This window comes from Pan paniscus, chromosome 12, assembly GCF_029289425.2.
Source record: "Pan paniscus chromosome 12, NHGRI_mPanPan1-v2.0_pri, whole genome shotgun sequence".
Taxonomy (NCBI): Eukaryota; Metazoa; Chordata; class Mammalia; order Primates; family Hominidae; genus Pan; species Pan paniscus.
This window is the reverse complement of record NC_073261.2, coordinates 39815700-39882320: the sequence shown is the minus strand read 5'-3', so window position 1 is coordinate 39882320 and position 66621 is coordinate 39815700. Positions and strand designations below refer to the sequence as shown.

Below are 66621 nucleotides of genomic sequence, written 5' to 3'. Positions count from 1 at the left end.
AATATTTTTTTTTTTTTTTTTTTAAGTTTGTCTGTCGTGTCTCATTGTGGATCCCTTTGGGTTTATCCTGTTTGGAATTGAGTTTCTTGGATTCTTATCTTTCAGATTTTAGAGGTTTTCAACCATTATATCTTCAAATATTGTCTTTTTGTCTCCCTCTGATACTGCCATAATGTGTATGTTGGTGAGCTTGATGGGCTTCCACAAGTCCTTTGGCTTTTCTTCATTCTTTTCTCTTTCTGTTCCTTAGACTGATTTTTTGAGACAGGGTCTCACTCTGTCACCCAGGCTGGAGTGCAGTGGCATGATCACAGCTCATTGCAGCCTCAACCTCCCAGGCTGAGGTGCTCCTCCTCCCAGTTCAGCCTCCAAGTTGCTGGGAACTACAGGTGTGTGCCACTATGCCTGGCTAATTTTTTATTTTTTGTAGAGGTGGGGTCTTGCCATGTTGCCCAGGCTAGTTTCAAACTCCTGTGCTGAAGCAATTCTCCCGCCTTGGCCTCCCAAAGTGCTGGGATTACAGGCATGAGCCACCAAGCCGAGCCTCAGACTGTATTTTTTTCAATTATTCTGTTTTCAAGTTTGCTGATTCCTCTTTGTACCTACTCAAACCTGCTGTTGAACCCCTCTAGTGTATTTTCAAAAATTTCAAGTTAGTATACATTTGAGCGCCAGCGTTTCTGTGTGGTTCTATTTTATACTTTGTTTCTTTATTGAGATTTCATTCATAGTGTTTTCCTGGTTTCCTTTTTAGTTCATTTGTCCATGGTTTCTTTTACCTCCCCAGCTTTTCGTCCCAGGTTTTAGGCAGTCCATTGTATATTTCAACTATAATCTTTTACCTCAGGTAAAAGGCGCACTTTTTTCCTGATTGCCTTAGTGTTTTCAAGCAATGCCTGCAGCTTTTCTGCCAAGGAGGTTCTCAGGCAAACCGGAGATGGGCACCTTGTGTTAGTCTCCCAGACAGGTTTACGGCAGACACATATAACTTTAACTTGTGAATAAGGCCTGCTTTGTTCCCTCTGGAACCAAGGACCAGGGTCTGTGGGCTGCTGTATTCAAGACCACTGCCATGCTGTGAGGGGCAAGTAAAAATGACACAAAGCTTTCTTACCAGTATTAAGTTTCCTTTTTCTTAATCCAGATTTACTTGGTTGCTTTGTTTTCCAGAGCTCTGACAAAGTGGGTTCAGGGGTGTTCCCCTCTCTGGAAGGATGGGTGTTTGAACCTGTCTACTTCAACATCTTGCTGATATTCTATAAATCTATTTTTGAAACTATAATTACATACAGGAAAGAACTTCCTTACCCTAAAACAAGGTATTTCCCCACTATGGCTTAGATCTGCATTTCTGAGATGGTTCAGTGGCTGGGGGATGTTAATTCTGATGCCTCAAAAGAAAACTGTATTGGTCAAATAAATTTGGAAAAAGCACATGAAAGCCTTAGAAATGTTCTAAAGAAAACCTGTTTTATGTTTATTTTAACCAAACATTTCCAAGTCTGAGATCCTTTTCTTACTGATAATCAAGATTACCATTTGAAGAGCACCTGTCACTACAGTAGGACAAGAAAAATGGTCCCAGTTAATGAAAGCTTTGAAAGCTGTATGATTTGTCAGTTGTGGGATTGGAAAAAGGCCCAAAGCAGACATGACTAGTACTATTTGGAAACAAATGAGTCAGAACCCCATCTCTCCAGGAGTTCCAAGACAAACACCTGGAAATACATAAAATCAAGGTGCCTAAAGCCATGTGAGCTGTATAATTGCTAAGTGTTCTGGAAGACATCTTCGATTGATAGGAGATTAGACAGGGATGGTCAGGTTACAGCCTGCCTGGAGTGAACTACTAGGTGACCACCTCAAGCTGAAAAGTGATTTTTAAAAAGCTATGTTTCAAAACAAAAATGAGATGGTGGTATGAAATGATAGTTTGAGTGCCCTTGGAAATGAATAAATGGTTTTATTAGGGCACCAAGTAGATCCTATATGTGTTTGGGGTGAGATGTGGGATGGGGTGGGTGGGAGCTGATGCTGCTATTGCTGGATCCAAGTTGAGTACCTGAAAATGGAGAAACTTTTATTGCACGTCTGTACAACGATTATTTGCCTTCCACATCATAACGCCTCCTAGGACTAAGTGTCTGACTCACTTTGTCTCCAGTGATGCGTGTGTTAGTCCATTCTCACACTGCTATAAAGAACTACCTGAGACTGGATAATTTATGAAGAAAAGAGGTTTAATTAACTCACAGTTCTGCAGGCTGTACAGGAAGCATGGCTGTGAGGCCTCAAGAAACTTAACAGTCATGGCAGAAGGGTGAAGGGAAAGCAAGCACCTTCTTCACATGGCAGAGGGAGAGAGCAAGCAAAGGGGGAAGTGCTACACACTTAACCAGATCTCATGAGAACTCACTGTCATGAGAACAGCAAGGGGGAAATCTGCCCCCCATGATCCAATCACCTCCCACCAGGCTCTACCTCCAAGACTCAGGACCACAATTCAACATGAGATTTGGGTGGGGGGACACAGCCAAACCATATCATTCCACCCCTGGCCCCTCCCAAATCTCATGTCCTCACACTTCAAAACACAATCATGCCTTCCCAATAGCCCCCTAAAGTCTTAACTCATTCCAGCATTAACTCAAATGTCCAAGTCAAGTCTCATCTGAGACCAGCCAAGTCCCTTCCTCCTATGAGCCTGTAAAATCAAAAACAAGTCAGTTATTTCCAAGATACAATGGGGATACAGGCATTGGGTAAATGCTCCCATTCCAAATAGGAGAAATCAGCCAAAACAAAGGGGCTATGGGCCCCATGCAAGTCCAAAATCCAGGAGGGCAGTCATTAAATCTCAAACCTCCAAAATGATCTTTGACTCCATGTCTCACATCCAGGCCACACTGACACAAGGAGTGGGCTCCCAAGGCCTTGGGCAGCTCTGCCTCTGTGGCTCTGCATATAGCCCCCACAGCTGCTTTCACAGGCTAGCATTAACTGCCTGCAACTTTTACAGGTGCATAGTGCAAGCTGTCAGTGGATCTACAATTCTGGGGTCTGGTGGATGGTGGCCCTCTTCTCATAGCTCCACTAGGCAGTGCCCCAGTGGGGACTCTGTGTGGGCTCCAACCCCACATTTCCCCTCCACACTGCCCTCACAGAGGTTATCTATGAGGGCTCTGCCTCTGCAGCAAACTTCTGCCTGGACATCCAGGTGTTTCCATACATCCTCTGAAATCTAAGTAGAGGTTCCTAAACCTCAACTCTTCTGCACACCTGCCTAACACCACATGGAAGCCACCAAGGCTTGGGGCTTGCACCCTCTGAAGCAGCAGCCCAAGCTGTACCTTGGCCCCTTTTAGTCACAGCTGGAGCTGGAGTGGCTGGGATGCAGGGCACCATGTCCCAAGGCTGCACAGAACTAGTGGGGCCCTGGGCCTGGCCCACAAAACCATTTCTCCCTCCTGGGCTTCCATGCCTGTGATGGGAGGAGCTGCTGTGAAGGTCTCTGAAATGCTCTAGAGGCATTTTCCTCACTCTCTTGGCTATTAACATGAGGCTCTTCTTATGCAAATTTCTGCAGCCTTGAATTCCTCCCCAGAAAATGGATTTTTCTTTTTCACCACATGGTTGGTCTGCAAATTCTCCAAACTTTTATAAAAGCTCAGCTTCTGTTTTAAATATAAGTTCCACTTTGTTAATTTCTTTGTTCATGCAAATGAGCATAGGCTTTTAGAAGCAATCAGGCCACATCTTGAACACTTCGCTGCTTAGAAATTTTTTCTGCCAGATACCCTCTCGAGTTCAGAGTTCACAGATCTCTAGAGCAGGGGCACAATGCCACCACTCTCTTTGCTAAAGCACAGCCAAGAGTGACCTTCACTCCAGTTCGGAATAAGATTCTCATCTCCCATCTGAGACCAACTCAGCCTGGACTTCGCTGTCCATATCACTATCAGCACTTTGGTTACAACCATTCAAGTCTCTAGGAAGCTGCAAACTTTCCCTCATCTTCCTGTCGTCTTCTGAGCCCTCCAAACTGTTCCAACCTCTGCCCATTACCCAGTTCCAAAGTCACTTCCACATTTTCAGGTATTTTATAGCAATATCCCAATTCTCTGGTACCAATTTTCTGTATTAGTCTGTTCTCACACTGCCATAAAAAACCACCTGAGAGTGGGTAATTAATGAAGAAAAGAGGTTTGACTCACAGTTCCACAGGCTGTACAGGAGGCATGGCTGGGGAGGCCTCAGGAAACACAGTCGTGGCGGAAGGGCAAAGGCACCTTCTTCACATGGTGGAGTGGGAGAGAGTGAAGCAGGAAGTGCTATACACTTTTAAACAACCAGATCTCATGAGAACTCACTATCATGAGAACAGCAAGGGGAAAATCCGCCCCCATGATGCAGTCATCTCCCACGAGGCCCCACCTCCAACACTCAGGATCACAATTCAACATGAGATTTGGGTGGGAACACAGAGCCAAACCATATCAGTGCCCAACAAAGTGTATGAGGGAAAAAGGAATGCGTGAACCAACAGTGCTCTTTCCTTACCTGAGAGCAAGAATGGAAAAAACATGACCTCTCAACAATTAAACCAACCCTACGTTTATATTATTTTCTTTGAGTGGCTGGAAGAGAGGTTATTACTATTCTGGCTATCCAACCATCCACCCAGAAAAAGTTTAATTATCCACCTAAAAAATATTCAGGGATTATGAGCATCCCATATTTCCAACATCATCCTGTGAAGAAACTAGCTGGATTAAGACTATCATAAAACAATAAACTGGCATTGCTGTATGTCAGTTTTTGCCAACTTGACCTGTGGATTCAATGCAATCCCAATCAAAACCCAGCAAAGTATTTTGTGGATCCTGACAAACTGGTTCTAAAGTTTACATGGAGAGGCAAAAGACCCAGAATAGCTGGCACAATATTGAAAGAGAAAAAGGTCAGAAGACTGATATTACCCAACTTTAAGACTCACTATAAAGCTACAGTAATTAAGATAGGGTGGTAATGGTGAAAAAATAGACATAATCACTGGAAACAAATAGGGAGCCCAGAAATAGCCCCACACAAATATAGTCAACTGATCTTTGACAAGGAAGCAAACGCAATACAATGGAGAAAAGACATTCTTGGCTGGGGCAGTGGCACATGCCTGTAATCCCAGCACTTTGGGAGGCCAAAGAGGAAGGATCACTTAAGTCCAGGAGGTCGAGACCAGCCTGGGCAATATAGTGAAACCTCATCTCTACAAAAACACCTTTAAAATTTAGCTGAGCATGATGGCATACACCAGGGGAAGGATCACTTGAGCCCAGGAAGCAGAGGTTGCAGTAAGCCAAAATGGCATCACTCCACTCCAGCATGGGTCGACAGAGTGAGACCCTGTCTCAAAAGAAGTCTTTTCAACATCAACAAATGGTGAACAACTGGACATGCACATGCAAAAAAAAAAAAAAAAGAAATCAATCTAGACACAGACTTTAACACCCTCATAAAAATTAACTCAAAGTAGATCACAGACCTAAATGTAAAACACAAAATTCCTGGAAGATAACAGGAGAAAATCTAGATGGTTGTGGGTTTGGTGATGATTTTTTAAAATACAACACTAAAGGCACAATCCATGAAAAACACAGATAAGCTGGATTTCAATAAAAATAAAAACTTCTGCTTTGTGAAAGCCACTGTCAAGATAATGAGAAGACAAACCACAGACTGGGATAAAATATTTGCAAAAGGCACATCTGATAAAGGACTGTTATCCAAAATAGACAACACTTAAAATTCAATAATCAGAAATACCCAATTAAACAACAGGCAGAAGACCTGAAAAGACAACTTACCAAGAAGCAAGCATATGAAAAGATGTTCAACATATGTCATGAGGGAACTGCAAATGTCAATCAATCAGGTACCACCACATAACCATTAGCATAGCCAAAACCCAGAACGCTTACACCACCAAATGCTGGTGAGGGTGTGGAGCAACAGGAACTCATTAATTGCTGGTGGGAATGCAAACAGTACACTTTGACAGTCAAACGAGACAAACCATATGATCCAGCACTGAAGCTCTTGGTATTTATTCAAATGAATTAAAAACATGCCCACAGAAAAACCTGCACAAAGATGTTTACAACAGCTTTATTCATAATTGCCAAAACCTGGAAACCACCAAGAAGTCTTTCAATACGTGAATGGATAAACTATTCATCTAGACAATGGAGTATTATTCAGTGCTAAAAATAAATGCACTATTAAGCCATGAAATGACATGGAGGAACCTTAATTGCATATTATTAAGTGAAAGAAGCCAGTCTGAAAAGGCTACATACTATATGATTCCAATATGACATTCTAGAAAAGGAAGAACTATGGCGACAGTAAAAAGTGGTTGCCAAAGAAAGATCATGTCCTTTGCAGGAACATGGATGGAGCTGGAGGCCATTATCCTTAACAAACTAACACAGGAACAGGAAACCAAATATTCCATGTTCTCACTTACAAGTGGGAGTGAACTAACATGGACACAAAGGAATAACATACTGGGGCCTACCTGAGGGTGGAGGGTGGGAAAAGGGACAGGACCAGAAAAGTAACTATTGGGTACTAGGCTTAGTACCTGGGTCACTAAATAATCTGTATAACAAACCCCCTTGTCACGAGTTTACCTGCACATGTACCCCCTGAACCTAATTTGTTTTTTAAAGTGGTTGCCAGGGGATTAGGGAAGAAAGGGATGAACAGGTGAAGCACAGAAGTTTTAGGGCAGTGAAACTATTCTGTATGATTCTATAATTGTAGATATCATTATACATTTGTCTAAGCCCATACAATGTACAACACCAAGAGTGAATCTTCATGTAAACTATGGACTTTGGGCGATAATGATGTGTCAATGGAGGTTTATTGATTGTAACAAATGTACCACTCTGGTGTGGGATATTGACAGTGGTGGGAGGCTATGCATGTGTGAGGGCAGGGGATATATGAGAAATTTCTTTTTGTCCACTTTTGCTGTGAACCTACAACTGATTTAAAAAAATACTTTATTTAAAATAATTTTTAAACTACACTCTGAAGATGAAATCAAGAGTAATAGGAGGGTCCTCTGGACTCAAAAATGAAATTTTTTTTTTTTTTTTTGGAGAGACGGGATCTTGCTATGTTGCCCAGGCTGGTCTTGAACTCCTATTCTCAAGAGAGCCTCCTGCCTCAGCCTTGTAAAGCACTGGGATTATAGGCATGAACCACCACACCCAGCCAAGATTGCCATTTTGTATGATGAGACTGGAAGGACCCCATTGTTTCAGGATTTTGCTACAATATACAAAAAACAATCCGTGAGACAGTGGCTGGGCTTTTTTCCTGCCTGATTAGTTCAGTGCATATACAACTTGGACCAGAGGATCTGGGTTTGAATCCCAGCTCTGATACTTCCCAAACTGAGCTGTTTTCCTTATTTGTAAAGACTGAGATCGCGTATGTCAAAGAGCTCTGTAAACTCTCAACACATACAAAGTACTACTGCTGAAATGATTTAAAAATGTATCTTAAGAATGTCCCAGATGAGTGAATGTTGGTTATGATGCATGACCACACCTTAGTGTGCTCCTGGTCAGCTCCTGACTTTGAGAAAACACAGATAGGAAGGCCCATGTCCCATGCACAAGACAACCAGCTCGAAGCAGGGACAGGCAATGAGAGGTGAAAGAGACCTAGTACTACAGCTGTCTCATCTGGGTGCAACTCGCAATGGGAAGGAAGGGACAGAAGCTCTAAATAGACCCACATACACACCCCAGGACATAATACAGCCACCAGCCAACAGGACAAGCAGCACAATTCCCCAGCATCCTCTTGGTTAAATAGATAAAAGAATGGCTGCCATACCATGTCTGTGAAAGCCGGGGAGCAGCAACCACAGAGAAGTCACTTCTGCTGAGCTTCCAAATCCCATATGCCTGGCCATAGCAACTCTTTCCACACCCAGCAAATGAAGCAATCTGGGGCAGCCGACACCTTGAAAGTTTACTGCACAGGGCAATCTACAATGGGGCCAAGTGCTAAAGCAAAAATTTATTAAAATTCATTTATATAGTGTTTTATAGACAAAAGTAGAGTCTTCGACATTCAGGCAATCACCTATATTTTCAGAAGTGCTTCATGAGCAGATGGATTTCTTTCCCCTCCCCACAATAAGATATATCTGTCTATACTCCTAAAAATGATGCATTTATTTATGCCACTTTTATAAGAACAATCCCTTTGCGATCCCAAAACCTGGGCAGAGAATGAAAAGAGACAAACAGAACCTTCTCCAAAATGGTAGTCCTCACAACAGAGGTGTAGTGCAAGAGACACATAAAATGGCAGCTCTTGAGAGGAGTGTGTGCACACCCAGCGGGGTAGGCAGCCCCTAGCTGCGGAGTGTGGCCAGCCGGGACTGCATGGCCTCCAGAGCCTCTTCCTCCTCCTCCTCATCCTCTGAGGCAGCCATCGCTCCTGGAGGTTCTGGCTCTGGAAGGGCATCGGTCACTTTACTGGGTGCTTTGCCCAAGGCCCCTGAAAAGAAAGAGCGAAGATGAACACCACATTGGCTTAAGGAAGCAGCCCCTCAATCTTCCCTGCCTTTCATTCCTGGACCAATCTGACCAGATACAAAAATGAGACAGTACAGCAAGCTGTTTTTGGGGGGTTTTACTCACTCTGGGAAATGTGCAAATAGCTACCTGTAATGATACCAAAGTCATAATAATTGTAAGGATTTTAAGAATCTTGGTTCTGAAGCTCCTAATCTAAATTCCTAAATGCTACTGAAAACTTTATATCTTCTTTCTGAATAAAACTAAATTGTTTCTAAATCTTCACAAAATATTTTCTTGGAGTAACTGTCTTCCTTTCCCCAACAACTTAAACCCAACAAATGAACTAATAAAAATTAAACCCCACCATTTTTTAAATTAAACATAAAACTCAGAAAATCTAGAAGTAAAAATAAAGTTTAAAAACTCATTAACCATCACTTGGAGATTACTATTTTTATCAACTCCCTTCCAGACTTCTACAGACATGTTTTTACACAAAAGTATGTATTTCAGTAAAAAGGCTTTATTCACATATTGTAAACATCATTCCATGTTAACGAGTATATTTCTATACCATCTATCACAATATATAGTATTCCATTAAAATAAATATAACACAAATGATTTTATTAGGCATTTAGTTTGTTTCGAACTTTTTTTTTGTTTGTTTTGAGACAGGCTGGACTGCAGTGGTGCGATCATGGCCAACTGCAGCCTGGACCTCCTGGGCTCAAGCAATCCTCCCACCTCAGCCTCCCAAGCAGCTGGGACTAAGGTGTGCGCCACCACACCCACCTACCTAATTTTTATATTTTTTGTAGAGACAGGGTTTCACCATGTTGCCCAGGCTGGGCTCCTGAGTTCAACCAATCCACTTGCCTCAGCCTCCCTCACAAGGTGTTGGGATTACAGGCATAAGCCACTGCACCTGGCCTTCAAACGTTTCATTTTTATAAATAATGCTACTACAGACATCCTTGAATTAAATATTTCAGCACATTCTTAATTATTTCATTAAACTCCCAGAAGTCAATCTGTTAGGTCAAATTTTTTTTTTAATATATATTTTTTTGAGATGCGGTCTTGCTATGGTTGCCCAGGCTGGTCTCAAACTCCTGGGCTCAAGCGATCCCCCACCTGAGCCTCCCAAAGTGCTGGGATAACAGGCGTGAGCCATCGCACTTGGCGAAGGCAAGGGCTTTTGAATGGCTATGGCCAAATTGCTTTCAAGAAAGTCTACACCAGTTTAAAATCCCAACAGCAGTATATGAGAGCAGTATCTTCCTTTAAAATCATGCAAACTCTAAAAATTTTAAGAATTGTGTTTTTGAAAAGATGGTTATAGATATTGTGCTTACTTTTCAAGAAATAAGCTGCACAGTGTAAAACGTTAAAAATGTAGAAGGGAGTTAATGTCTAAAGAAAAAGCTACTAGCTAATTTAGTGAATGAAGGAAGAATGGCCATAAAAAGAGGAGAAAGGATGGATCTCACGGTCATACCTGCTGTAATTTCAAAGAGAATTCTGTCAATTTCCATTTCTGCTTCTTCCTCCATTTCTTCCTGATCGTCCATGCTTTCAAAAGTGTCCTCTAACATCTCCTCTATGATCCCAGCCTAAACACAGAATAAATATGTCACTTCGGTCAACTGTTAAATCTGTTCCCATCAGACACCCTACACATCACCTAGACCGAGCTCTAGCCTAAGTCCAGTCTATCCTTTCAAGAGCTGACACACGAGACAGCTGGCCAAAGGAAACACTGGATGTTGTCCTCCCTGCAGAAATGCAAAAGCCCCAAAGGGAAACGGCTCTCTAAATTTAACACCCTAGGAGTGGGGAGTGCTACTACTGGCTGTCAGCAGAGCTTCCTAAAGTAACCCAGACTTAATATAATGGCAGCACCTGAGAAACAGCTCACTGACAGATGAGTGTATTTCCAGCGCTGTTTTGGGAAGCATCTGTCCTAACACTGCAAATATAATCCGTGAACGCAGGGGTTGGAATATGGTATGAAAAGTGGTTGGAGCCGTAGTAGACGCCGTGATAAAAAAAATGCCAACAGCAGGGTAAAAGCCAAAAAAGGCCTGAAGAGGACTCCAGCTTGTCCAGGTTACATCTGCCAGAATGGGGTAATCTGGTAGGTCTGCAAGGATCAATTAACCAAAATCTGATCACCCACTCCTGGGAGAACTAAGACAATATTTCTGGACTCAACAAGGTAAAGGCCAGACACTTTTCTGGAAGTCCTGTGCCTGGCAGCCTGCAGGAGCCAGCCAGTCAGCCTCCTCTCTTCTCAAGGCAGCATGGCACCACTGCAGGACACAAGCAAATGGCTTTAACACTGGCCCAACCCAACCTAGCCCTGCAGTCTTTGTGCTCAGCAGTTCCTCAACTCCCAGATAGGGCCCTACTGAATGTTCTTTGTTACTGAAGCAAAGGGTCGGAACAGCAACCTCCAAAGTCAACAAGAGGGCTGCTGACATCCCTGGGCAGAACAGGTACTGGGGGTGCTGAGTGGCTGTGGTGGAGGGCATGGGTTCAGGTTTCTGACAAGTTGCTAGAAAAAGAAAATCCTGGTTGTCTTGCCACCTGAAAAAACTAAGTCCCTTGCTTTGTACCTTGATGTTTTGGTGATTCAAGGAGCAGAAGGTCACATGTAGCAGCTCTGGCCCTGGCTCCCTTGTACTCAGCCAGGGTACAATTCTCAGTGACTATGCTGAAGGGTTCAGATTTAAAGCAACCCTCTATCCTGCCTGCCTGAATCTAACTAGCACCCTATTCTGCCCATCCTCAGATCCGTTCTTCCCAACCAAAATGAACAAATAAATTCACATTCATGTTCACCCAGGTGGAACCCTAGGGCCTTCCTGAATGGGATCATCTTAGTACTGGGGGCTACCATAAAAGAAGTGCAATAAATGCTTGCTAATTGGTTAAAAAGAGTCCACCAGAATCCTAATTGTAATAGCCCTTCACACTCTGGAGGTAGAAGTTGTCATTTATTTATTCATTCAATCAGCGTCGATTCATCAAAGTCCTGCTCTGTGCCACACAATAGGCCTGGGATAAACAGAATGACTAAGATGTGTTCTTGCCCTTGAGGAGCTGAGCCCCTACTGGGGCCTTCAGAATGTACTACACGCAAGCCTTCCTCCAAATCTGTATTACTCCCAGTATTCAGAAACCATTATGAAAAAGATCCCAGATTCTGAAAAAGGCTTCCCTCTCCGATCCTGGTGGCTGAGTTAAAATGAGCAAGCCTGAAGGCACTCCAAGAATGATCTTCTTATCTGGTTCTAGATGAACAGTGATCACCAACTTGGGGGCAAGACACCTACATGCTATTTGTAAAGGACATACCCTCCTGACCCAGTTCCTTCCTTACTGCTACTGCCCAAGGAGTTCTCATTCAAACAACCTGGGCCCTGGGCTTTCTATGTCGTTTTTCTGCAATTTTCTTTTCCAGCCCCTCTCTCCCATGCCCTAAACCCTGTACATAATTCAAGTTCATAAATGACATTCCCTGAGAGGAAGGGAGGTGATTTCTATGCACAGCCTCTATACAAGAATTTGAGGTGTACACTCTTGGTTGTCAGCCACAGGTCTGAAGCATGAAACAGCATCTGTGTGAGGGACCTCCCATCCTCATTTCCTCTGTGACAACTCACGTGATAAGGTCAGACCGCAGTGCCCCAACTCCATATCTTCACTTACAACCAAGGTGACCTTAGGGAAACTACCTGATGACCCAAAAGCTCAGTTTCTGTCTATGTAAAACGAGGACAAAAATCCCTACCTCTCAAGATGGCTAGAAGAACAGACTAGGAGATAGGACAGTATGTGGCTGCCGGGGCTCGGCAGCAATGCCTTCTTTACCCCTGTCCTTGTCTGAGGGCCACGAGTCCAGGTCCTTGCCAGACCCTGATCCTGGGGGTGGCAGGTATTTACGCACTTTGTATTTGATTCTCAGTCTCTCCTTTTTTAGTTTAAAACAGGGATCAGCAAACTACAGCTGCTGCAGGCCAAATACGGTCTCTGCCTGTTTTTGTAAATCAAGTTTCTTTCCATCTCCTTGCCTGTGTTGGACCCTGCAAACTTTATTTCCTTGATCCCTAAATGGTTGCTCCTTGGATCCCCCACCTCCTCTAGAGCTCTGGGTAGACTTTTGCTTCTTCTACAGAACACTCTGGCAATCTGACCCAGCCTCTGCTATGCTGAGCTCAAATGGTTTCAATCAATGTTAACAGCTACTCCTTAAAATTAATTCTGTCTAGCAGGTGTAGTCTGTTCATCCCCACCCACCCTCATCCCTAGCCCCCTGTTACTTGTTTAGAGTGACTCTGGGGTTTGGAAAGGAAAGCAGGGCTAGCCCCAAGTCACCTTCATCATTTCTTTGGACAACTCCCTCATGGTGGCCTGAATCTCTGGAATCTTCACAAGACTTTGCATGGCCTTCATCACTTCTGTGCTCTTCTGCAGGGAACCAGCCACTCGCAAGACCGCTGAAAGAGAATGTGTACAGTCAGGATTGTTCAACAGGATGGAATAAAGAGAGACAGCCAAATTATGAGCCATTCCAATAAATGACAGCAGTAGCAGATGGACTCCCGAAGTTATTTGTGTGCCTTTAAATTAATTACTGTGCTAGTTGACCAAGAGATTGACTTTCCTAAATTGTATGCTATCTGGGTTACTACTGATGTGAATTCAATGAGCATGCACACCACATGACCAATCTGGAGAGTGGCCTGAAGCCACTCTTGACTTTTAGGAAAGGAAGCCAGCTTGGAGTAACTGTGACACCCAGGAAAATCACAAATGGGAGAAAGAGCTCCAGACCTTGTAAAGGCCACACTAGGAAAGAGAAGGCTTCAGGACCCGAGCAGAGCTCCCCACACACCAGCCTATGGACAGTATCTGTTCAGTATGGAGCCAGCTTATCATTGGTCCTCAGAAAAATGAGAGAAACTAGGACAGATACAGTGAATATGTGTATGTGTGTCAGTGTGAGGTGGTTCCTTACTAGAGAAAAACCTTCTGTAGTCTGAGATTGTATGCCTACTACAATCTTCTTTATAAGAAATCACGGTAGTATCAAAAGATCATTGCCCCACCCTCAATGTCTTTAACATGTCAAAGAGTTGGCAACCATCTAATAAACCTGTTTTGGAATTTCATGAGACTTGAAGTTCTGAGAGCTGTCATATACAAGCTGTTCCCTAAAACTGGCACACAGACTTCCTTCCTCCTGGCTAAACCAGGAGTCACTACAGGTTTACCTCTGGTGGAATCCAGACCCTAGGAAGCTTTCACATCTAAGGGGAAACAAGAGTGACCAGAGAAATGCCTGTCTGACATTTATAGCACTGTGATTTTTCTAAAGGAGTAAGGGAGTTTGCTAGTTGCAGAGAACACTTCATTTCTCTTAACACTGAAATGGGAAAGTAAAATATTTATTAATATTAGTAGAATGACAGAGGAAGTGCCAAGAATCTGTGAGGCTGAAATAAGCAACAAATTACATATGCCATTAAAATGATAAAAAAGTTATAATTACTTTTATAAATTTACTTTTATAAATTTATAAAATTTTATAAATTTACTTTTATAAATTTACAAAATTTTATAAATTTACTTTTATAAATTTATAAAATTTTATAAATTTATAAAAAGTTAAAAATTACTATTGATTATATAAAGATGGGAAGAAAAGGGCAAAAATAAAGCAAATTCCATCCAGTTTTGTTTATAAAGCCTGATGTCTACATGAGCCTGTAGTTGTATTATTATTTTATAATTTGCATCCTGATACATCCTTATACATATTATAAGTTGTATTATTATTTGCATCCTGAGTCTGTAACCCAGAGAGAGTACCTGAACATGGTATGTGTTCAGTAAACATTTTTGGGCTGAATTAGTGAAAATAAGTAAACAGATGGGAGACATGGAAAAAACTGTGACTAGAGAAGTATTTAAACACTGAATCATTTGTATTCTGAAAAAGGTATAAATTTCTGATTATTAGAAGGTACAAGAAGGGAAGAGTCAATGTTGTAGGAAAAAGGGGACACAAAAATAAACTTAGAAATAAAACTTATTACAAAAACACTCAAGTTGATAACCAATCAAAATGGATTAGGTAAGTGGATTTTTAAAAGGCCAGACTAATTGTATGTTGTACACTTGAGACTCAAGACAAAGGTGGTTGCTATGGTTTGAATACGTCCCTCCAAAATTCAGGTGTTGCCACTGTGATAGTATTAAGAGGTGGAGTTTTTAAGAGGTGATTAGGGCATGAGGTTCCACCCTCCTGGATGGATTAGGTGCCCTGAGAAAAGGGCCTACAGGAGGCAGTTCGTTCTCCGTTGCCCTTCCTCCCGCCACGTGAGAACACAGCATGCCTACCCTCCAGAAAATGCAGCCCTCACCAGACAACCAACCCTGCCAGCACCTTGATCTTGAACTTCCCAGTCTCCAGAACTGCATGAAATAAAATTCTACTCTGAATAAATTACTCAGTCTCAGGTATTCTGCTATAGCAGCACAAAAGAAACTAAGACAGGTATTTAAAAAATGTATTTCCTATGTTCCAAAAGGAAAAACGAAAAAAGAAGGTGTGGCAGGTAAAAATTATTTCATAATAAAAATAGCCACACCTTCAAAAGAATGAAAAGGCAAGCCCCAAGCTGCAGGAAAATATTCGCAAAAGACATATCTGATAAAGGACTGCTATCCACAACATACAAAAAACTCGTAAAACTCAATAATGAGAAAATAACTGAACTTAAAAATGGGCAAAAGACCTGAACAGATAACTCACCAACATGATATATTAATATAAATGGCAAGTAAGCATATGAAAAGACGTTCAACATCTTATGTCATTTGGGGACTGTAAATTAAAACAATGAGATACCACTAAAAACCCCTTAGAATGGCCCAATCCAGACCACTGACAATACCAAATGCTGGCGAGAATGTGCAGCAACAGGAACTCTCATTCATTACTGATGGGAATGCAAAATGGTACAGCCACTTTGGAAGACAAAGCCAGACACACACCTACCATATGATCCAGCAAGTGTGCTCCTTGGTAGCTTGGTAGTTATCATAATGAATTAAAAATATGTCCACAGAAAAACCTGCACACAGATGTCTTATAGCAGCTTTATTCATAACTGCCAAAACTTGTCAGAAACCAAGATGTCTTTCAGCAGGTGTACGGATAAACAAACTGGTACGTCCAGACAATGGAATATTATCCAGTACTAAAAATAAATGAGCTTTCAAGCCATGAAAAGACAAGGAAGAAACTTAAATGCATATTACTAAGTGAAAGAAGCCAGTCTGAAAAGGCTACATATTGTATGATTCCAACTATATGACATTCTAGAAAAGGCAAAACTATGGAGACAGTAATAAAATCAGTGGTTGCCAAGAGTTAGTAGAGAAAAAAGATGAATAAACAGAGCACAGAGAATTTTTAGGGCAGTGAAACTATTTTGTATGATACTATAATTGTGGATATCATTATATATGTGTCCAAACCCATTGAATGTACAACACCAAGAGTGAATCCTAATGTAAACTATGGACTTTGGGTGATAATGACATGTAAATAGAGGCTTACTGATTGTAACAAATGTACCACTCTCGTGTGGGATGTTGATAGTGATTGAGGCTATGCAAGTGTGAGGGCAGGGGTATGTGGATTTTCTGTACTTTCTATTCAATTTTGCTGTGAACCTAAAACTGCTCAAAAAATAAGTTTACTAAAAAATAAAAACAACTATACCCTGAAGGTGAAATCAAGAGTAATAGAAGGGTCGTCTGCATTCAAGATTGCCATTTGTATCATGAGACTGAAAGGACTCCACTGCAGCAACACCTGGCATCAGGCATTCCATCCAGAATCTACAAAACCAACCTGCCAGAGAGCCGTTGGGCTTTTTTCCTGCCTGATTGTTTTAGTGCACATACGACTTAGACTAGAGATAATTGGGTTTGAACCCCAGCTCCGCCATTTCCTCACTGTCATCTTAAGCAAGCTGAATTGTTTTCCTTATTCGTGAAGACTGAATGAGATCACATATGTCAAAGAGCTTTGTAAACTCTCACACACATACAAATATAAAGTGCTACTGCTGAAGCAGTTTATAAATATATCTTAAGAATGTCCCAGATGAGTGAGAGTTGGTTAGGATGCATGACCACACCTTGGTGTGCTGCTGGTCAGCTCCTGACTCTGAGAAAGCACTGATGGAAAGGCCCATGTCCCATGTACAAGATAACCAGCTCGAAGCAGGGACAGGCAATGAGAGGTGAAAGAGGCCTAGTTCCACAACTCTGCTCTAATATAAGCCACGGTGGTCAAGTTTTCCGTTATTTGCTGCTGAACATATTCCTTAGTTAATACAACAAAAGAAAGCAAAAATATCATCCATTATATTTTATGAAGTATATGTAACACTAATTCTAAAGTCTGAACAAAACTCTAATCATAGAGTTGCCAGATAGCATTCTAATGAGCTCACGTGCTATTTAAAGTATAAAACTATCCTCAAATAGACTGTACAAACCCATTAAGACCACAGTGGATTCACATTCAATAGGCATGGGTGGCTTAATCTTAAAATACCACATTCAAAAACCAAGAACACACATTATATACTAAAATATAAATGGCATCAGGGTAGTGACTGCGTCCCACTGTGTTAACAATATGTTGAATGCATAGAATGCAATCAACAAATAGGTGCTGAATGAATAAAAGAATCAATCTATAAACAAAGCATTATTTAATGGTAGAAAGTCCCAGAAAGCATGTGTTAGACTGAAACAGAAATTCCTATCTAAAATCTTCAAAAGACTAGAGCATTCAAAGTACCGTTATATATTTAATTAAAATGTTAATTAAAATGCCAAATTTCCTGCTTAAAAATGGTTAAAATGGCAAATTTTCGTACATATATTTTACTATAAAACCTCCCCCACATCCCCCAAAAAAGGTTAAAATTCTAGAGAAAACATTACTAAGTCAGTAATGTAAAAGCTAGTTGACCACATTTAAAACAACAAAGATCAAAGTTACACAGAGAGGAATATGAAATAAACTGGGCAGCATTTCATTGGTCACAGCTCTTTTTGCTGAAATGCCTTCCCCACCCCAGGCCTGTCTGCAGATCTCTCTGGGTTCAGGCTCTCTCCAACTTCAGGGTCTCTCCACATGGTCCTCCCTCAGTGTGGAGTGCCAGTCCCACTGACAGCCCCATACTGTATAGGCTTGGGGGACAAAGTTAAAAAAAAAAAAATGGAATGCTTCAGAAGTTTGTATTTATCCTTGTGCAGGGCCACATTAATCTTCTCAGTATTGTTCCAATTTTAGTAAATGTGCTGCCCAAGAGAACACTAGATTTCTTTCTTTCTTTCTTTTTTTTGAGACAGTCTCGCTGTGTTGCCCAGCTAGAGTGCAGTGGCGCGATCTCGGCTCACTGCAAACTCTGCCTCCCGGGTTCTAAGCGATTCTCCTGCCTCAGCCTCCTGAGTAGCTGGGATTATAGGTGTGCGCCACCATGCCAGCTAATTTTGTATTTTTAGTAGAAGTGGGGTTTCACTATGTTGGCCAGGCTGGTCTCGAACTCCTGACCTCAGGTGATCCACCCACCTCAGCCTCCCAAAGTGCTGAGATTACAGGTGTAAGCCACTGTGCCCAGCCACTAGATTCCTTTTATTTGGAGGACAACTCACTATTTTATTCCCAGTGCCTAGCACTGTGCCTGACACAGCCAACAATCAAATATTTGTTGAAAAAAACAATAAATGAATTTAACACTGAGGTGGTTTTATAAAGACTCAAGTGCTCCTACATAGAATGAAAGATTTAGTATTGGGTCAGAAATATGTTTTCTCTTTTCTTTTTTGTATTGATCATTAAAATTCCAGAACATTTCTTTATTTAAAAAAAATTTTTGGCTGGGCGTGGTGGCTCACCCCTATAATCCCAATATTTTGTGAGGCTGATGTGGGTGGATCACGAGGTCAGGAGATCCAGGCCAACATGGTGAAACCCCATCTCCACTAAAAAATACAAAAACCAGCTGGGTGTGGTGGCGCACGCCTCTAATCCCAGCTACTCAGGAGGCTGAGGCAGGAAAATCACTTCAACCCGGGAGGCGGAGACTGCAGTGAGCCAAGATCGCACCACTGCACTCCAGCCTGGCGACAGAGCAAGACTCCGTCTCAAAAAAAAAAAAAAAAAAAAGAAAAAGAAAAATTTATATGGCAAAAAGTGGGGAGAAGGAAATAGAAGCTCATTCTCCCAGTGTTTTAAATTACAGACAGAACATCCACATACTGGTGACAAAAAGCAACTGATGTAGGAAAAGAAATTAAAAACCAGAAATAAAAACGGGTTCACTTTTAAACATTTCATCAAAGAGAATTTTGAAGACACAGAAAAGTAGAGAAGTATCATTTCACCAAAGAGGAGATACGGATGGCAAATAAGCACATGAAAAGATTAGCCACTATGGAAATGCAAAGTAAAACCACAATCAGCACCATACACCTACCAGAATGCCTAAAATAAAAAATAGTGACAACAACAAATGTTGGAGAAGATGCAGAAAAACAGGATCACTCATACATTGGCTGGTGGGAATTTAAACCTGTACACTTTTATAGCAGCTTTATTCATAATAGCCAACAACTGGAAGCAACCGAGAAGGCCTACAATGGGTAAATGGTTAAATAAACTGGTATATCCATATAATGGAATACCACTCAGCAATAAAAAGAAATGAACTATGGATACATGTAAACACTTGAGTTAATTTCCATAGAAGTATGCTGAGTGAAAAAAGCCAATCCCAAGAAGTTACATAACTACATAATTCCATTTATACAACATTCTTAAAGTAACAAAATTATAGAAATGGGGAATTAGTGGCTGCTAAGGAGAAGGTGGAGATGGGAGGAAAGTACGTGTGGCTATACAAGGGCAACATGACGGATTCTTGTATTTATGGAAATGTTCTGTAGTTTGATTGCATCGATGCCAATATCCTGATTGTGAGATTGTACTCTGGTTTTGCAAGATGTTACCATCAGGGGAAACTAGGTGAAGGGTACACAGAATCTCTCTGTATTATTTCTTGCAAATACAGGTGTACTACACGTATGTGAGTCTACTATTTTCTAAAAACACAAGCCTTAATTTAAAAAAAATTAAAGCATATAAAAATAAAGTAACATTACATTCCCACACCTGATACAAATGAAAAAAGGATATTATATGCATAAAACAATTTCTGCTATAAATATGACCATGTTGTAATATCAACAACTAACGCTGGAAGCAAAATAACTAAAAAATTAGTTTCATGGCCAGGAGCAGTGGCTCACGCCTGTAATCCCAGCACTTTGGGAGACTGAGGAGGGCAGATCATGAGGTCAGGAGATCGAGACCATCCTGGCTAACACAGTGAAACCTGGTCTCTACTAAAAATACAAAAAATTAGCTGGGTGTGGTGGCGGGCACCTGTAGTCCCAGCTACTCGGGAGGCTGAGGCAGGAGAATGGCGTGAACCCGGGAGGTGGAGCTTGCAGTGAGCCGAGATCGTGCCACCGCACTCCAGCCTGGGAGACAGAGCAAGACTCCGTCTCAAAAAAAAAAAAAAAAATTAGTTTCATAATCAGTAGATGTGGAACCCAGTGAAAATATTCTGAAAAGAATCTGGACACCAATAATGAGAGCAACAAAAACAGAGAATTCTCTCTACCTATCACAGGCTCTCATGGGAATTACAGTTAAATTTTTTAAAAATTAGCAAATAAAAATAGGGCCAGGCATAGTGGCTCACACCTGTAATCCCAGCACTTTGAGAGACCCAGGCAAGCGGATCACTTGAGCACAGGAGACCGAGACCAGCCTGGGCAACATGGTGAAACCCCATCTCTACAAAAAACTAGCTGGGTGAGGTGGCTCGTGCTTGTAGTCCCAGATACCCAGGAGGCTGAGGTGGGAGGATCACCTAAGCCACGGAGGTTGAGGCTATGAGAGCCATGATCACACCACTGCACTCCTGACTGGGCAACAGACCCTATCACAAAAATAAAATGAAGTAAAAATATTGACACACTAGACCAACAGTGTGGGTTTTAAAAGCCAACTTAAAACAGGCATTTACAAACACAATGAATCAGATTATAAGAAAATATGAAATCTTATGACATTTCACAATAATGACAAATGAAAGCTCAGAGAAGGGATATTAAAAACATTTGAGCCTCAAAAGTAAAAATCCCTTGAGAGTAAGACAACTTTTCCTTGAAACAAGGTTAAGAAAAAAGAAAAGTTAAAAGGTACATCATGATTTCCAAAGAAATCTCTAACACATAATAATAATGAACAGAAAGATAAAAATCATAAGAAAAAGGAGATAGTACAAACATTCTATAATATGGTGAACCAAAACCAAAAGGATGTCATAAAAGAATATTGAAACCATGTACATTTCAGAAACTTTAAAAATTTAAAGTCACGTTTATTTATGACTTACATGCCTCCACTTGAAAAAAAATAACTTGAAGCAGTTTATTAAAAAGATGTATATGGCAGATACAATAAAATAAAAAAAGCTCAAAAGTGTGAGTTGATTCCATAAATGTGGGCTGGAGTATCTCAACAACCACACTATTGACAGTTTGGGCTGGGTAATTCTTTTGTTGGAGGCAGCTGTTCTATGCATTCTAGGGTGTTTAGCAGCAGCCCTGGTTTCTGCCCACTAGATGCCAGTAGCAGCACCCCTTTTCCTCCTAGTTGTGACAACCAAAAATGGCCCCAAATACTGCCAAATGTCCCCCAAGGGGCAAAAATGCCCCTAGTTGAGAATCAGTGGCGTAGGCTAATAAAAGCTACTGCAACTGAGATTAAGTTTAGCTGTGAGTATCTCAACAGCTAAAACATGAAAGTTAATCATGTTTTGGGTTGCAGGACACTCACTGGTAAAAGCAACACTGTTTCACTGGGAAAGACTTTTTTTCAGGCTAAGTTCTAAGATAAATTTATTCCATGGCTTTTAATATTAAGGAATATTAAAGTATATAATCTTTATTGACTGCACCACTGATTGTATAGACGTTATAGAAATAATCTCCATGTGGCTGTTTCTTATGCACCATAAAAAAGCAAAGGAGGGCCGGGCGCGGTGGCTCACGCCTGTAATCCCAGCACTTAGGGAGGCCCAGGCAGGTGGATCACCTGAGGTCAGAAGTTCAAGAACAGGCTCCTCAACATGGTGAAACCCCATCTCTACTAAATATACAAAAATTAGCCAGGCATGGTGGTGGGCACCTGTAATCCCAGCTACTTGGGAGGCTGAGTAACTTGAACCCAGGAGGCAGAGGTGGCAGTGAGCCAAGATTGTGCCATTGCGCTCCAGCCTGGGCAACAAGAGCAAAACTTCATCTCAAAAAAAAAAAAAAAAGCAAAGGAATACTATGAAAACAGCTCAGCAAAGCCATTTCTGTGGGAAGAAACTGGAGGACGGAAAAGGGTTTCTGAGGATCCAGCTTGCTAACAGGAATTGGACTTTAAAATTCTAGAGGGAAGACTGCCTCATGTCACTCTCACTTAATGCCAATGATGTGTTTTTATATGGTATTTACAGAGTATAAAATAAACATTCATATGAGTATATGAGTATAATGAAAATAAACATTCATACAGTGTAAAATAAACATTCATATGAATAACAACTAAAATATGAAACAATCAATTTGTGAGGAAGGCAGATGATTTTCACTCCCTTTAAAAATTTCATTTAATGTTGTATTTTGTTTATGCAGGGGAAAATATTTCATTTGAAAAAGACAATTATGAACTGTAGAATTTAAATCTGTGAAAGTTTTGGAGTGGAAAACTTAAAACCCTTGAATAAACACATCATGAACAATACATGACACAGATAAGTATTTATTTTAGGAGATTACTTATTATTCAGCAAGCCTTAAAGAAACTGAATTTTAATCTTATATATGCTAGATCACAATTTAATATTAAATGCAAAATTCGTTTATTTAACGGCTCAAATTTGTAGACCTGAGTAATAAATGTGTGTGGTATGTATAAAATGACATAATGTTAGACTAACAAAAGCAAACTGCAGGACAGTTCATACAGCACTTGAATAGTAGTTATCAGTGGGTAAGGGGGCTGAGGCCAAGACAAAGAAATTGGTGAACAATTACTTTTATTTTATATATTTCTGTAGCATTTTTAAAAGCAATGTCAATATTAGTCCATTCTCACACTGCTATAAAGACATACCTGAGACTGGGTTGTTTATAAAGAAAAGAGGTTTAATCAGCTCACAGTTCTGTGGGCTGTACAGGCTTCTGCTTCTGGGGAGGCCTCAGGAAACTTACACCATGGTGGAAGGCAAAGGGGAAGCAGGCATATCTCCACATGGCCGGCAGGAGACAGAGAGAGAGAGAGATAGGGGAGGTGCTATACACTTTCAAACAACCAGATCATGAGAATTCTATCATGAGACACCACTAGGGGGATGGTGCTAAACCATTAGAAACCACCCCCATGATCCAATCATCTCCCACCAGGACCACCTTCAACACTCGATCACAATTCAACATGAGATTTAGGTGCAGACACAGAGCCAAATCATATCAAAGTCTGTAACACGTAAGTTAAAAATACTAGAACAGTCTTTAAAAATGTGTTTTGATTCAACAAATTGGTTTAAATTTCACAAACATTATGCTTGACCCCAAAGATCCATACCTTGCAAATTCATTTTCAGGTACTCCAATCAAAGCACAGAACAAAACAAAACAAAAGGACAATGGTAGCTAGGTGGATGTACTATCCTACTTGGGCCTCCCTTTTATTGCATGGCCTGTCCCTCTAGACACACTGTCATCACTATTGTCAGGCCTCTGAGCCCAAGCCAAGCCATCGCATCCCCTGTGACTTGCACGTATACATCCAGATGGCTTGAAGTAACTGAAGATCCACAAAAGAAGTAAAAATAACCTTCACTGATGACATTCCACCATTGTGATTTGTTTCTGCCCCACCTTCACTGATCAATGTACTTTGTAATCTCCGCCACCCTTAAGAAGGTTCTTTATAATTTCCCCCACCCTTAAGAAGGTCCTTTGTAATTCTCCCCACCCTTGCGAATGTACTTTGTGAGATCCACCCCTGCCCGCAAAACATTGCTCTTAACTTCACCGCCTATCCCCAAACCTATAAGAACTAATGATAATCCACCACCCTTTGCTGACTCTCTTTTCGGACTCAGCCCACCTGCACCCAGGTGAAATAAACAGCTTTATTGCTCATACAAAGCCTGTTTGGTGGTCTCTTCACATGGACGTGCATGAAAACTATATAAGAGCTTGGAGTTCTCATGCATCTCTGCCACTCAGAATCCCACGATAGCTCAGCACTCAAACCTACCCCACTGCTTTAATGGTAAAATATACATAACATAAAATACATTATTTTAACCCAAAATTATATATAACATAAAATTTGTAACTTTTATCCATTTTTAAGTATATAGTTAAGTGGCATTAGGTACATTCATTCACATTTTTGTGTAACCATCACCACCATCCATCTCCAGAACTTTTCTCATCTTCCCAAACTGAACCTCTGTACTATCACTCAATCAATCCCCATTTCCCCTTACCCTTGGCAACCAACACTCTACTTTCTGCCTCTACATTTGAGAATTCAAGGTACATCATATAAGTGGAATCACGTAGTATTCATCCTTTTTTGAGGTGCTCATTTCACTTAGCATAATGCCTTCAAGATTCGTCCATATTGTTGTAGCATAAGTCAGAATTTCCTCCCTTTTTAAGGCTGAATAATATTCTATTATACAGACATATCACATTTTGTTTACCCATTCATCTGTCAATGGACACTTGGGTTGCTTCTACCTTTTGGCTATTGTGAATGCTGCTGCTATGAACACTGGCATCCAAATACCTATTTGAGTCCCTGCCTTCCATTCTTTCGGGTATATCCCAAAAGTGGAATAGCTGGAGCATATGGTAATTCTATTTCCTGCCCCACCTTTGAACCTCTCCCTTAACCCTCTCTTCCAATCAAAACACACTCATCATCTGTCTTACGCTGCAAGGAGCTGCTGTCAGAAAGCTGTCACCTGGAAAGCACCTAATCATGACAATGTATTAATAGGTGACAAGGCTGAATAGATTACCCCTCCCCAGAGGCATCTGCATTTTAATAGGGGAACATCTTAAGAAAGAGGAATGACTTTGTCAAATCTTGGCTTTTCAACGCAGCAACACGCTAGGGGTGGGATGGGGCCATAGAAAGATGACAAAGACATCTCAGGAACTTTGGTTACACTTAGTTTTCTCTTTTTCCACTCCCAAAATGTAGCCTTTTCCTTCCTGCCTTGTCCCAAGTTCTATCCTCGTACCTACTCTGCTGTATTTAATCTCCCAACAAGCAACATTCCACTATAAACCAACACAACAACCCTGTCTAGGAATCCTTCCTGCCAGCAAAAGCTTAGGTGCTGCAGAAGCCAGGTGAACCAAATAGCCACTGATTTCCTGGGGCTAGTCTGGTCAGCCCAAGTGAAGATTCCTCTCTTAGACCTGTTCCTCTCCCTGTGTTTCCAGTGTCTGTTAATGGCCCTGCAGTCTCTTTCCAGGCTCAAAGGCTCAGAGCATCTCAGCCTTGTTTATACCTTCGCTCTGCACCTGTTCTTCTGTCTTCTACTCCATTCTCACTAGACTAACCTATTCCATTCCCCTACTCCACTCCATTACCTCTTAGGTCCCACTGCCTCCAATCACACTGCACTGTCCCTCCCTGCACCTGTGCTCTGTGCTTATAATGTGCTAAAGCTTTCAAATGTCTACAGAATAATTTAAATTCCTCAGCCTGATATCTCAGAACTCTGACTCCAACTTACCTTTCCAGTCTCACCTCCCACTGCTCCCCTTCATGCATTCCTGTCAAACTGTTTCCTGAACATAGCCTGAAATATTTCAACTGTGCCTTTGTATACCTAATCCCTCTACACTCAGATGCTGCCCTGATTCTCTCCAAAACACTTTTCCTCTTAACTCCCATTGCACTTTATCTGCATGGCTACAGCACGTCTTATTTTGAACTTGTCTTTGAGAAGCATTGCTCTCCTAACGGCTGTAAAAATTGTCATCTTCACCTCCTTGCCCATCCTCTCCAGCTATCCCTCCCACTTGCTCGGTACCCAACCTCCCAGACCTTCCTTCTGTGTTGGGAATGCACAGTTCTTTTTGGCCCCAGGGCCTTCACACATGCTAGCCATCCAAGTTGGCACACCACTTCCCACACCCCCACAAACTTAATAGTTCATCTTCTTTCAGGATTCATCAGTGCCTGAAAGGAGCCATCCCTGACTCTACATTTCTCTTTCACGTTCTCCTAGTGCATATCACAGTAAGCAATTATAAATATCCATTTGATTATTAAATTTATTATTTTTATTTTGTATTATATTTCTTCAATCATCTGCAATTTACCCCATACCTAGAGGGCAGTGATTGTGCCTGTAATATTCACGATTTTAACCCCAGTGCCCAGAAGTATGCCTAGCACATAATAGGGCTAAAAGAGATATTTATTAAATGAATTAACATTTTGGTTTTTGTAGCTCAGTCTATATGCCTGAAAAGACGAGGGAGGGCAGGTACTCAGAAAGTCTATACTTAAATCTAGCTTCCCCTACCCTCCTCCCTTCCACTCTCTCCTCTGCCTCCCTCCCTCCCACCTCTTTCTTTAAAAAGAGAAGTGGGATAGGAAAGAAGAGGATGATTGGGAGAAGCAGTTCTGAGAAACAATACACAGAATGTAAGAAAATTTCAAAAAGACAACTGTCATTAACAAAAGACAATACTGCACCAACGAGGAAGAACGGAATGATTTTTTTAAAAATAAGAAACTGAGAACTCTTTCTTGAAAATTAAAGTTAAGATAGCCAAAATAAAGAATTCATGAGAAAAAATGGAAAATAAAGTTGAGGAAATTTTGCAGAAAGTAGATTACACAGACAAAATTGATCATAATGATGATAATATTTAGAACCTATATATACAGCAATTACTATGCCAGGCAATGAAGTGAGCCTCACAACCTGCTTATGAGGAAGGTACTAACTATTATTATCCTCAAAATGGAACACGGGAAAGGTAAGAAAATTAAAGGAACAGTCTGAGAAATCCAATAACTAAGACTGTTTGCTTTCAGAAAGAAACAGAAAATACGGTGCAAAGGCAATGTACATGCACACATCCAAGCACTGTAGGATACAAGTCCCCAGGACTGAAAGGATGCACCAAGGAATAGAAGGATACAACACTTTTCTTTTAGAAATCCATACGTAAGTACTTATAGATGAAATTACAGTTGGTCCTCCATATCTGTGGGTTCAGTGTTTGTAAATTCAACCAACCAAAGACAACAAAATATTCAATATCAAAAATATTCAACAACAACGAAAATGAAAGGCTGTGTCTGTACCAAACACGTATAAGCTTTTTGTCATTATTCCCTAAACAATATAGTATAACTATTATTTACATAGCATTTGCATTGTATTAGGTATTATATAATTAATCTAGAGGTTAAAGTATACAGGAAGGTATGTGTAGGTTATATGCAAATACTACCTCATTTTATATAAGGGACTTGAGCATCCACAAATTTTGGTATCTGTGGGGATCCTGGAACCAATCCCCTGTGGACACCAAGGGATAAATGTATATGGATTCCCAGAGGAAAATATAGGGACTAGGTGGGATGAATATAAATTCAGTAAAATCAGCCAAGAGTTGACAATTGTTTAAGCTGGGTGATAGGTACATAGAGATTCATTTGGGTATTCACTCTGCTTTTGCATATGCTTAAAATTTCCATAATAAGAAGTTAAAGAGAAAACAATATAGGATGATTCAAACAATCCAACTTCTCTCCTCAGAAGTGAACCTTTTTCAGACCTCTGTTTATCCATTTATCATTTATTTACACAACTACACAAACACATCCTCTACTTATTTATAGAGTGCTATCATGCTATATATACTGTTCTGCAACTTGCTTTCTTATTAAATGATGCATCATTAACATCTTTCTATAGCTGAATACTATGCTGAAACCTAAATAAATCATAATTTACTGATTCAGTCCTCCACTGAAGAAAAATAAAATGTTAACAGTTCCCCTGTTACCAATAACTTTCTGTTGTTGGCTATAATTATGTGTATTTTACTAATTGGGTAAAAATTCCCAATGCCTATAATTGTACAATTATAAAACTATTTCAAAAACAAAATTAAATACAAAAAACTTCAAAATCAATGAAATTCACATTAACAACGTAAATTTCATGTGATACTTTGCTGAACTAAAACACCACTTATAATGTGGGTTACGCTACAGGTAAAATACTTGATAACTATGCATATATATACTGTTCTCATCTATCTGTCTGGTGACTCCTTTCCCGCTTTTCTCCATTAAGACTACTGAGGTTGCAGCAAGCCGAGATGGCACCACTGCACTCCAGCCTGGGCGACAGTGCGAGACCTTGTCTCAAAAAAAAAAAAAAAAAAACTACTTAAAATCCTTGCATCAGATGGGATTCCCTCGGCAAGGACATTTACACAGTAAGTTGGGTTTTGCTCTTTTCACACTGGATTGCCACAGTGAAATTTGACACCAAACCTCATAAACAAAAATGCAAATGGGGGATTCAAGTCTTATGAAACTCATCAATTATAATGTAACCCAGAGTATACATATGTTTAATTTTTTAATGATGCCAAAAATTAAAATAAAAAAAAATTCTCATAGTAGAAAGACTGGAAGAAGAGAAAGTGGTGGGAAAAGGAAAATCAAGATTTTTTTATATCAATTTTGAGATACCCCTTGAGACATCTGAGTGGAGATGCCAATTACGCACTTAGAGATAAAGTCAGCCCTGAAGATAAAACTCAATGGCATTTAAAGGCATGGGGTTAGATAAGATCGACTACTGGGAGTAAAGATGGAAAGGTGCAGAGGATCTAGAATAGAGCCCTCGAGCACCTTAACATTCAGAGGCCAAAGAGCAAATACTTTACTTTTCAATTCTGGTAAAGCTACAGTATATATGAAATGAACAACTTAACATATTGTTATGGGTGTACATTTAAACGATAGGCTCTTATGTGCAGTGCACAGGGAAGCTTTTGTTATGTATACTGCTGAAAGTGTATGATAAAAGAGTTTTTGCATGCAGACTAATGATTACTTACTATGACGATAACTGGCTGAAAAGGTATTTTGGAATCAGGACACAGGAAGAAAGGGCAAAGAAAAGAGAATGCTCAAGTTTAGTAGCTCTGAGAGAACTATTAACACAAGATAACATTTCTCAAAAATAAAAAAGTCTGACAATACCAAGTCAAAAAGGTGAAAAGGTATGGAAAAAAAGAACTCATGAACTGCTGCTGGAAATATAAATTAGTAAAGCTTCTTTGGAGAGCAATTTTGTAATTCTAGCAAAATTTAAACCCAGCTACTTACTTAGCAATTCTACTTCTGAGTATACAACTGTCCTAAACCTTTACACACAGCAAAAACTGAAAATAACCTTAATATCCATCAAAAGGGGAACAGAAAAATAAAATGTGATACATCAATGTAATTTCATCTAGTAGTTCAAATCAATGGACTAGAGCATGCTCTCTCTCTCTCTCTCTCTCTCTCTATATATATATATATATACATACACATAGATAATTTTATTGTGGTTGCTGTTGTTTTGTTTTGTCTTGTTTTATAGAGACAGGGTTTCATTATGTTTCCCAGGCTGGTTTTGAACTCCTGGCTCAAGTGATCCTCCTGCCACAGCCTCCCAAAGGGCTGGCATTACAGGTATGAGCCACTGCACCCTGCCTACATTTATCCACATGAACATATTTCAAAAACAATGATAAATGGAGCAAAAAGACGCAGAATGGTATCTATAGTATGATACCATTCATAAAAATTTTAAGATTCATGATAGTGGTTTTCTCTGGAGAGGTTGGGAGAGAAGAGAATGAAACTGGGAAGGGGTATTAAAGGAGCTTCCACTTTTGTAATAATGCTTTTTTTATATATATATAATATAGAAGCAGGCAAATACAACAAAATGTTAAATTTTATTAGTTCTGGGCCAGGTGCAGTGGCTCACAACTATAATCCCAGCACTTTGGAAGACTGAGGCAGTGGATCACTTGAGCTCAGGAGTTCAAGACCATCCTGGGCAACATGGTGAAACCCCGTCTCTACCAAAAAAAAAAAAAAAAGATAAATTTTATTAGTTCTGTATAATAGGTACATAAAGACTTATTACATTATCCTCTGCTTTCATCTCCACAATTGGAAAAAAAGAGGCTGTGCATACACTGCTTTATTCGTAGAGGGAAAAAGGCAAAATAAGCAATAAGGAAAGAGTGAAAAATGTTTAAACAAGCTTATCATGGTCAACTGAACATGTGTCTTTTGAGCATGTTGCAGGAAAAATTGAGAATCTGAATTTTTCAAGCTGGCTATAAAAGACAATAATACTTGAGCTTTCAACATGACAGGATTAAACTATTTCTTTATGGCACTGATACTCAGTTTGATCAAAAGGCATATCTAGGTGATATATCCAGTATTTCAAGAGCCTAAAATCATCATTTTAGGGCTGTAATAACATGGCATTTAAAAGTGAAGATAGGCCGGAAGTGGTGGCTCATGCCTGTAATCCCAGCACTTTGCAGGGCCGAGGAAGGTAGATCACCTGAGGTCAGGAGTTTGAGACCAGCCTGGGTAACATGGCGAAACCCCGTCTCTACTAAAAATACAAAAATTAGCTGGGAGTAGTGGTGGGCACCTGTAATCCCAGCTACTTGGGAGGGTGAGGCGGGCGAATCGCTTGAACCTGGGAGGTGCAGATTGCATTTAACCGAGATCACACCACTGCACTCCAGCCTGGGTGACAGAGAAAGACTCCATCTCAAAAAAAACAAAAATAAATAAATAAAAGATAATCTTGATAGATTTTTTAAAGGATGATGTGGTACAAACATTTTGTCATTTTTTTTTTTACTCTTTCCCAGCCCATGATTATTCTCTTCAGTATCTTGAGAAAGAAACTAATGATACATTCATGGTTAGGCATATTTTAAAACCACATTCGAATGTTAAAATTGAATGTGAAGAAAATACCTTCAGAACGAAATACAACCAAATAATGCATTAGAAACCCATTTGGCACCATCCTATAAATTAAAACACTTTATCTTCTAACTTCTTTTGAGTGTGATCAATGAAGTATCTGACAGAGAGTTGAAAATATTCTTCAGTGAAAAATTTCTCCATAATTTATTTCTTTTTTAGACACAGTCTTGCTATATTTATTGTCCAGGCTCAGGCACAGTGGTTATTCACAGGTGTAATCAGAGCTCACTGTGGCCTCAAACCCCTGGGCTCAAGCACTTAATTCTCCTTGCTCAGCCTCCTGAGCAGCTGGGACTACAACTGCATGCCACCATGCCTGGCTCTCCATGATTTCTGAGTCTGTATTCAATCTAAATATCTGACAGTCACTTGCTGCCATTACCAAAGAACTATAGTTCTGAGTTAGGACTACTTCATAATTTAATGGAAATTAAGAAAAGAAACCAACTAGATGAACGACCACAAACAGTACTGTACTGGACACTGAAAGGAAACAATGTTTATTCCTATTTTAAATATCATGAGTTCCTAAAAGTCATCTAAAATGGAGAGTTCACATGTATGCTGAATACCCATCACGTGGTCTACAGATTCCTAAGATGTGAGGAAGCATTAGGTAGGCAGAGATGAAGCAGAAAAGGAGGCGAACCAAAGCCCCACAGCCTGTTGTAACATTTTGCCTGGGGCTGCTCTGGGCCTAGGACAAAGGTAGAAAGCTCTTTTCTTCATCCTCCCTCCAAACATCTAGGCTGGCCTCTTACTCCTACAACTCAATTCTCAGGCCACGTGATAACACTGTTCAATACATTCTAACTTCTAAACAAAGCAGATTTATATGTAGATTTCATTACTATTTAGAAAATACTAACAAAAGAAAACAAACAACATTATTATATTTTGCATTTGTACAACACTCAACACTAAGAAAATACAAAGAATAAAAACCAGAGTTGAGTTTTTCCTATTCAAGGAACCCGTGTTGATAATAACAGCAACCCTGGCATTACGAGGTGACTGTAAGGTAAGTGCAGCCTTACCGAGCTGGTTCTTCATCCCCATGAGCACTGAGTTCATGTGTGCTTTGGATGCATACAGTTTGCTCACAGCCTTCCTTGACCTGATCATCTCCTTGGCCAGAACAACACAGACATCCTTCTGGCCCTTCTTGGCAGCATCTTTCACAGATCGTTTCACTTTTTCTTCTTCTCTTTGGATATCTAAATTTAGAACAGAACACCAAAAATCAAGGGTAAGTCAGGTTTATTGGCACTCAAATACATTCTTATTGTGATCTAAATGTATCTATTAAATAGAAAAACATATAGAAGGATATACATAAAATCAAAATAACGTAGTGAATATTCATCATTTCCAGAAACAATATCAAAGTTTAAAAGAAAAGTACGATCCTATTATACTTGACAAAATTTCTAAACACCTTTCTAACATTTGTTGGTACTGGCCCTAAGAATTTTTTAAAAATTACTGTAAATGCATTCCAGAGCTTGCTCCAATAATCAATAAGTAGTATTCCCACAATTATAAGAGTACAGTTTCTATACAGTCACCAATCATTTCTAAAAACCTGCAACTTAAGGAAAGCCTGAACATATTATAAGTCTCATACCAGCATCAGCTAAAGGTAAGATAAGTCTTCATTATATGCTTTATGATCAGTAGTGTTTTCTCCAATTTTTAAAACTGTGGTAAAATACATAAAATATACCATCTTAACCATTTTTAAGTATACAATCAGTGGAATAAAGTAACATTCACATTGTTGTGCAACCGTCACCTCCACCCAGACACCCAGAACTCTTTTTTTTTTATTTTTTGAGATGGAGTTTCACTCTTGTTGCCCACGCTGGAGTGCAATGGTGCGGTCTCAGCTCACTGCAACCTCCACCTCCCGGGTTTGAAGTGATTCTGCCTCAGCCTCCCAAGTAGCTGGGATTACAGGCACCCACCATGATGCCTGGCTAATTTTTGCATTTTTAGCAGAGATGGGGTTTCACCATGTTGGCCAGGCTGGTCTCGAACTGCTGACCTCAGGTGATCCACCTGCCTCGGCCTCCCAAAGTGCTGAAATTACAGGCATGAGCCACCGCACCTGGCCCAGAACTCTTCATCTTTCCCAAAACTAAAATTCTGCACCCATTGAACAGTAACTCCCCATTTCTCCTTTCCCCTAACTCCTGGCATCCACCATTCTATTTTGTCTTTACGAATTTTACTACCCTTGGTACTTCCTTTAAGTGGAATCATAATATTTTTCTTTTTCTGACTGGCTTATTTCACTAAGCATAATATCTTTAAGGTTCATGCATGTTGTAGCATACGTCAGAACTTTCTTTTTAAGGCTCAATAATATTCCATTGTATGTATATACGACATTTTACTTAACCATTCATTTGTCAATGGACACTTGGGTTACTTCCAATTTTTAGCTATTGTGAAGAACATGAATGTACAAATGTCTTTGAGACCCTGCTTTCTTTTGTGTATATGCCTAAAAGTAGAACTGTTAGGTTATAGGGTAACTCTATTTTTAATTTTTTGAGGAACAGCTGTACTGTTTTTCACAGTGGCTACATCATTTTACATTCTCACTAACGGTATACAAAGTTCCAATTTTACCACATACTCACCAACACTGGTTATTTCCTGGGGGTTTTGTTGTTGTTGTTTTGATAGTAGTCATCCTAATGGGTATGAGGTCGTTCTGATTTGCATTTCCCTAATAATTAGTGATGTTAAACATCTTTTCATGTACTTACTGACAATTTGTACAGCTTATTTGGAGAAATTCCAAAAGTCTATTGAAGTCTTTTGCCCATTTTTGAATTAAGTCGTTTTATTGTTGTGGCATTTTAGGTGTTCTGTATATATTCTGAATACAACCTCTCATCAGATAAATGATTTGCAAATGGTTTCTCCCATTCTATGAGTTGCCTTTTTCTCCGTTGGTAACATCTTTTTATTTTTTTAATATACAATTTTTCTTTTTCTTTTTTTGTAGAGATGGGGTTTCGCCACGTTGCCCAGGCTGGTCTCAAACACCTGGGCTCAAGCAATCTACCCACCACAGCCTCCCAAAGTGCTGGAATTACAGGCGTGAACCACTGTGCCCTGCCAGGTAATCTTTTTAAGATGCACGAAAATTTTTGATTTTCATGAAGTCCAGTTTGTCTACTCTTTTTTAGTTTTTGGAGATGGATCTATGTTGCTCAGGGTGTAGTGCAGTGGCTATTCATAGGCATGATTATAGCACATTACAGCTTCATACTCCTGGCCTCAACTGGTCTTCCAGCCTCAGCCTCCTGAGTAGCTGGGACTACAGGCACACATCACCATGCCCAGCAGTTTGTTCTTCAAGTTGTGAAGTTTTACCCTGTGTTTTTTTCTAAGAGTTTTATAGTTTTAGCCCTTACATTTAGGTCTTTGATCCATTTGGGGTTAATTTTTGTATACATTGTTAGGTAAAGGTCCAACTGAATTCTTTTGCATATGGATATCCAGTTTTCCCAGCACCATTTGCTGAAAAGTGTCCTTTCCTCCACTGAATGGTCTTGCTACCCTTGTCAAAAATCAGTTGATAACAGACACATAGTTTTTCTGGATACCTATTTCTATTCCATTGGTTTATATGTCTTTATGTCAGTACTACATTGATTTTATCTCTGTAGCTTTGTGGCAAGTTTTGAAACCAGGAAGTGAGTTGTCAAACTTTCTTTTTTTAAGACTATTTTGATTATTTAGGGTCTCTTAAGATGCTATAAGAATTTTAGGACAGATATCTCTATTTCTACAAAAAATGTCATTGGGATTTTGATAAGGATTGCACTTTGAATGTATAAGATTGCTTTGGGTAGTACTGACATCTTAACAATATCTAATCTCCCAATACATGAAAATGTGATGTCTTTCCATTTATTTATGTCCAATTCCTTTCAGTAATATTTCATCATTTTCATTATACAAGTCTTTTGCCTCCTTGGTTAAGTAAATTCCTAAGTATTTGATTATTTTTGATACTATTGAGAATGGGTTTTCTTAATTTCCTTTTCAGATTGTTCATCGTTAATATAGAGAAATACAATTTTTTTTTGGTGCTGATTTTGTATCTTGCTGCTTAATGAATTTATTAGTTCTAATAGGTCTTTTTTGAAAAATCTTTAGGGTATTATACATATAGTATCAGCTGCAAACAGAGATTTTTACTTATTCCTTTCCAATTTACATACTTTTAACTATTTTTTTCTTGTCCAATTCCTTTGGCTAGAAGTTCAGTATCGTGTTAAAGAGAAGTGGCAAAAGTGGGTATCCTTGCCTTGTTCCTGATCTTAGACAAAAAGCTTTTAGTCTTTCACCATTTATTTTGATAGTCCCTGTGGTTTTTTTCATACATGGTTTTTACTATGTTCAGGTAATTTCTTTCTATCCCTAGTTGTTGTTTTTAGCATGAAAGGGTGCTAAATTTGGCCAAATGCTTTTTCTGCGTCAATTGAGATGATAATGTGAGTTTCTTTTCCCCTTCATGCTGTTAATGTGATATATTACGCTGATCAAATTTTACATGTTGAATCATTCTTGCATTCCAGGATAAATCCCACTGGCCGTGATGTATACTTATTTTAATGTGTTGCTGGATTTGGTTTGCTAGTATTCTGTTGAAGATTTTTGCACCAATGTTCATAAGAGACACTGGTCTATAGTTTTCTTGCAGCATCTTTGTCTGATATGATATCAGGACAATACTGGCAACATAGAATGAATTAGGAAGTGTTTTCTTCTCTTCAATTTCTTGAAGTTTGAGAAGCATTGGTGTTAGTTCTTCTTTAACTGTTTGATAGAATTCACCAGTGAAGTCATCAGGTCCACAGCTTTTCTTTGTCAGGATATTTTTGATCACTGATTCACTCTCCCTACTAGGTATAAGTCTGTTCACATTTTCTATTTCTTTATGTTTCAATCTTGGTAAGTTTTATGTTTCTAGTAATTTGTCCATCACATCTAGGTTACACAATTTATTAACATACAATTGTCCATCGTATTCTTATAATCTTTATTTCTGTGGAATCAGTAGTAATGTCTCCACTTTCAACTCTGATTTTAGTACTTTCAACTTTCTCTTCTTCCTCAGTCAATCTAGTTAAGGTGTATACATTTTGTTGTCTTTTTCAAGAACCAACTATGGATTTTGTTAATGCTCTCTATTCTTTTTCTGTTCTGTCTCTGCTTTAATCTTTACTATTTTCTTCCTTCTGCTAGATTTGGGTTGACTTTGTTCTTGTTCTGTTTCCTTTAAGTTAAAAGCCAGGTTGCTCATCTGAGATTTTTTTTTTTTTTGAGACAGGGTTTCACTCCCGTCACCCAGGCTGGAGTGCAAGGTTGGTCACCATCACAACTCACTGTAACTTCTGCCTCTGGGTTCAAGCAATCTTCCCTCCTCAGCCTCCCAAGTAGCTGCGACTACTCACAGACCACAGCACCTAGCTAATTTTTGTATTTTTGATAGAGACAGGGTTTCGCCATGTTGCCCAGGCTGGCCTCAAACTCCTGGGCTCAAGTGATCTGCCCGCCTTGGCCTCCCAAAGTGTTGGGATTAAGGCCACTACACCTGGCCTTCATTCTTAATGTAAGCATTTATAGCTATTAATTTTCCTCTGAGTGTTGCTTTTGCCGCACTTTCTAACTTTCGGTATGTTCTGATTTGGTTTTTACTTGTCTGTATTTTCTGATTTCCTTTGTGATTTCTTTTTTCACCCATTGGTTAAGAATGTGTTGCTTAATTTCCATACATCTGTGAATTTTCCAGTATTCTTTCTGTTACTGATTTCTAATTTCATCCTGTTGTGGTTAGAGAAGATACCTTATATATCTTTTAAATTTGACTGAGACTTGATTTACAGTCTAACATATGGTCTATCCTAAAGAATGTCTTGTGTATATGTGAGAAGAATGTGTAATTTGTTGTTGGGTAGTATTCTGTATACATCTTTAGATCCAATTGCTTTATTTCTTTTTTTTTTTTTTTTTTTTTTGAGACGGAGCCTGTCTCCCAGGCTGAACTGTGGTGGCACAATCTCAGCTCACTGCAACCTCCACCTCCCAGGTTCAAGCAATTCTCCTACCTCAGCCTCCCGTACCTGGGATTACAGGCACACACCATGATGACACCCAGCAATATTTGTATTTTTAGTAGAGACAGGGTTTCGCCACGTTGGCCAGGCTGGTCTCAAACTCCTGACATCAGGTGATCCAACTGCCTCGGCCTCCCAAAGTGCTAGGATTACAGGTGTGAGCCACTGCACTCTGCCTTCGTTCTTCAAGTCCCCTGTTTTCCTACCTAATTCCTATCTAGTTGATATACCCATTGTTGACAGTGCAGTATTATCTAACTATTATGGAAGAACTATTTCTGTCTTCAATTCTGTCCACTTTTGCTGCATATGTTTTGACAGTCTGTTACTGTATACAAAAATATGTACACTTGTATTATCTTCTTGCTGTATTTAATCTTTAATTAATATATAATGTCCTTCTTTGTCTCATATAATCTTTAAAATCTATTTTATCTGATAACATAGCTGTCCCTGCTGTCTTTTATTTACTATGTCCACAAAATATCTTTTTCCATCCTTTTGCTTCCAATCTATTTGTGTTTTTGGATCTAAAGTCTCACTCTTGTAGACAGTAATATGTTTTTAAATATAATATTATGTTTTGTAAAATCCATTCTGCCAATTTGATTAGAGACTTTAAATCCATTTACATTCAAAGTAATTACTGTGGGCTGGGCACAGTGGCTCATGCCTGTAATCCTAGCACTTTGGGAGGCCAAGGCAGGAGGATTGCTTGAGTCCAGGAGTTCCAGACTAGCCTAGGCAACATGATGAAAACCTGTCTCTACAAAAAATATAAAAATTAGCTGGTGCAGTGGCATGCATCTATAGTCCCAGGTACTTGGCAGGCTGAGATGGGAGGATTGCTAGAGCCCAGGAGATCGAGGCTGCTGTGAGCCGTGTCACGCCACTGCACTCCAGCCTGGGTGACAGAGCAAGACCCTATCTCCAAAAAAAAAAAAAAAAAAAGGAATTATTGATAAGGACAAATTTTCTTCTGCCAACTTGACATTTATTTTCTGTATGTCATAGCTATTTTGTCCCTTATTTCCTGCATTAATGTTTTCTTGTGTGTTTACTTGATTTTTTTGGTTAATGAAATGTTTTTATTCCCTTCTTATTTCCTTTTGTACAGCCATTTTCTTTGTGGATACCACGAGGATTATGCTTAACATCCTAAACTTACAACACTCTAATGTGAATCTGCATGAGCTTCTTTTTTTTTGAGTCTCACTTTATCACTCAGGCTAGAGTGCAGTGGCATCATGATCTCAGCTCACTGCAACCTCCGGCCCCCAGGTTCAAGCGATTCTCCTGCCTCAGCCTCCACAGTAGTTGGTATTACAGGCGTGCACTACACGCCCAGCTAATTTTTGTATTTTTAGTAGAAATGGGGTTTCACCATGTTGGTCAGTCTGGTCTCAAACTCCTGGCCTTAGGTGATCCGCCCACCTTGGCCTCCCAAAGTGCAGGGATTACAGGCATAAGCCACTGCGCCCAGCCTGCATGAGCTTAATTTCAAAAGCAGTAAGAAAACTATGCTCTCATAAAACTCTGTCTCTACCCCAGTTCAGTTACTGATGTCACAATGTTACATTTAGGCACTATGTGTCCAAAAACAGACTACCTTTTATTTCTTATTCATGTCTCTTAAATCATGTAGAATACAAAACGTAGAGTTATAAACCTTTCTAATTGTCCATGAATCTACCTTTAATGGAGATACTTATTTCTTCATACATCGTCAAGTTACTGCATAATGTCCTTTCATTTCAACCTGAAGGACTCCCTTTATTACCTCTTGCAAGTCAGGTCTAGCTGTAATAAACTCCCATGGCTTTTGTTTATCTGACAGTTTTGCTAGACATAAAATTTTGGTTGATAGGCCTTTTCTTTCAGTATTGAATCCACTGCTTTCTGGCCTCTAATGTTTCGGATGAGAAATCTTCTAAAATCTTACGAGGATCCTTTGTATGTGACAAGATGTTTCTCTCTTGCTCCTTTTAAGATTCTCTCACTGTCTATGGCTTTCTATAGTTTGATTATAATGTGTCTTTCTTGGCAAGATCTCACTTGAGTTTATCCTACCTGGAGTTCACTGAACTTCTTGGATGTTTACATTCCTATCTTTCATCAAATCTAGGAAGTTTTCAGCCATTATTTCTTCAAATAATCTTTCTGCACCTTTCTCTCTCTCTTCTCCTAAAATTTCCACAATGCATGTTGGTCTACTTGATGATGTCTGACAGGTCTCTTAGGCTCTGCTCATTTTTTTTTTTCCTTTTTCTTTTTTTTCAATAGACAGGGTCTTGCTCTGTTGCCCATGCTGGAGTGCAATGGCATGATCATGGCTTACTACAGCCTCAACTTCCTGGGTAGGTAGGACTACAGGCATGTACCACCACACCTGGCTAATTTTTGTTTTTATTTTTTGAAGAGATGAGGTTTTGCCGTGTTGCCCAGGCTGGTCTCAAACTCCTGGCCTCAAGCAACACACCTGCCTCAGCCTCCCAAAGTGTTGGGATTACAGGCGTTAGCCATTGCACCCAGTCTCTTTTTTTCCTTTCTGTTCCTCAGACTTGATAATTTCAATTGCTCTATTTTGAAGTCTGCTGATGCTTTATTTTACCTGCTCAAATATGCTTTTGAATCATTCTAGTAAGGTTTTCACTTCAGTTATTGTACTTTTCAGCTCTGGAATTTTGGGGTTTCTTTTCTTGTTTTCTAGCTTTCCATCGATTATTTCCATTTTGTTCACACTTTTTTTAACTTAATCCACCTTTTCCTTTAGTTCTTTGCACATCGATACTTGCTTTAAGTCTTTGTTTAGCAAATCTACCATCTAGTCTTTCTCAGCAAGTTTCTGGTGACTTACTTTTTCCTGCTTTGAGTAGGCCATATTTTCCTGTTTCTTTGTATGCCTTATGATTTTACTGTTGTTGAAAACTGAATGTTTGAATCTTCTAATGTGGTAACCCTGGAGATCAGATGCTGATTCCCCAGGGCTCATCAGGTTTGGTTTGGTTTTCTTTTTTGCTTTTTTAAAATTGGCATAGGGTGTCTGTAGTAAAGATCAGCACAAGGTATAAACTCAAGGTCTTCTGAGCTATTTTATGAGCCTGTACCATTCCCTGGGCACGCACAGTGACTTCTACATTCCCTCATATATACAGTTACTTTTGAGTAGCCTAGCTCTTGATGATAGGAATGTAAAATGGCACAGCTGCCATGGAAAACAGTAAATGGTTCCCCCCAAAATTAAAGATACAATTATTTGATCTGGTAATGCTACTTTCGTTTATGTATGCAAAAGTACTGAAAAGAATTGAAAGCAAAACAGATATCTGTACATCCATCTTCATAGCAGCATTATTCACAATAGCCAAAAGGTGGACACAATCTAAATGTCCATCAGCAGATGAGTATATAAATAAAATATGGTATATACAGACAACGGAATATTACTCAGCCTTAAAAAGGAATGAAATTCTGATACCTGCTATAACATGGATGATCCTCAAAAACATTATGTTAAGTGAAATAAGCCAGACACAAAAAGACAAAAATTATTTGATTCTACTTACATGAGGTACTTAGAATCATCAAATACTTAGATACAGAAAGTAGAATAGTGGTTACCAGGGGCTGGGGGTAGAGAGAAATAGGAAGTTATTGTTTAATACGTACAGAGTTTCAGTATGGATGAGGAAACAGATCTGGAGATGGATAGTGGTGATGGTTGCACAACATTATGAATGCACCTAATGCCACTGAACTGTACACTTAAAAATGGTTAAGATGGTCAGCTTTATTTTATGTAAATTTTACAATAAAAATAAATAAAAATCAGCAGCAAGACTAGTATGACTCACTTATAAACAAACGTTTGGGTATAAATACAAAAACAGAGAGAAATATATCTGGAAAAGGATGATCACCAAAGTGTTTGTGGTGGTTATCTCTAAGTGGTCGAACTTCAGGGTGATTTTAACTTTCTACTTTTCTGCATTTTCACACGTGTTTAACTACCTTTATAGTCATGAGTGCTCACCCAAGCTGACTATTTTCATTTGAGGAGCAGATGAAATGAATTACCTAAATTCTTTCCAATTATTGCCTATAATGAGTGTTCAAAATGTGTTACATTTGACTGAAAACTAAAAATGTGGACACCATAAATCTTCCATGAGAAGCTAGAACCCCCTATAGTTATATTTTGCTTTAAGTTGCTATTATTTTTAACTTGTTATTTAAGTATAACATATATACAGAAAAGTAAACATAACTGTACAGCTATATACATTTTCACAAATTAAACACACTCATGTAACCAGGACCTAGATTAAGAAACAGAATATTACCAACATGCCACAAGGCCCCCTTAAGTTACCTTTAATCCACCATTCCCCCCCAGTAAGCATAGCCAATAGCTTGACTTCTGAGAACATAAATTCATTTTGCAGTTGCTCATTTTTACACTAGTATTTCTTTTTAAATCCATTCACCTTGACTGCTAGCATAAAACCAAATGAAAGATCCTGATAGTGTTTCTGTGATAAATCCTCACATGCTTTCTTTCACAAGTTACATTTAAAGCAATCACATTACTTCATAGTCACACTTTATCAAAGTGCCCCATCCCCTTTTTTGGTATCACCATCAAGTAGTGAAGTCTCTACTGCATGCCAGGTACTGTCCTAAACACTTTATACATATTCACAGACTTAACTGTCACAACAATTCTATGAGATTCAAAGAAGTTTACTAAGGACAGGTGATATCAGAGTTTAAACCTGGTAATGTTAAGACTCCAAAATCCATGATCTTTTTCCTATATCATGTTAGAGTAAATTAATAAATTACTATTAATGACAAATAACAGGAAACCTACATGAAAGATATTGGGCTTGAAGATCATCATTTAAAAGGAAAAATGAGCTATGGATGTGAGAAGAATTACAGTAAGCACAGCACAAAAAAGGAATATGCAAGGCTGTGAGACACTAATGAAACTTATGAAGTTTCTAACATTTATTTTTGACACTGATCAATTATTATCATTGTCATATATTTTACCTCTACATGTTACAAGCCCCACAATACATTATTATTTTTACTTTCAAGAGTCAGTAAGTTAAAAACATTCTTAAGAGGAAAAAATAATTTATATTTACTTACATATTTACCATTTCCAGCATGCTTTATTCCTTCATATAAATCCAAGTTTGTATCTGGTATGATTTTTCTTCAGCCTACAACTTCTTTTAACATTTATTGTATTGGCAACAAATTCTTTCTGGCTTTTGTTTGAAAATATCTTTATTTCACCTTCACCTATGAATGTTATTTTCATTGGACTTAAGTCTAGGATAACATAGGGTTGTTTTGTGGGGTTTTTCTCACCATATGAAAGATATTCTAGTTTGCATCGTTTCTAATAAGAATTTTAAAATCATTCTTATCACTGTTTATTGGACCTAAATTTGTCTTTTTGGGGGGTTATCTTTTTGGTTTTCAGTAATCTTTTTGGTTTTCAGTAATTTGATTATGCTATGCCTTTGTATGGTTTTGTGTTTATTCAATTTGGAGATGAGTTCCTTGGATCTGCAAGCTTAACAGTTTTCATCATGTTTGAAAAACATTCAGCTACAATTTCATATGATCCTTCCTGACTCCTCTTCTCCTGAGACTCAAATTACACACATTAGCTCACTTGATACTAGAAGCTCTGTGTTGTTGTTTTTTTCTTTCTTCTGTCTGTACTACAGTTTGGATAATTTGTATTACAGGTTGAATATCTCTTATCCAACATGCTTGGGACCAAATGTCTTTCAGGCTTTAGATTTTGGAATGTTTGCATCATACCATGCATCATACCAGTTGTGTATCCCTAATCAGAAAATCCGAAATCCAAAATCTGAAATATTTGGGTTGCTGACAGGATACTCAAAGGAAATGTTCATTTGAACATTTTGGATTTTGTATATCTTCAATTTCACTGATCTTGTTTTCTGTAGTGTCTAATTTGCTGTTAAACCCATTCAGTGATTCTTCATTTAATTTCACTTCATTTCAGATCTTTCAACTCTAGAAATTCCATTTTGTTGTTTTCTGTATTTTGTATTTATCTCATTATGTGTAAGTTATCCTTTAATCTCAACATATTTATAATAGCTGCTTAAAAATCCTTGACTGCAAATTCAATCATCTTTTTTTGTGGGGGTTTTGGGTGTTTTTTTTTTTAAATCTATTTCTATTACCTGGCTTTTCTCCTGTTTTGGGGTCACATTTTCCTGCTTCTTCATAATAGTATCTTATTGGATGCTGGCCACTGTATATGTTTCATTGTTGGGTGCCTGCATTTTGTAGTCTTCCCTTAAAGAGTGTTAATCTTTACTTTGGCAGGTAGTCAAATTACCTGCAAATCAGCCGTGAAGTCTTTTAAGTCTTGTTGGTTGGTTGGTATGGGCTTGTGGTAGCCTTTTTTCTAGGACTACCTACCTGATCCTTATTATTAAGGTGTGACTCTTCTGAGGTCTCTACTGAACATCCCAGAGGTTCAACAAAGTCTCTTTTCTGTGTCTGATCAGAGCTCAACCACTTCTCAATCCTTTATTAGCTCTAAGAATTATTCAGCTTACAGCTTCCTGGTAGTTGTTCTGTTCCTAGTAATTGTTCTTTGCCCAGTCTCTTGAAATTTCACTCTAAACATGCACAGCTTAGTATTCAGCCAAAGACTCCAATGGATCCTATGGAGACATTTGAAGTTCTTTCTCTGAGTATTTCCATTCTCTCTGATACTCGGCCCCACAAATTCCAGCCACTCCCTGAACCCTTATCTCTATTCTCAACCCAGTGATACCAGTATGCTCTGCTTGGAATGTCCTTCCATGGGCTATAATCCAGAAAGTATCTCCAAGCAGAATGACAGGGTCATATTAAGACTCTCTGTCTTTGTTTCTATTCTCTCAGTGATCACAACCCTGTACTGCCAGCTGTCCAATGTTTGAAAACAGCTGTTTCACAGATTTTTGTCCAGTTTTTTTCTCTCTTGCTTTGTCCAAATTTTTATTTATGATGAGAATGCAAGTTGAAAAGCAATTACTCCTTCATGGCTGGGAGTGGAATTTCCCTCTCCAATTCTTTTTAAAGAAAGTGATACTGGGATACCTTTATGATATTAACTCTTCTCCAATCATGAAAGTGTTAAAAACCTTAAAAGTTTTAAATATTACCATCCCTTTGCAAATCACCTTAAATGGTACTAAACAAAAAAAATCAACTTTATTTATAAACATACTGTCCTCAATTTACAGTCATGCTAAGATAAATAGAGCAGTGACAATGAAATTGTATTTCTTACTTATGTATAATTTATTTAATTTGAATTCCATAAAAGGCATTTCTTTATAAGTAGCAAGAGGTTTCTTTTGCTCTTCCAAAATATAAAGTTTCTTCTAACTCATTATCTTTTTTTAATACTGATTACAGAATTAAAAAGCAAAATCAGTCAGACAGCTAGAAATAACTGATATAGGAATAAACTATGTCTTATGATATATAAATGCAGTTTATTTTTATGAACTGAAGCAAAATATACCAAGAGGGTGAAAAATAGAAGACATAAAATGATAACTTACCCCTTATTTGCCTGTCAACAACTCTCATTTCCTTTCTTATCTTCAATGACCACTCATTGACCTGGGAAAATTTTTAGAAAAGGAATGAGGAGAAAAGCCGAAACTCCTAACTCAATCTAATTTAAGAATTTTGTATTAACTCCACATTTATTACAGACACAAAATTTAAGAAGCCATTTTCAAAGACAGAGCTTTAGGGTCAAATTTTACTTTTTTTAAATTTCACCTCTTTTTATTCACAGTGCACAGGAATTTTAAGTTATTCAAAGATTCGTAGCTGAGGGCAGGCTGTAAGCAGCACTTTATATAAAACCTCGGAAAGAGTACGGTACTGTCTAGGTACACAAAGATTTGAAGAGGTCCAAGTGCACAGTTAGCTTTAAGAGCATCAGAAAATTTTCATCTTTCACAGGTAGTCATTTCAAAAACTACTCTGTCTGTGTCATGAGAACTTATCTTTCCCTTTTTCCCTTTAAAAATAATGCTTTTCCATTTTACAGAAGAAAAACATTCCCCTAACCTATGTCTCTTATTACCATGGTAGTTCCCTGACAGGCAAAAATTTCTGAAGCACTAAACATAGGGTGGACTGGAAATGCTGGTGGAGGTGTTGAGAAAGTAGTAAATTACTCTAATGATTGCCAAATTATTATGCAAGTGAACTGTTTTCCAATTCTTCACGTTTCAAAAACACTGAAAGAAAACCTGAGTTATGAGTCAATTAATCATTAAAAGTCAATTTTATGCTAAATTACTATGTGCTTTTTAGTACATGACTCAGAAGCTCAAAAAACTGAGTGACACTGCTATAACTAAACTCCTTCCATTACCATTTTATTACATCAACAAGGTTTCTCAGCACTTGAGTCTAATAAATCATAAAACAGGAACAGAATTTATGCTGAACCCTTGTAGCATTCATTCATGTAGCAGTCATCCATGGACATACAGACTAAATGGCATTTTTTAAAAGTCCATACCATTAAAAGATGAATTTCCAATAAATTTCATTTTTAATGTTTAATATTGAACAAAATCTGTAAAATATTATGCAACAACAATTGTAATAATTTGTGAAAGCTGTCAAAATCAAAATGAAGTCACTAGTGTATTAAAAAATCTGACATATAGAGCTGGAAAGGCTAAGAGGGTTCTCACACTTGTATACCTAAACAAAACCTATCACAAAAGATTCTGCAAAAACCACAGCCTTGCTTGCTCAAAGGCACTGCAATCTTACACAAAAAATACTTCCGCAAGGACATCTGCCCAGCAACTGCCTGTCCAAACTTGGACTGGCATCACTCTTGTTATTGACCTCTGTAGCCTATCATAATCATTTTAAAACAATTACATAATCCTCCTTTTCCCTTTAAAAATCTTTGTCTTCCTTTACGTCCTTGAATATATACATAGTTTACCACGGCAAGTACATTCCCACTGCAATGCTGTTGCCAAATAACCATCATTTTCTTCTAGGGAACCTCTCTCTTTTTTATTTAGGTTGACCAACTCCAGTCAGAAAAAATACTTATGCACTTAAAACTGTATGGTCATACAAGTTTTAAAAATCTAATCAGGTTTATGTACTTTTTTTGGAAGTGAAATTTATATAATTAACCATTTTAAAGTATACAAATCACTGGCATTTAGTGCATTTACAATGTCATACAACCACCACCTCCCTATACCCTTTAAATAATCTCTTCCTATCTCCCCCTCCCCAGTTCCCTGGCAACCACTAATTTGCTTCCTGTCTCTATGGGATTGCTTATTCTGAATATGAAAGGAATCACACAATGTGTTAACTTTTCGTTTCTGGTTTATTTAACATGATGTTTTCAAGGTGCCTCCATGTTGCAGCATGTATCAGTACTTCAGTCCCTTTTATGGCTGGAAATTATTCTTTTATATGTGTATAACACAACTCGTTTATCCATTCAAATGTTAATGGAAATCTGGGTTGTTTACACCTTTTGGTTACCATTTCTACCACATCTCACCAATACCTGTTATTTTCTAATTTTTTTATGATAGCTGTCTGCTGAGTGTGAAGTGGTATCTCACTGTTTTGATTTACATTTTCTTTGTTTTTTTTTAGTACTTAATGATCATTCTGGGGTGTTTCTCAAAGAGGGGGATGTGGCAGGGTCATAGGATAATAGTGGAGAGAAGGTCAGCAGATAAACACGTGAACAAAGGTCTCTGGTTTTCCTAGGCAGAGGTCCCTGAGGCCTTCCGCAGTGTTTGTGTCCCTGGGTACCAGAAATTAGGGAGTGGTGATGACTCTTAACGAGCATGCTGCCTTCAAGCATCTGTTTAACAAAGCACATCTTGCACCGCCCTTAATCCATTTAACCCTGAGTGGACACAGCACATGTTTCAGAGAGCACCGGGTTTGGGGTAAGGTTATAGATTAACAGCATCCCAAGGCAGAAGAATTTTTCTTAGTACAGAACAAAATGGTGTCTCCTATGTCTACTTCTTTCTACACAGACACAGTAACATCTGATCTCTCTTTTCCCCACATTTCCCCCTTTTCTTTTTGACAAAACTGCCATCGTCATCATGGCCCGTTCTTGATGGTCGCTGTCTCTTCGGAGCTGTTGGGTACACTTCCCAGACGGGGCGGCCGGGCAGAGGTGCTCCTCACTTCCCAGATGGGGCGGCTGGGCAGAGACGCTCCTCTCCTCCCAGACGGGGCGGCCGGGCAGAGGCGCTCACTTCCTAGATGGGGCAGCCAGGCAGAGGCACTCCTCACCTCCCAGACGAAGGGCAGCCGGGCAGAGGCGCTCCTCACCTCCCGGACAGGGCGGCCGGGCAGAGGCGCTCCTCACCTCCCGGACGGGGCGGCCGGGCAGAGGCGCTCCTCACCTCCCGGACGGGGCGGCCGGGCAGAGGCGCTCCTCACCTCCCGGACGGGGCGGCCGGGCAGAGGCGCTCCTCACCTCCCGGACGGGGCGGCCGGGCAGAGGCGCTCCTCACCTCCCGGACGGGGCGGCCGGGCAGAGGTGCTCCCCATTTCCCGGACGGGGCAGCTGGGCAGAGGCGCTCCTCACTCCCCACTTCCCAGATGGGGCGGCCGGGCAGAGGCGCTCCTCACATCCCAGATGGGGCGACTGCCGGGCAGAGGCGCTCCTCACTTCCCAGACGGGCTGACTGCCAGGCAGAGGCGCTCCTCACTTCTCAGATGGGGCAGCCGGGCAGAGGCGCTCCTCAGTTCCCAGACGGGGTGGCCGGGCAGAGGCACTCCTCAGTTCCCAGACGGGGCGGCTGGGCAGAGGCGCTCCTCACATCCCAGATGGGGCGGCCGGGCAGAGGCGCTCCTCACATCCCAGATGGGGCGGCTGGGCAGAGGCGCTCCTCACTTCTCAGACGATGGGTGGCCGGGCAGAGGCGCTCCTCACTTCCCAGACGGGGCGGCCGGGCAGAGGTGCTCCTCACTTCCCAGACAGGGCGGCCAGGCAGAGGGGCTCCTCACATCCCAGAGGATGGGCGGCCAGGCAGAGACGCTCCTCACTTCCTAGACGGGGTGGTGGCTGGGCAGAGGCTGTAATCTTAGTACTTTGGGAGGCCAAGGCAGGCGGCTGGGAGGTGGAGGTTGTAGCGAGCTGAGATCACGCCACTGCACTCCAGCCTGGGCAACGTTGAGCACTGAGTGAGCGAGACTCTGTCTGCAATCCCAGCACCTCGGGAGGCCGAGGCAGGCAGATCACTCGAGGTCAGGAGCTGAAGACCAGCCCGGTCAACACAGTGAAACCCCGTCTCCACCAGAAATACAAAAACCAGTCAGGTGTGGCGGCGCGTGCCTGCAATCCCAGGCACTCGGCAGGCCGGAGGCAGGAGAATCATGGGAGCCCAAGGCAGGGAGGTTGCAGCGAGCTGAGATCACGGCAGTACAGTCCAGCCTCCGCAACAGAGGGAGACCCGAAGGGAGGGGGAGGGGGAGTAGGAGAGCTTGATTTACATTTTCCTAATGCCCAGTGAAGTTGGACTTTTTTTTTTTTTTTTTTTGAGACGGACTTTCGCTCTTGTTGGCCAGGCTGGAGTACAGTGGCGCAATCTCAGCTCACTGCAACCTCCACCTCCAGCGTTTAAGTGATTCCCCTGCCTCAGCCTCCCAAGTAGCTGGCATTACAGGCGCTCACCACCACACCTGGCTAATTTTTGCATTTTCAGTAGAGACGGGATTTCACCACGTTGGCCAGGCTTGTCTACACCTCCTGACCTCAGGTAATCCACCTGCCTCAGCCTCCCAAAGTGCTGGGATTAAAGGTGTGAGCCACTGCACCCAGCCAAAGTTGGACATCTTTTCATGTGCTTGTTGGTCATTTGTATATCTCCTCTGGAGAATTGTTTATTCATATCTTCTGCCCATTTTTTAATTGAGTTGTCTGTTTGTTGGGTTGTATGAGTTCTTTATACCTTCTGATAGTAGTAGACCCTTTATTGATACAGGATTTGCAAATATTTTCTCCCATTCAAGAAAGTCTTCTTTCTCAATAATGTCCTTTGAAACACAAGTTTTTAATTTTGAAAAAGTCCAGTTTATCTAAAGAATGTGTTTTCTGAACTTCTTCTTAAAGTCTCAGCTTAAATGTTACTTCAGGGAGACATTCCCTGACTCACAGAATAGGTTCAACCCTCCAGGCAGTACAACTGCACAGAACCCTATACCCCCACCTCTTTTGGAGAGCTCATTATACTTATGATTACTTACAAGTATAGACTATAAGCTCCAGAAAGTCAAAGACCTTCTCTTATTCACCAAGCCCTTGCATAATGCCTGGCACAAAGGATAATAAATATCTGTTGAATTTGATTGCACGGAATACAAGATGTGATGGGACAAAAAATTTCAGCCATAAATAACACTTATGTAACAATCTTCAGAAACTTTCTATGTATATTTTTAAATGTCAAAGAGTAAAAGTTTCATAAAATCTGTCAAAAAGAGAAATTCCTTCTAAACTTGTAAAATCAAAAGGGGCTTTGCAAAAAAGAAAAACTTACCTAAGAGAAATCTGAAGAACCAAAAGTATCCAGTCATGTCTCCGACCAGTGCTTCTCAACCTGAACTACACGAAAGTCAACTGGGAAACTTTAAAAATACTAATTTAACTGGGCCAGGGGTAGAGCCCAAATGACAGGTAGCATTTAAAATCTCTTCAGGTGACTATAATGTTATGTTAGAGTTAAGAAACACAGTCTAAGACAAAAAGCTCAAGAAAATGTATCAAGCAAGTCTCATAACTGTAAAGACCACTACAATAAAAGGAAATTTAAAACAGATGTAAAGAAAATTTGACAAATATTTATTTAGTGCCAATAGGATTTCAGTAGTAAATGAGAGGCCCTTATAATTAAGTAAAACAGAACATAAGGTGTACAGAATAAAAAAATCAACTAGTAAATTAGACAATATATTTGAAAACCACAAGGAACCTATAGAAAGAATTTCACACTACCAAAATATTATCCTTTATTCAAATTCATTCACAGAGGTCTATTATATGCCAAACTAGGCAAAGGAAACTAACACCATTAAGAGGGTATTTTCCACGAACAATGCTGAGAGACAGCTTAAGACAAATAGAAAACAAAATGATTGAATTCCTGTTCCATCCTTCACTGAAATTCATTCCAGGTGGACTGAAGACATATGGAATGCAAAACTGTGGTGTTTTAAGAAGACAGTATAGGAGAATACATTTATGATTTCACGTTAGAGGAGGAGTTCTCTCTTTTTTTTTTTTTTAGTATTTATTGATCATTCTTGGGTGTTTCTCAAAGAGGGGGATGTGGCAGGGTCATAGGATAATAGTGGAGAGAAGGTCAGCAGATAAACACGTGAACAAAGGTCTCTGGTTTTCCTAGGCAGAGGTCCCTGAGGCCTTCTGCAGTGTTTGTGTCCCTGGGTACGTGAGATTAGGGAGTGGTGATGACTCTTAACGAGCATGCTGCCTTCAAGCATCTGTTTAACAAAGCACATCTTGCACCGCCTTTAATCCATTTAACCCTGAGTTGACACAGCACATGTTTCAGAGATCACGGGGCTGGGGGTAAGGTTATAGATTAACAGCATCCCAAAGCAGAAGAATTTTTCTTAGTACAGAACAAAATGGTGTCTCCTATGTCTACTTCTTTCTACACACACACAGTAACCATCTGATCTCTCTTTCTTTTCCCCACATTTCCCCCTTTTCTTTTCAACAAAACTGCCATCGTCATCATGGCCCGTTCTCGATGGTCGCTGTCTCTTCGGAGCTATTGCGTACACTTCCCAGACGGGGCGGCCAGGCAGAGGCGCTCCTCACTTCCCAGACGGGGCGGCCAGGCAGAGGCGCTCCTCACCTCCCAGACGGGGCGGCCGGACAGAAGCGCACCTCACTTCCCAGATGGGGTGGCGGCCAGGCAGAGGCACTCCTCACATCCCAGACGATGGGCAGCCGGGCAGAGGTGCTCCCCACCTCCCAGACGATGGGCCGGGCAGAGGTGCTCCCCACCTCCCAGACGATGGGCAGCCGGGCAGAGGCGCTCCTAGCCTCCCAGACGGGGCGGCTGGGCAGAGGCGCTCCCCACCTCCCAGATGAAGCGCAGCTGGGCAGAGGCGCTCCCCACTTCCCAGACGGGGTGGCAGCCGGGCAGAGACGCCCCTCACCTCCCAGACGGGGCGGCCGGGAAGAGGCGCCCCTCACCTCCCAGACAGGGCGGCCGGGCAGAGGCGCCCACTTCCCAGACGGGGCGGCCGGGCAGAGGCGCTCCTCGCCTCCCAGACGGGGCGGCCGGGCAGAGGCGCTCCTCGCCTCCCAGACGGGGCGGCCGGGCAGAGGCGCTCCTCGCCTCCCAGACGGGGCGGCCGGGCAGAGGCGCTCCTCGCCTCCCAGACGGGGCGGCCGGGCAGAGATGCTTCTGACTTCCCAGACGATGGGCGGCCAGGCAGAGAAGCTCCTCACTTCCCAGATGGGGTGGCGGCCAGGGAGAGGCACTCCTCACTTCCCAGATGGGGTGGCGGCCAGGCAGAGGCACTCCTCCCTTCCCAGAGGAGGTGGCCGGGCAGAGGCGCTCCTCACCTCCCAGACAGGGTGGCCGGGCAGAGGGGCTCCTCACCCCTCCCAGACGGGGCGGCCTGGCAGAGGCGCTCCTCACCTCCCAGACGGGGCGGCCGGGCAGAGGCGCTTCTCACTTCCCAGACAGGGTGGCCGGGCAGAAGCGCTCCTCACTTCCCAGACGGGGCGGCCAGGCAGAGGCACTCCTCACTTCCCAGACGGGGTTGCGGTCGGGCAGAGACGCCCCTCACCTCCCAGAAGGGGCGGCCGGGCAGAGGCGCCCCTCACTTCCCAGACAGGGTGGCAGCCGGGCAGAGACACCCCTCACCTCCCAGATGGGGCAGCTGGGCAGAGGCACCCACTTCCCAGACGGGGTGGCCAGGCAGAGGCGCTCCTCGCCTCCCAGACGGGGCGGCTGGGCAGAGGCGCTCCTCGCCTCCCAGACGGGGCGGCTGGGCAGAGGCGCTCCTCGCCTCCCAGACGGCGCGGCCGGGCAGAGGCGCTCCTTGCCTCCCAGACAGGGCGGCCAGGCAGAGGCGCTTCTCACTTCCCAGACAATGGGTGGCTGGGCAGATACGCTCCTCACTTCCCAGACGGGGTGGCAGCCGGGCAGAGGCGCTCCTCCCTTCCCAGACGGGGCGGCCGGGCAGAGACGCTCACTCCCCAGATGGGGCGGCCGGGCAGAGGCGCTCCTCACTTCCCAGACAGGGCGGCCGGGCAGAGGGGCTCCCCGCATCCCAGACGATGGGCGGCCAGGCAGAGACGCTCCCCACTTCCCAGACTGGGTGGCGGCCGGGCAGAGGCTGTAATCTTAGCACTTTGGGAGGCCAAGGCAGGTGGCTGGAAGGTGGAGGTTGCAGCGAGCTGAGATCACGCCACTGCACTCCAGCCTGGGCAATATTGAGCATTGAGTGAGTGAGACTCCATCTGCAATCCCAGCACCCCGGGAGGCCAAGGTGGGCAGACCACTCGAGGTCAGGAGCCGGAGACCAGCCAGGTCAACAGGGCGAAACCCCATCTCCTCCAAAAATGCAAAAACCAGTCAGGCATGGCGGCGCACGCCCGCAATCCCAGGCACTTGGCAGGCCGAGGTAGGAGAACCACGGGAGCCCGGGGCAGGGAGGCTGCAGCGAGCTGAGACCACGGCCGTACAGTCCAGCCTCGGCAACAGAGGGAGAGGAGAGGGAGAGAGGGAGAGATGGAGAGAGGCAGAAAGGGAGAGGGAGAAAGGGAGAGGGAGAAAGGGAGAGGGAGAAAGGGAGAGGGAGAAAGGGAGAGGGAGAAAGGGAGAGGGAGAAAGGGAGAGGGAGAGGGGAGTTCTTAAACAAGACACAAAGGCAATAACCACTAAAAGGAAAAGGCTTCTTATATTTATCTATATTGAAATTAAGAATTTTTATTCATCATGACTCCATTAAGAAAGTAAAATGTTACAAACTGGGAGATAGTATTCGTAATCATATAAATGGTAATAAATAAAAGGCATTTACTTATTTTTTAAGAATGGAATTCTCAATATTGTACAGTCAGCCCACTATATCCATGAGTTCTACATGTGTGGATTCAACCAACTACACCTCAAAAATATTTAAAAAAACAAATGGTTGGCTGCATCTGTATGGAACATGTAGACTTTTCCCATCATTATTCCCTAAATACAGTGTAACAACTATTTACAGAGCATTTACATTGTATTAGGTATTATAAGTAATCTAGAGATTAAAGTACACAGGAGGATGTACATAGGTTATATGCAATTACCTTTTTCTTTTTAAATCAAGTACTTCAGCGTCCATGGATTTTGGTATGGGTGGAGGGACCCTGGAACCAATCCTCCTCAGATACCGAGAAATGACTACATATGAAAATCTGCAGGATAATTTAAGTTTCTAAATGATATTGTCTTCTTCCAAAGAGGAATTACATTTGCTTCTGGCAAACATATAGCTTAAGTGTCCTGGCAATTGGTTCTTAACTAATCTTAATTAATCCTATCAGGGGATAGAGATTATTTGAAACTGGTCTTCAGTCTTTGTGAAAGCCAGTCTACTTCCAGGTCACTATTATTGCTAAGGGGTATTCTTTCAGAGTCCCAACCACAAGCCCTGAATATCTGCTTATGAACTCCAATTTTTTTTTTTTTTTTGAGATGGAGTCTCTCTCTGTCACCCATCTCGGCTCACTGCAACCTCTGCCTCCCAGGTTCAAGCAATTCTCCTGCCTCAGCCTCCCAAGTAGCTGGGACTATAGATGCCTGCCACCACGCCCAGCTACTTTTTGTATTCTTAGTAGGCACGGGGTTTCACCATGTTGGCCAGGCTCGTCTCAAACAACTGACCTCAGGGGATCTGCCCACCTCGGCCTCCCAAAGTGCTGGGATTACAGGTGTGAGCCACCATGCCCGGCCATGAACTCCAATTTTTATACTCCCCAACCACAGGGTTTGTCAAAAACTCTACTCAAATTCTATTTGTCACCCACTGCATTAGGAATTAGAGGATCTCTTTAGGGGGAAGGTAGTCCCAAATGATTGGGTTCATGTAACTGAGCTTCCCTCTTTGCTGAGATCTTGAAATTTCTCACTGCCCTGGTAGCTTTCAGTGATTTCAAATAGTTACACTTTTTGTTTAGCTTTTTTAGTTACTTTTGGCAAAGGGTTGGTTCAAAGCAACTTAGTCTATAAACACCTTCATGATTTTTTAAAGAACATGTTTCCTAGTTCTGTTCCATAAAAAGGCTTAGAAGCAGGGATACTCGAGTAGCAAGAAGCATCATGCGCACTCAAATTTTGGTATCTAAATATCATTCCCGCTAAAAGAAACTACTGCATCTTGGAGAAATGGCCGATTTCAGGTCTCAGGCTACGAATTCACAAATCAGGATATATGCTAGAAAACAAGGAAGTATTCAAAGATTAGTAAAGTTATGCTAAAAGCAGATAGGAACTGGCTTGAAATAGCTCCCACTGACCAAATGTATAAGTTTTTCAGTATCAAACAGAATAATGGTTAGGACTATAACACACTAAATATATAAAAATCCATGAGTCCAAAATGGTGCTTCTGAGAGGAACGGGTGGAGAGAGAATGCAGTTGATACTACCGGATATTATTATACCAATTCTTTATTCTAAATATTAGCAATTAAATAAAAAGCATTAAGCACTTATCCTGCATTTTCAATAGAAACTCTATGTCAAGGTAACCAAATAGCCCCAGCTAATAAGGGACAGATCTTTATAGAAGACTGCCAGCTAAAAGTGAAAAAGAAATCAGAGAATTAGAAAAATCACCACTCTAAAAACCCTTATAGAATAGCTGATTCAGGAAAGGGACACCTATAAATGTTAATGTGTCTAAGTGAAGGATTACTGAAGAACTGGACATTCACATGGTGCTAAAATATCACCCCTCAGGTTAGTTACTAGCATAAAAAGGAAAACATAATGTAAAGATCTGGTGTGTCACTACCTCAACCAGGTGGCCAAAGTTATTAGCATCATTAATTACAAGACAGACATTATATGCCTCCTGATGTGATACACTATGAATCACACAGGTTACCTGTGAGGCATTCTTGCTAAAATTGTTTAACCTGGATCTTATCAAACTTATATCCAACTTCCATTTCATAGAAAACACAGGGGGTAGAGAAAAAAGCTAACCACAAAAGGAACAAGATCATGTCCTTTGTAGGGACATGGAAGGAGCTAGAAGCCATTATCCTCAGCAAACTAATGCAGGATCAGAAAACCAAACACTGCATGTTCTCGCTTATAAGTGGGAGCTGAATGATGAGAACACATGGGCACATGGAGGGCAACAACACACACTGGAGCCTGTCAGCCGGGGGTGGGGATCAGGCGGGGGCAGCTTGAGGGGGGATGGTGGGGGAGGAACAGCATCAGGAAGAACAGCTAATGGATACTGGGCTTAATACCTAGGTGATGGGATGATGTGCGCGGCAAACCACCGTGGCACATGTTTACCTATGTAACAAACCGGCACATCCTGCACATACACCCTTGAACTTAAAAGTTGGAGGAAAAAAAAAAGCGCTAACCACAAGACACAGACAAAACCATAACAAGGAACATTCTACAAAACAAATGCCCTATTTTACAAATGAGTCTTTATTCTTACAATGCTATAAGTAGAAAGCAGGGGATATTTATTTATTTATTTATTGAGATGGAGTCTTGCTCTGTCGCCAGCCTGGAGTGCAGTGGCACAATCTAGGCTCACTGCAACCTCCGACTCCCTGGTTAAAGCGATTCTCCTGCCTCAGCCTCCCGAGTAGCTGGGATTATAGGTGCACGCCACCACGCCCAGCTAATTTTTGTATTTTTAGTAGAGATGGGGTTTCACCATGTTGGCCAGGATGATCTCAATCTCCTGACCTCATGTTCCACCCGCCTCGGCCTCCCAAAGTGCTGGAATTATAGGCGTGAGCCACCGCGCCCGACCCCAAACAGCAGATTTTTAAATAAAATCAAGTAACAGCCAAACACAAACCTCGCTGAATCCTAAGTTTTAAAAAGTTATAAAAGACATACTGGGAACACCTGGGAAAATTTAAATATGGACTAGATATTCAATGATATGAAGGTATTTTTGTTATACAGAATTTCCATATATTCCAGAGATGCAGTATGAAATGTTGCAAAATGTGTTATATTTATAATCTACTTCAAACTGACCGAGCTGAAAAATATATATCAAATAATAGCAAAGTGCTATCAACATTTGATTATACAGGTTTTCACTGTACTATCTGCTGTGGTATGAATGTTGGTGCATGTCCCCAAATTCGTATGTTGAAATCCTAATCCTCAAAGTGACAGTATCAGGAGGCGGTGCCTTTTGAGAGGTTATTAGGTCCCTTAGGAATGGAATTAATGCCCTTATAAAATAGGCCCAAGGTAGCTCTTTTGCCCCTTCAACCATGTGAGGACAGCAAGAAGACACCATCTATGAACCAAAAAGCAGTGCCCTCACCAGACACTGTACCTGTCAGCGCCTTAATCACAGACTTCCTGGTCTCCATAACTGTAGAAAATAAATTTCTATTGTTTATAAATTACTCAGCTTGTAGTATTTTGTGATAGCAACTCAAATGTACTAACCACTGCTATTACCTCTACTTTTCTAAAAATTTAAAAATTTTCATAATAAAACTTTAAAATAAAGTACTTGGCATTTCATAGGTGTTCTATTTCAAGAAGAAATTAAACTTGACAAAGTCTTTATGATAATATACACAATAATGAAATGACAAGTCACATAACTGGAGAAGATAAAGATGTTCAATCTCACTGGTAATCAGGAAAAAGCCTGATATTCATTTCATTCCTCTAAGACTGGCAAAAGTCAAAAATTCAGTTAATAACAAGTGCTAGAGAAGCATATAAAGACAAGCAACTTTCATATATTGCTGGTGAATGTACAAATCAGTTCAATCCCTTTAGAAACCAATTTGGCAGTATTTTTGTACAAAGAAGTCATATCCTAAGATCCAAAAATTTCCCTTGTACATAGCCTAAAGAAACTCTCTCACAAATACACAAGCATACAGGTATTAGAATGTTCATTGGATTGTTTTATTACACAAGAAAACAATCTAGAAGTCCATCAATAGAATAAATGTGTGTGTGTGTGTGTGTGTGTGTGTGTGTGTGTGTATTTTTTTTTTTTTTTTTTGAGATGGAGTCCCGCTCTGTCGCCCAGGCTAGAGTGCAGTGGGTGATCTCGGCTCACTGCAACCTCTGCCTCCTGGGTTCAAGCAATTCTCCTGCCTCGGCCTCCAGAGTAGCTGGGATTACAGGTGCCTGCCACCACAACCAGCTAATTTTTGTATTTTTTAGTACAGACGGGGTTTCACTATGTTGGCCAGGCTGGTCTTGAACTCCTGACCTCAAGTGATCTGCTCGCCCCAGCCTCCCAAAGTGCTGGGATTACAGGCATGAGCCACCGCTCCAGGCCTTAGAACTAATATGTTGTCATAGATTTATACAATCAAATTCCATGAAGTTAAAATACATGAAATACATCTACATATATTGGTATGAATAAACTTCATTTTCAAAATATACAAACAATACTGAGCAGAAAGAAATCATACCAAATTTACGACAGTGACTGTCACTCTGTGTGCTAATGTAAGAAAATGCAATAAAGAGAGTAAGCATGTATATAAGTGTATTGTTTCCTGAGGCTGCCATAACAAAGTACTTAAAACATAAATGAGAATCAACTGAACCCAGGAGGTGGAGACTGCAGTGAGCCGAGATCACACCACTGCACTCCAGCCTGGCGACAGAGCAAGACTCCATCTCAAAATAAATAAATAAATAAATAAATAAATAAATAATAAATGTACTGTTTCACAGTTCTAAAGCCAGAAATCTGAGTATCACTAAGCCAAAATCAAGGTAGCAGGAAGGCCATGCTTCCTCCAGTGGATCTAGGGAAGAATCCATTTCTTGCCTTCCAACTTTTAATGGCTACCAGCATTCCTTAGTTTGCAGTCTCACCATCCAATCTTCAAGGCCAGCATCTTCAGTGCTGTCTCTGCTCCATCCTCACATTGCCTTCTCTTCTTCTGTGTATGTCAAATCTCCCTCTAAATCCCTCTTATAAGGATACAGGTGATTGCATTTACGAACCACCTGAATAACTCCCCATCTCAAGAACCTTAATTTATTCATACCTGCAAGGACTCTTTTTCCAAATAAGGAACATAAATAGGTTCCAGGGATTAGGATCTGATCTCTTTGGGGGTGGGGAGCTTTTTCAGCCTACCGCAATGGATATGTTATCCTCTGTTTTTTAATTTAAAATGTTAAAGATTTTTTTACATATTTAAGAGCGAAATTAAAGGACTGGAAAAATTTAACAAGCAAATCCTTAAAATACAGAAATACATAAAATCAATTTAAAGTAGGAAAATAACTACTGACTCCAGAAAACATTTTTAAGATAATTTCAGACTAGATAATACATTTTAATGGTACAAATTCAACAGCTATAGAAAGGCAAATAGTGAAAAGTTTCCCTCCCATTTTTGACCCTCAGCTACCTAGCTCCTCTCCTGGAGGCAATCTAGGATTTTGCATATCTTTCAAGACAATCTAAAATATACATAAAACTAGAAATCAGCCAAAAGCAACAAATACAAGTGACCTTAGATCAAAATCTGCCTATTCCTGTCACTGTCAGCTGAGTATATATCAGCTCAATCATGCTAGATTTCAAATGTCCAGGTGTTTTCTCTCACCATTGTAGGAGATCGGTCAGGGTGGTGGGAAAAATTGTAAAAAGATGCAAAGCTTCATGGAAGGTCGGGAGGTTTTTACAAAAGCTTCAGAAAAGGATTTGGCTGAAGGCAGCCAGATTCTCTTACCTGGGAGATGTAAGGGGATGTAAAGAAACTGATCTAGATAAGTTAGTTTACTTAGGCCTCGAACCTGGCCTTTAATCATCCGCCAGCAGGACTGCTCTCTCGGGGAAGGGGGGGAGGGACCATGTTAATTACCCACAAGTGTGTTGACTCAAAGCCTTTGTCATTACATCTGTACTGAATAAATACTCGCAGCGCCGGCTTGTCAGGGCCGCGGTTGCTACAACACCCTCCTCGGGGTCTGTGAGCAGCCTGGTCCCCTAGCCCGCTTTTTCACTGGATACCTGTGTCTGAGTGTATTCTTTCATCCGTCGTTTGGCCAGGATCTGCGGGTCGGACCCGGAACACCATCCCTACTCCTGTCCATGAAACAAGTACCTGACGAGCTCTTTACTCTTCCTGAGAAAGTTCAACATTATGCCAGCCCAGTGGATGATAGAGAATAAACAGAAACATAATCCTTGCTCTTAAGTTTACAATTTTGCTGAGGACACAAAGCAGAAGAGAAAAATATTCTTCCAGAATTTCCCTGTGTCTATCTTCTCTCATCTCTTAAATTCTGTCCAAAACTGAGCTCTAGCTCCTTCTCCTCCACTATCACCATTCCCAACAAACTTGCTCCTTTCCTGAATTCTCCCCATTTCAGCTCATGGCACTGCCATTCAGGGGGATGAACAGGTTTGACTGGTGTAGGGTTAAACAGAAACCTAAGAATCATCTTTGCACTCATCCCACATGCAGTAGTTCAGCAAATTCTGAGTATCTATGCTAAATATTTCTAAAACTCATCCTATCCTCTCCATTCCCATTGCCATTCTAAGGCTCACATCATCTATCACCTGGGCCACTAACCGGCCTCCCTACCTAAATCTCTTCCTTCTAGTTCATGCCCTAACCCACTGTTCTGATTGCTCCCCATCTTTAGTAGGCATGACACATAGACCTTTATTAATCTGCCCTCTACCTACCTCTCCAATGTTACATCTTACCACTACCATCACTCCTCTTGCATTCCACTCAGAATAGCATTTCATCCTCCAAACATTCTGAATTTTTTCCCTAGTTCCTCTAACATATGTTCCACACTTCTAAACCCTGCATATTCAGTTCACTTTGCTAGGGATGCCTCCCCTTTCCTGATCCTATACCTACCGTCCACCTGGTGAATGCCACTTGTGACAAGACCGAGACCCTCCCTGACCAGCTTCCGTTCCTCATTCTGAATAATCACTCCCTCCACTATGGCATCAAAGACTTTGTACATACTTAAATTATTGCTCCTATCTCCCTACAGTGTTTATTTACATGTCAGTCTCCTCCAGTAAACTATATTCTTTGAAGTCATCTAGTGTCTTATTTTTGTAAACCTTATTCCAATCCAATGCACACCAAAATCACTCGATATTTGTTGTATGAACTCCATCTCCCTTTCTCATTTTCTTCCCTTTTCTGATAGAATCCCACAACCATGAGTCATGACCCAGTCTAAGAACATAAGTCATATGATTTAAGAATTCTGATGCCATGGAAGGGGGCACTCTACCCCAAGACTAAATTAGTGAAGTCCCTAAGTAAGACAGAACAATTTTCCCAGCAGAACCTCAAGTCTAAGAGAAGAATCTCTTTCCAGCAGAATTCCATGTCCTCCTGATTCCCACCAAAGATTGTTACGGGTTTCTAAATGGATTTTAAGGCATCCTCATCCTCAGCAGGCCCAGTCTGGTCTTTACTTGCATCGTTTAAAACAGAATAGGTTCACCACTAAAATGTCTCCACCACAGTTTGTGCAGGGGCAAAGATTTTAGTCTGTAGAGGCTCCTAACATAGTTAATGTTTCCCTAGAGAGTTCCTTGAAACATTGCTCACCTTGGGACTACCTGACCTTAAACCCTACTAAACCTTATTCTGATACTCACTCATCATTTAACAAATATTTACTTAGCACCCACTGCATGCTGCATATTATATCAGAGCTCTGGAGATACCACCCATAATGTATCTTACTTGCCCGAATTGACCTGTCACCATGGCCTAAATGGTATCATGTGTGACAACCATGATGGTGTGATATGACTACACCTGGCCTCTGCTTATCCTGTGCCAGGACCCAGACCCACCTGCCTGCATCTTTCAGCCCCCAACAGAAGGAGCTGTCTTGTAAGTTTATCCCAACTCAAAAACTGCCCAGCTGAGACTACAGCATTTAGTCAATTCCCTCTCTCTCTAATGCCCCTTCCATTTCTGCCAACATTTTCTTATCTTTGAAAATTTCCTTCACTTGGCCTCTTAAGTATTTTCTTTCTCCCTTAAAAGAAAAAAAAAAGCCAAACTAACATTACTTGGCTTCTTATTCATACACAGCTCTCAATACTTTATCAGTGCATCAGCAGTTCTACAGAGAAAAAAGTATTTCCCATCTGTGATGGTTAATTTTAGGTATCTCCTCAGCTGGGTTGAGGGATACCCAGATAGCTGGTAAAGCACTATTTCTGAATACGTCTATGAGGGTGTTTCTGGAAGAGACTGGCATTTCAATCAGTGAACTAAAGAAGATCAGCCCACACCCAATGTAAGTGGGCACCATCCAATCAGTTGAGGGTCTGGACATAACAAAAAGGCAGAAGAAAGGCAAATTCTTGCTCTCTTCTGCATCTGGGATACCCGTCTCCTGCTCTTAGACATCAGAACTGTAGGTTCTCTACTCTCTGGACTCTGGGACTTCCATCAGTGCTACCCCAACTCACTAGGTTCTCTGGCCTTCAACCCTGGACTGAGCTACACCACTGGCTTCTCTGGGTCTCCAGCTTACAGACAGCATATGATAGTACTTCTCAGCCTTCATAATCCCCAGTCAATTTCCATATTAAATTCCCTCTCAACTACCTATCTATCTATCCATCCTATTGGTTCTACTTCTCTGGAAAACCCTGACTAATACACCATCCCTGCTTTATTGGCACCTTCTTGAATTACAGACTAATGCTAAGTAACCACAGCTGGTGACAAAACACTTTCTTTGTTCACAAGTCACAGGTGTGAGAGAAAGCCTGGCACTTGGTAGAAGCTGACCCTAAAGTGGATGGACATTCTTCTAACAAACTAAAACATATCATCAAAACTGAAGGGGTATCTTGAAGAACTGAGGAGGAACTTGAAGAAAACCTTGGGCTGGGTATCTCCAGCACCAGATAAAGTGGATCATCTAACACTAAAAATCCTACTAAATAGTCAAGAACACATGACAGTGAAAGGTCAAACTGTTTCTGATCATCTCAGCCTGGAGATAATCACTCCAACCACTGAACTCCTATACCTGTGTATGTGGTACTGTATTAGTCGGTTCTTACATTGCTATAAAGAAATACCTGAGGCTGGGTAATTCATAAAAAGAAAAGAGGGCCGGGCGCGGTGGCTTACACCTGTAATCCCAGACTTTCGGAGGCCAAGGTGGGCAGATCACGAGGTCAGGAGATCAAGACCATCCTGGCTAACACGGTGAAACTCTGTCTCTACTAAACACACAAAAAATTAGCCAGATGTGGTGGCACGCGCCTGTAGTCCCAGCTACTCAGGAGACTGAGGCAGGAGAATCCCTTGAACCCAGGAGGCGGAGGTTGCAGTGAGCTGAGATCGCGCCACTGCACTGCCTGGGCGACAGAGTGAGACTCCATCTCAAAAAAAAAAAAAAAATTATAGCGGCACTATTCACAATAGCAAAGACTTGGAACCAACCCAAATGTCCATCAATGATAGACTGGATTAAGAAAATGTGGCACCATGGAATACTATGAAGCCATAAAAAAGGATGAGTTCACGTCCTTTGCAGGGACATGGATGAAGCTGGAAACCATCATTCTCAGCAAACCATCACAAGATCAGAAAACCAAACACCGCATGTTCTCACTCATAAGTGGGAATTGAACAATGAGAACACATGGACACAGGGAGGGGATCATTACACACCGGGGCCTGTCAGGGGTTGGGGGTTGGGGAGGGATAACATTAGCAGAAATACCTAATGCAGGTGACCAGTTGATGGGTGCAGCAAACCACCACAGCACGTGTATGTATGTAACAAAACTGCACGTTCTGCACATGTAACCCAGAACTTAAAGTATAATTTAAAAAAAAAAAAAAAAGGAAAGAGGTTTAACTGGCTCACGGTTCTGCAGACTGTACAGGAAGCACAGCAGCTTCTGCTTTTGGGGAGGCCTCAGGAAGCTTCCAATCATGGGGGAAGGCAAAGAAATAGGCATCTTACATGGCAGGAGCAAGAGAGAATGAGGGAGAAGGTGCTACACACTTTTAAACAACCAGATCTCATGAGAACTCACTATCTCAAGGACAGTACCAAGGGTGATAGTGCTAAACCACTCATGGGAAATCTGCTCCCATGATCCAATCACCTCATACCAGGTCCCACCTCCAACACTGGGGATGACAATTTGACATGAGATTTGGCGGGGACACAGATCCAAACCATATCAGGTGCCCTATCCAAACCAGCTCTTAAAATGTGTATCTTACTTGCTAGAAGTTAAGTTCTTTGGCTTCTTATTTCACCTTTATAATCCCTCTTTGGGAGGTAGTATAAATGGCATGATAATTCTAAGTATAGGCCTTAGAATACATAACCTCTGGTGCTGTAATTCACAAACCGTATGACCTTGGGCAAATTACCTAAATACTGTATGCCTCAGTTGCCACCTGTAAAGTGGAGACAATAACAGTTCCTACCTCATAACATTGCAGAGTGCTTAACACAATGCCTGGTTCAATATGTTAGCTAAAGGTGGTGGTAGTTAGGGCTAATCTTAATTCACTCTACAATCTTGCTACTCAAGTGTAGACCAGCAGCATCAACATCACCTGGGAGCTTATTAGAAATCTCAGACCCTATCCAAGACCCACTGAATCAGATTTTGAATTCTGACAAGATCCCTAATGATTAGTGTGCACACTAATGCTTGAGAAGCACTGCTCTACAATACCCAGACTTGTCCATAATGGGGGGAAAAAAACTAAAATTTTTTATTCAATAAATGATCTTACCTGTTCGGCTCTGGCAAGCATAGTTTTAAAAACCAATCTCATGCTTCAACCCTGCCATTTTCCAGTGTCAATCAGCTTTCTCAGGTAGATTACCCTACTGAAGAGTGTACCAACATCGTGTTCTTAGCAATTTATCATTTAAAAACAATCTAAGTGTACAATATACTAGAGTAGTATAGTAGTACATATACTAGAGACTAGTTTAAACAATAAAGCAACCATTTCCCCAGCATCTTTTTTGCTTCTCCATAATCTTATCTCAATTTACGAATGGCAATGCCAAGGCCAAACACTGAAGGCAACAAATAATCTCTCCCTACCACACTTCTACAATAACAAGAATCTTAGAATATACAGATGTCACAAAATGTGCATCTATATAATGTTCTATAGTTTCCAAAGTGATGTTATACGTTATTTCATTTAAGCGCCACAATTTTTATTTTACCAAGGAGCAAAACTGAGTAAGTTTCCTGACGAAAATAATGAGTGTCTACTGTTCTAGGGCCTTTAACAACAACAACAACAAATTTACATTAACGCACATTATGTGCCAGGAATTGCAAGATGCATAAGATTAGTTTTTAAAATGTGCCTGCTAGAGCTGAACAGGTAAGATCATTTATTAAAGGATTTCAGGATTTTTTTTTCCATTTTGGACAAGCCTAGGTGTTGCAGAGCAGTGCTTCTCAAAGCACTGCTGTGCACACTAATCATTAGGGAGCTTGTCAGAATTCAAAATCTGACTCAGTGGGTCTGGAGTGGGGCCCGAGATTTAACAAGCTCCCAGGTGATGTTGATGCTGCTGGTTGGCATTTGAGTAGCAAGGCTGTGCCGTATTTAAAGAATTAGCCCTAACTACCAATATGAAAACTTTACATCCCTGAATCTTCAATTACTCTGAGGTGACACTACTATTATTCTGGCTTCACAGACGAGAAGGCACTGAGAAGTGAACTTTCCAGAGATCACAGAGCTGAGATGTAGGAAGGCAGGATTCAAACTTAGGTTGACTGACTGCAGGGCATTTTCAACTGTTTGCCTCCCAATATTATCTCAATTAATTGGTAACGAGAGTTTGAAGCCGGGTCCAGAGCTATCTTCTGTAACATTCTTCTGGGTCGAGTCCCTGCCCCGCTACCATATGTGCCTAGGGTCAACACAAGGGCTGCGGAAAAAGGAAACTGAGCCTCTTTTTCAACACAACAGGGAGAACGGAGAACAGACGGCTCCTCCGGCAGACGCGATCCGGCCCGCTCCAAACAACGCTCCGGGCAGGAGAAGGTTCTCCGGGTGGTCCGCAGCCGGGCTGGAGGGGTGGGGCCTACGCTGGGAAAAGGTTCCGGGCGGGTCGTACCAACGCGCGCAGGGGGAAGGGGTTTCCGAGGCCAGGACGGTGTCGCTGCCTACGCGCTCAGTGGCGAGGTGGAGAAACTCTTCATCCACCCTCGGCTACCTGTTCGAGAGCCATGGCAACAGGAGCTCTCGCGTCCCACAGCCGACTCCTAAAGACTCTTCCTCCGGCCCCCCTGTCGAGTGGGAGTCCCCGGAAATGGGGGCCGGGCGGTATCGGGCAGGCGGTGGGGAGAAGAGTGTCCTGTCATTTACCAACTTCAGTACGCCCCACACAGATCCACCCGCTTATCTGCCGCCGCCGTAGCCCTTACCAGTTCTTTGGGCGGCTTCTCCTGGGTCTTTCCAAACAGCCCCATGACGAACTGAACCCGTCTTGCCCCTTCCGGCTTTCAGTTCCCCGCGCCCAGGCACGTCACGGGCAGCCGCCTGGGCGGGGCCCGCGGAAAGGGAGGTAGTCCCAACCCCCAGAGTAGGGAGCGGCGGCAGTAGGGGATGGTGCGCATGCGCCATACGCCTGCGCAGAATTGAGTGAGTAGGAGACTAGTCAAAAAGGCTGACGTCATCGCACATGTTCTGGTCATGTCTGTGTGGGGGAGACCACGGATTCGGTGCTTTTCGTAAGGTGTAGAAATGATTGCTCTGAAAGATACGAATTTGTTGGCTACAACTGCTTCTAATACTTCACCTAAACCTAGATGTTGCACCAGAAGTCTGGATCTCCACGCAGACGTGTACACTTAGCATCACTTTCCCGACAGCTTCATCTTTGTGTCCAGTAGGCAACTCACAGGTGACAAACCAAAAATAACCTCTTTTTCCTCCCGCCAACCCACTCCTCCCCTCTGCTTGCACCACCATCACCTGGTCACTAAACCCTAGGCATTGTCCTCTCTCCCCTCTTACCAAGTCCCAACCATTCTAACTTCAATATGTCTGAACTTCAACCCTCCCCTTTCCATCCCAACTGCGGTCGTTTTTTGTTTTGTTTTGTTTTTTTGTTTGTTTTTTTTTGAGACGGAGTCTCGCTCTGTCGCCCAGGCTGGAGTGCAGTGGCGCGATCTCGGCTCACTGCAAGCTCCGCCT

The 66621-nt window shown here is 41.2% G+C and overlaps 1 protein-coding gene and 1 non-coding gene across 2 annotated transcripts; both read right to left on the bottom strand.

Annotated features, from left to right (window-relative positions):
• Nucleotides 1–6080: 6080 nt before the first annotated feature.
• On the bottom strand, nt 6081–66045 carry CHMP3 (charged multivesicular body protein 3). The gene is made up of 6 exons (XM_003816557.6): nt 65850–66045; nt 44684–44744; nt 31956–32135; nt 12993–13114; nt 10111–10225; nt 6081–8586 (listed from the first exon to the last, which is right to left on the bottom strand). Exons 1-6 carry the CDS (start codon nt 65892–65894, stop codon nt 8441–8443), a joined length of 669 nt encoding a protein of 222 aa, XP_003816605.1. The 5' UTR covers nt 65895–66045; the 3' UTR covers nt 6081–8440.
• Nucleotides 17920–18024, bottom strand: LOC112438940 (U6 spliceosomal RNA). The gene has a single exon (XR_003027257.1). It is a non-coding gene; the product is annotated as a U6 spliceosomal RNA (small nuclear RNA).
• Nucleotides 66046–66621: the final 576 nt, after the last annotated feature.

Bases quoted from the DNA above. Each gene is read 5' to 3' on its own strand.
- CHMP3 (XM_003816557.6), bottom strand. From the start codon at position 65,894: ATGGGGCTGTTTGGAAAGACCCAGGAGAAGCCGCCCAAAGAACTG. The intron at 44,745-65,849 runs GTAAGGGCTACG...AAATTTTCCCAG, and splicing joins AGAAGCCGCCCAAAGAACTG to GTCAATGAGTGGTCATTGAA. The intron at 8,587-10,110 runs GTATGACCGTGA...CTTTCTTTTCAG, and splicing joins TCTCTTTGAAATTACAGCAG to GGGCCTTGGGCAAAGCACCC.